Here is a 72089-nt window from a genome sequence, read left to right on the forward strand (position 1 = left end):
GGTCTCTGTGTGTAAACACATAGTTTCCAGTTCTCTGAGGGGAGAGAAGACAAATCATCTGTTTATACAGAGTATGAACAGTGATCTGTCATCTCCCCTACACAGTACCCTCCCCCTTCAGTTAGAACACACACTAGGGAACACAATTAACCCCTTGATTGGCACCCAGTGTTAACCCCTTCCCTGTCAGTGACATTTTTACAGGAATCAATGCCTTTTTATTGCACTGATCTCTGTATAAATGCCAATGGTTCCAAAAATGTGTCAAAATTGTCAGACGTGTCCGCCATATTGTCTCAGTCCTGATAAAAATCGCAGATCTCCGCCATTACTAGTAAAAAAAAATAATAATAAAAATGCCATGAAACTATCCCCTATTTTGTAACAGCTATAACTTTTGCACAAACCAATCAATATACGCTTATTATGATTTTTTTTGTTTACCAAAAATAAGTAGAAGAACACATATTGGCCTAAATTGAGGAAAAAAAATAGTTTTTTTTAATATATTTTGGAGAATATTTATTATAACAAAAATTAAAAAATATTGCGTTTTTTTCTAAGTTTACGCTTTTTTTGTTTATAGCACAAAAAATAAAAAAAGCAGAGGTGATCAAATACCACCAAAAGAAATCTCTATTTGTGGGGAAAAAAAAAGGATGTCAATTGTGTTTGGGTGCAATGTCGCATGACCGTGCAATTGTCAGTTAAAGCGACGCAGTGCCGAATCGCAAAAATTGCTCTGGTCAGGAAGGGGATAAAATCTTCCAGGGCTGAAGTGGTTAAACAATTTTTTAAAAAGCATGTTTTATTTTTGTTGAGAACCTTCTAGTTGGTTTGTTGCTGTTTTTTTCTCAAGATTTTATTTACTTTATTTATTATTTTTTCAATGTGAAGGAAACACTTTTGCAGATGCATTTGAAAGAACTGCCGAGCCATAAAAAAAAAAAAAAAAGCATATAATTTGGTCTAGCCAGGCTATAGACATGGGATATGGGATGGCAGTTGGAAATGTGGGCTTTATCTGATCTTCAAATGACCGTTTTCTAACAAAAAAGTGAATACATGTGCATACTTTGTAACCCAAATATCCTACCTCAGGAATTTCCTAAAGAGAACAGTGCAGACGAACAGCCATCCATTTAGCACCCAAAAAATATTCAGCTCAGACTTTCACAAGATTTCCATTAACCTAACAATTATCAGCGAATCCATCTAAAACCAGACAAGTGATGTCTTATGTCTATGAGAACATCCACTTAAAAGGTTATAGCTATTGTTTACTGATCTTGGACTAAACTGACTTACTGGCGCACCTGGAATTTCTATACCATTTACCGTAGTGGTCATCAAGCCTGTCCTCAGGGCCCACTAACAGGCCAGGTTTTATGTATTACCTTGGGGAGATGCAGACTAGAATACTGCAATCACTGAGCAGCAAATGATATCACATGTGATGTATTTCAGTTATTTTGCAAACCTGGCCTGTTAGTGGGCCCTGAGGACAGGGTTGATGATCACTGATTTACCCTTTTAGATCTTGTTGTGTTCTAGTTCAGTGGTCATCAACCCTGTCCTCAGGGCCCACTAACAGGCCGGGGTTGATATTACCTTGGGGGGATGCAGACTAGAATACTGCAATCACTGATCAGCAAATGATATCACATGTGATGTATTTCAGTTATAGTGCAAACCTGGCCTGTTAGTGGGCCCTGAGGACAGGAGTTAATGACCACTGCCCTTGTTCACTATAAAGAATGATAAAGTAAAAAACACATACATTGGAATACTGTTTGGTATCATTACAATAGGGACATATTTAAAATCATTGCATTTGTTGTGTTCCTGAAATGCTGGTTACACATAAAACTAGGATTTTCATGCCAATAAAAAGAATATGTCATTGGATGCAAAATACCTGCCTTAGGCTGGCCATACATTATACAATTGTCCTCTATAGATTTCCTTTAGATTTACCAAAACCATATAATATGAGGTCAAATCTGAACACTTTCAGTTTGTGTGCAATCAAGCAGGCCCTTGTACTACACAGTTGAAGGTAAATCTAAAGGAAATTGAATAAGAAAATTGTATGGTGTATGGTCAGCTTAAGGAGCCTATGATAAGAACGGATTGAATCTCAGACTACATAATAGCTACAGAGCAGTGAAACTGAAATTCTGTAACTAATGTTACTTTTTTGGAATTCATGTGTAATGTGTGTGAGAGGTTAAGGAATCACTGCTTCTAGCAAAGGTTTCTGATACAGGTGTATTTTTCTTGATAAAGACCACAATTAAAAGGGGATATCCTACATGCATCCAATTCATAAACATAGTTATAGGCTCGGTATTGTTTACATTGCTCAGAGTACTACTGTCTATCTCAGTCAGTTGAAATGCATTTCTTAATGTCATAACCGACACTTAGAATTAAAATTTCTGGTAAAATTTGACAGCTGTGAGAGGCGAAACACATGTATATGCTAATACATGGAGTCATTAACAAATAGGAGATTTCCATTAAAACTGAAAGTTCACTTTAAAATTGAATTTCAGGCAGATATAATAAAAACACGAAAGTATGCATTGATGTGTTAATTAAACAATTGTTAAAGTTGAACTTGGGGAAAAGAAATCCTTTTCATTCTAAGCAAAATAAGCAACTAACTGTTGCAATGGGGGAGGGGAGGTGGAAATCACTGCAATGGTTAACTGCTTGTTTTGCCTAGGAGAATATGAATAAGGTGATATGCTTTCTTGTTCATTGCTCCTGGTTTTCTTCTCTTCTTGTAAATAATCCCCCAAACCCTCTTCTCTTTAATGCCCAACTGGTCATAGATCTCTGACACCATCCCATATAGAGATGGCCTTGCGGTTCACCCCGCGGCGAACTTTGCGCGTTTGTTATTCGCCAAACCGGCGGACATATGGCGCTGTTCGCGGCCGCCATATTCATTTACATTGTGAAGATCTTTGACCCATGACACATCCATCATGTGGTACAGGACAGCCAATTGAGACATTTCAGCACATGGACATACCCCCTACCTTATAAATAGACCTGATCTGGCTGCAATTATACATTCTGTCTTTTGTCAGTGTAGGGAGAGGTTGCTGTGTGGAGCAGGGACAGTCTGTAATCACTAGCTATTAGGTCCACAAAAGTCCTTTGAAGGACTGGTATAGATGTACTATTGTTTGGTGGGCAGTAATACACTTATAATATACTTTCAAATATAGAAAGCATAGTATAGTGCATTTCTACTGTGCAGAACTGTGACTGCTGAGCGGTTCTACAGCTCTTTTGTCAGTGTAGGGAGAGGTTGCTGTGTGTCGCAGGGACAGATTGTAGCTACACAAATCGCTAACTAATATAGGTCCACAAAAGTCCTTTTGTATAGGTGTACTATTTGGTGTTCAGTATATAGGGGTGTAATACACGTATAAAATACTTTCAAATATAGAAAACATAGTGTGACGGATCTCGGATACCACTGCTGGGCATCTCCGCCAGACCTGTGGCTCCTGTCCTCCAAACGCACCCGCAGCCTACAGATTCGCCATAACCAGCCCTTAACCCCTCAATCACAAGACAAGCCACACAGGTGTTGAGGATTAAACATCCAGAGCATAAAACTGTTTATTAAGTGACAATTAACACAGCAACAAGAGGGGGTGGGGGAGAAGGGATGCAGCATTACATTACATTATATCAATATGTCTTTATCAGCTTAAAGTACATTGTTTGTGGAATAAAAGTATATATTTAACCCAGCTGGACCAATAGGTTTAGGTAGCCAGGAACGACTCCACAAGCCCAACCACAGATACCGCATTCACCTGGTTCAGATGAACTGGCGAATCTGGATACAAATGTCTGGAGGTGGCATCTTCTCCAGGTGGTGGGAGATGGCAAATTGCCCTCTAAACCCCAAAGTTCTCTGCTGGGCAATAGTTTGTGGGTAGGAGGCGAGCCCACAGCCCCCTCCAAAACACACAGTGACAGTTGGTTCTGTCACACATAGTATAGTGCATTTCTACTGTGCAGCATTGTGACTGATGAGCGGTTCCTCAGCTCTTTTGTCATTGTAGGGCAGTGTTTCTCAAATCCAGTCCTCAGGCCCCCCCAACAGGTCATGTTTTCAGGATTTCCCTCAGATGAAACGGCTGTGGTAATTGCTAAGGCAGTGAAACTGATCAAATCACCTGTGAAAAATAATGGAAAACCTAAAAACATGACCTGTTGGGGGGGCCTGAGGACTGGATTTGAGAAACACTGGTGTAGGGAGAGGTTGCTGTGTGTCGCAGGGACAGACTGTAGCGACACATCACTAACGAATATAGGTCCACAAAAGTCCTTTTAAGCGGTTCCCGACCAGCGCACGCCGATATATGTCGGCAGAACGGCACGGGCAGGCATATTGGCGTGCAGGTACGTCCAATCTTCAATGCCGCCCCGCCATCGCGAGCACGCCGCTGGCAGCGCGCTCGCGTGCTGGTCGGGACCCCCGTGAGTTTGGTCGCGGGTGCCGTGGAGTCGATCGTCGCGGGCATACCCGCGATCGCCTCACGGGACGGCTGAATGGAGGAAATGTCATGTAAACAGCATTTCCCCATTCTGCCTAGCAACTAGTGACGCTGATCTCTGCTCCATGTGATTGGAGCAGAGATCAGTGTTCACTAAATGAAAGCCTAAGGCCGCATACACACGGGCGGACTGTCTGGCCAACTAAGTCCGTCAGACAATCCGACAGACAGTCCGTCCTACTTTTGAATGAACGGACTTGACCACACACGATGAACAGACAGTCCGCTGAAAGCTTGCGCGATGATGTGTACAGCACGTACGACGGGACTAGAAATACGACGTCCAATACACTGCAATGCAACCTTCGGCCGTGTAAATCCTTTCTGAGCATGCGCCATACTTAGTCCGTCCAACTTGCCTACACACGAGCGGACTGTCCGCTGAAACCAAAGTTGGACGGACAATATTACGGAAATTCCGAAAGGCTTAGTCCGCCAGACTGTCCGCTGAAAAAGTCCGCTGAAGCCCACACACGAGCGGACTGTCCGTCAGACAGTCCGCCCATGTGTACGCGGCCTAACCCCCCACAGTTAGTAACACACCCCTAGGAACACTTAACCCCTTCACTGCCACCCACTGGTTAACCCCTTCACTGCCAGTGTCATTTACACAGGAATCACTGCATTTATATAGCAGTGATTACTGTATAAATGACAATGGTCCTACAACGCTATAACTTTTGCGCAAACCAATCAATAATCCCTTATTGTGGTTTTCTTTTACCAAAAATATGTAGAAGAATACATATCGGCCTAAACTGAGGGAAAAAAATGTTTTTTTATATATTTTTGGGGGATATTTATTATAACAAAAATTAAAAAATAATGCGTTTTTTTCAAAATTGTCGCTCTATTTTTGTTTATAGCGCAAAAAAAAAAAAAACCGCAGGGATGATCAAATACCACCAAAAGAAAGCTCTATTTGTGGGAAAAAAAGGACATCAATTTTGTTTGGGAGCCACGTTGCACGACCGCACAATTGCCAGTTAAAGCGACGCTGCAGTGCAGAATCGCAAAAAGTCGTCTGGTCTTTGACCAGCAAAATGGTCCGGTTTGTAAGTGGTTAAGGACTGGTATAGGTGTACTATTAGGTTTGCATTATATAGGGGTGTAATACACGTATAAAATACTTTCAAATATAGAAAACATAGTATAGTGCATTTCTACTATGCAGCATTGTGACTGCTGAGCGGTTCTTCAGCTCTTTTGTCAATGTAGGGAGAGGTTGCTGTGTGTCGCAGGGACAGACTGTAGCGACACAAATCGCTAATGAATATAGGTCCACAAAAGTCCTTTTAAGGACTGGTATAGGTGTACTATTTGGTGTGAAGTATATAGGGGTGTAATACATGTATAAAATACTTTCAAATATAGAAAGCATCGTATAGTGTATTTCTACTGTGCAGCATTGTGACTGCTGATCGGTTCTGCAGCTCTTTTGTCAGTGTAGGGAAAGGTTGCTGTATGTCGCAGGGACAGACTGTAGCTACACAAATCACAAACAGCAGCACTTCGCAAAGGCAGTCTGCAGATCAAGGAATCCTTCCCTCCGACAGGTCACCAGGCCTCTCCCGAGACAGCAATCTTTATCACTCGCCTTCTGTTATGGGACCGATCCTCCCCTGGTTTCCTTTTAGTCAGAGCGGTCGCCCTCACCTGGGCTCCCTGGGTTTCCTTTCTGGCTTTGTAGACCCAGTTAAAGGTACTGGGCCTACCTGGAACTCCGTAGCCTCGAGCTGAAGGGGCCCAAGACCCGCTTAATTTCGCTTAATACTTCTGGTATGTCAGTGTCTATGTTGTGGGACTATGTTTGCACAGCTAGTAAGTATTTTGTGGCTGCAAATATGACCTGGAGGTTTTTAATGTTCGCCTGCCATTAAAATGAATGGGACCTGCCTCGAACCTGCGGTTCGCGAACATTTGTGTGCGTTCGCACACCGTCCCGTTAGATGTTCATCCATCACTAATCCCATACAATATTGGACCACCAGCCCTGCATTGTATGTAAGAATATCAAGGGCTCTCCCCCAAATCAGTGGCATTGGACAATAAAGGAGAGCTTTGGCTGCCGGTGGAGTCATAAAGTTACCTTGCTCATCATCCCCTGGGCAACACATGCAGTTAACGCATGCAGTGGGGAATGGCTTCATCCACTTTTTTAGAGTTCAGTCTAAAATGTATGTTTAAATACTAGTTGATATTGTGATTAACTTGGTATCAGCCACCTATACAGCTTGGCTCAGACCAAGAGAGTGAGAACCAGCATTGAGAGTAATTATGTTGTCCTGCAACACTTATGTATAAACAAAGAACACGCTGAAAGAAGCAGAGAGAAAAGTGACCAAAGGGTGAACTCTGTGTGCTGCTGCCCTTTTACTGTCCAGTCACAGGCTTAGGACAATGGTGTGACTAAATTATATTGTCTAACCTCAGTAAAGAAAAGACAGGTTATTTACTTGGCTCTGCTCTCTAGCAGGGCAGTCTAATTTTCAGGACTATATTGACAGTTATACAAAAATACTGGCGGGTAAAACAGCTCCCATATATGAATAGCAATGGTTTATGTAACAGCCTGGAATTCAACTTTAACCAGTTCCCAACTGGCGCACGCTGATGTACGTTCTGCCTAGTGAAAGTGTCACTGATCTCTGCTCCCTGTGATTGGGAAGATCAGTGAAGTGTCACACGTAGCCACACCTCCCCACAGTTAGAAACAGGCCCCAGGACACGCTTAACCCTTACCCTGCCCCTTAGTGGTTAACCCCTTCACTGCCAGTGTCATTTACACAGGCGTCAGTGCATTTGTAAAGCACTGATTGCTGCATAAATGACAGTGGTCCCAAAAATGTGTCAAAAATGTCCGATGTGTTTGCCATAATGTCGCAGTCACAATAAAAATCACAGATCACCACCATTACTAGTAAAAAAAAATGCCACAAACTATCCCCTATTTTGTAAATGCTATAACTTTTGCGCAAACCAATCAATAAATGCTTATTATTATTTTTTTTTACCAAAAATATATAGAAGAATACATTTTGGCCTAAACTGAGGAAAAAAATGTTTTTTTTATATATTTTTGATATTTAATATAGCAAAATTTAAAAAAGAATGTGTTTTTTATTTCAAAATCGTCACTCTTTTTTTTGTTTCTAGCACAAGAAATAAAAAATGCAGGGGTGATCCAATACCACTAAAAGAAAGCTCTATTTGTGGGGAAAAAAGGACGTCAATTTTGTTTTGGAGCCACGCACGACCGCTCAATTGTCAGTTAAAGCGACGCAGTGCCAAATCGCAAAAAAAGTGCTCTGGTCAAGAAGGGGGTGAAATCTTCCGGGGCTGAAGCGGTTAAATAATGCAACTCTAAACATTTCCGCAGGGGTCACCATGCACGTTTTCTAAAGTGACTAACGTCTTTAAATTATTTTCTGTTGGACAGGCAACCATTAGAAAGCAGGCTTTAATCCACAAAAAAACAGGGAGTGTGATCTGTGATTATGAATCCAAGTGGAACCAGTATCATGAGAGCATCATGGCAGATTCAGTACAGCACTGATCACCATGAACTATTTATGCAAACTGTAAGGATTCTGAAAGCCTCAATAAAACAGGGCAAATCTAAGCTGAAAATCCCACAGGATACTCACACATGCCCTTAGGACATCATACAGTCTGTAATTGATAATTAATAATATAACTTATGTCATTGAAAAGATGCATAGTTATACACGCTCACATCTTGTGGACATGTAATAAGTCATGAAAGCTGGCACTATATGTGGCAATTACTGTACAATGGATAAGAAAGGGTTGTTGGCAATTTTCATGTTGGGAGAATCAACCTTTTATCCAACTGTATTACTTTCCATTTGCTTTGGTTATTTTACATTATATAGTTGAAATGTTTGAGAATAGGCATTTAAGGCACCTATGGGTATGTCTAGGCCAGCTCAGTAAACGTGCATGTATTGATCCAATCAGATAAGAAGAAAAATAAAAAATAAAAAAAACTGCTCACAGTTATGCAACATTACTTAGATATTTAGATCAGCAATCAAATAAACATTAGTTGTTAGCTGTCAAGAACTAGCAGATAAGTAATTAAAATAAAATTCTTACATTGCAATAAACAATAATCTGATTGCTTTAGCCCTACATCATTTGCATAATTTCATGCCTGAAAATAATAATAGCAATATAAAGAACCCACAGTCATTTCTAATGAAGAGTTTATTACTGGCTGAACAGAAAAGGTCTAAGCATCTCCATGCCTTTCTACTGCTTGGTGATTATTTCCAACCAATTAACTTTATAAACAACACTGTTTGCTAAGAGTCCCTCTCGCACTGCAGAGGTTCAAAAATAAACAGAACGTATGCGTGTGTTTTTTTTTTTGTAACCATACAAAATTCTTAGGGATTCCTGGATTAAATCAACTGAAACTTACTTTACGGAATGACCTACAAAATACTTAAAATCTTTTAGCAGGCTTTTTCTACAATGAGCTCTTTCTAATTGCAAATATTCATTTTCTTTGACTAGATCTAAACAAAATAATTAGGGCAGTAATTTTGTTTTTCTCATTATATGCAAGCCTGACCTTGAAAAAAATGGTTATGTAGAGAACTTCTGTTACATCTGTTGTTATATATATATGTTGTGTCATAAATGTGCGTCATTAGAATAGAAAAACTGCCTGAAACTGTTCCAGGCTGTCAAATGCTAACAGTGACTTTATGCATGCATGAGCTTTAAAGACAATTATTGTACTCATCTGATTCAGTCATTTAAGAATTTGTTTATTATCTTCTGCTGTTTCAGGAAAACACATCAGTTTGCACCAAAGTGTCACTTTTCTCATTTTCTGCAGATCCTGCATTTTATGTAGTGTATGAAATGCCATGACTGGCATATATGTATGTATTTTCAAGACCAGTTAATAACAACTTTTTGCTTACAAATTTGACAAACAAAAAATGTTGGGTACACAATAGTGGATGCAATATTGTAAAATATATGCATACAGTACAGGCATACCCCACTTTTTAAGTACACAATGGGGTTTATTTACTAAAGCTGGAAAGTGAAAAATCAGGCTCACTTCTGCATAGAAATCAATGAGCTTCTAACCCCAGATTGTTCAATTAAGCTTTGGTAATAAAACCTGGAAGCTCATTGGTTTCTATGCAGAAGTGAGCCTGATTTTGCACGTTCCAGCTTTAGTAAATAAACCCCCATTGTGTACTTAAAAGTGAGGTATGCCTACATATAGGTTAAACATTATTCAGGTGGACAAGCTGAAGTCCCCAAAAAAGTACTTGATGCAACACTTTAAAATATATATAACATTAAAATATTCCCAAGCACAGCTGGAGCACCACTGAACATAAAAGCCATTACCCTTAAAGTGTATTAGGAAAAAAAAACTTGTTTGCTTTGAATTGAGTCGTCACTGGGGATATTCTCCCCTCTTTTTTGTTTGGCTCATTTTGCAGACATTGTTTCTTATTTCTTGTTGGAAAGTGAAGGGAAATCTCTCAAGCAAGACACAGGCAGCAACAATATCCTAGCAGGGGTTTAAACCCTGCCGTACTCTGTCTAAACCTAAAAAAAAGATTTGGCTTTACAAACACCTTAAGCACCTGGCATACCAGCAACCGTGCGTGGAATTCAGTCCTGATATGTTTTACCCCCTGTAGAGTACAGTCGATATCTGCCTTATTGCACATATAGCTGCCTACTGGTTTTCTGAAAGGATTTTGCTCTATGATCTTTATGAAAGATCTGTAAAGTTATGTTCCATGAATGTAGTGGGAGATCGTATTTTTGGTTTATAGTGTATGCTGCCTCTGAATAGACATTTGTCTTTGGGGACCTAGAATGACTAAGGTGATCTTTAGCAGAGATGTTTTGCATCTCTACCAGATTCTTTTGCTTGTTTCCAGCATAATCATTACCAATCGTATGTATATGACTTTGATTCCTGAATTATGCATGGTAACCCTGGAATTCATGCCATACCTCTCTAGGACTGGTTAGAATGTATACCAACTTTGCACTGAACAGTTTCACATTTTTACAAAGCTTAGTGAATATTAAAGGGTAAGTTCACCTTTGTACACTTTTTTTTCTTCTAAATTCCAGCTCCCCTATGCACCAATATAGCATTCATGTTATTTTCTGGAAAAAATATCAAAGCTTAATCCATGTTTCCAGACATTTCCATTAGTATTGTCTTCTTCCTGATCAGACTTACTTTAGGTCATGACACAGCTGAGCAGCTGACCAGCTGAAGTTGACCAGCTGACCTCATTAGCACACACCCTGCATCATCTAGTGATCATCCTCATCCCGAAATACACAATCAGATTGCATAGTGTATGGCCATCTTTATACAAGTACATAGGAGGGAGTGGATAGAAACACTCAGCTGTCAAGCAGCATTCACAACTTCTGGGAACTCGCAATCTTGCATGCATTTTTTTTTTGTTAGCGAGAGGGGAGGCGTTTTGGAGCATTTTCACTCATCACACATAGGGCAGCCCATCCACTTGAAGATGCTGCCCTACACACAGAAATCGCCCCAAATAAGCTTCAGAACTATTTGTTAGAGTGGTGCTTGGTGCGTTTTTTACTGCAATTTTTGGTTCTCAGCATTTCTGAAATGCAAGGAAAAGCACTGATGTGAATGGAGCCTCGTTGTTTTTGTGTTATAGCACCAATTTCACTTTCAGGCCCCCTTCACATCGAGCATAGTGAGAGTACACATTTTGTGTCTCATTTTTCCTGTGACACGCATAGTGCAGCCTGTTCATTTTCAATTGGCTGCACTGCTGGTTAATGAGACATTTTGGTGTTTTGTGGGTTTTGTGGGTTGTGTGTTTTTTACTGTGCGTTTGCAGTATTTGCCCATACTTTTTCAGATGGCAAAATGTGTGTTTGCTTCTGTCTTTGTTGTGCCATTAACAATTAACTTGTAGTTTTAGGTGTATAAACATGACCATACACTATGCAATCTGATTGTATATTGTGTATTTAGTGAAAAGGGTGATCACTGATTGATTGCATTTTATTTAAAAAAAAGTGCGTCTGGGAACGGGAGGGTGGATAATGCAGGGTGTTTGCTAATGAGATCAGCTGGTCAACTCCTTCCTGTGTCATGATCTAAAGTCTCATCAGGAAGATAACATTACTAATGGAAACGTCTGGAAATGTGGATTAGGACAAGAAAAGTAAGTGACTGTAGATTTAATGGAAAGCTTTGATATTTTTGCAAAAAAAATAAAAAATACACGAATGCTATATTGGTACATAGGGGACCTTACCCTTTAATTTTTTTAAGCGTACAGTTTGTACACCTTTGGTCAACCCCACAGAGAACAAGCAGTGACATTTTAGCTTTCAGTTTTAGCAGTGAGCCCTCTGTGTTTTAAAATACTATAGTTTGCTTGTTTGAGCCCTAAAATAAAGCTTTCACATGTTCAGAGATTGGATTGTGGGTCCATTATAATAGGTTGATAATTTTGTTGTAAAATTAAATGTATATAATGTAATATATTACTGCTTAAATGTTATGTTACAAAATATATATTTTTTTTAATTTACCTCTATATTGTGATATTTTTGTTCGAATAATCCTAATCCCTTGCCTATAGTTAAAAAATGTCATGATTTGAAGATGGTTTATTGAATTAATTTAATATTCTGAAAATTAAGGACCTACAGAAGAATAGAAAGCATTGTAACTATACAATGACATGTGCATGAATCTCTTATATTAACGCAAAGAGAAACATTTGTGAGTTATATGTTATTCAATATACCTTACTGTTGGCCTTCCAAGTAAATTATTTTTAAACCATTAATTTCAGTTAAACACTATTAGCAACAGCATGTCTATCCCAGCTTAAATACTTTTTTCAATCTTTAACATACGAGGACACCTTATTATTTGACTTCTTGCAAGCAACTGGTATTTATGTAGTATCTAAGTGGGCAGTACTTAACATAATCCCATACTTTTATCTAAAAATTACAATAATAATATTCAATGTGCCACGTTTCTAACAAACAAAATTTGGGATTTTATTCCCTAATAAAGTATCCAATCGGTGATATATATTAACACAATAAACACTAGATAATATCAAAGCATGGTAATGTCAAAATAAATATATTAGTGCTAATACAATAATTCCTTGCTGCTAGTATCAACCCAATCTGTTGAGTCAATTATTTCAAATCTACTAATAAAAATATTAAATACATTCTAAAGTGCCTGTGCAATTTAATTAATATACAATAGTGCAATACAACAAATTAGTCCGTATAGTAAAATCTACAATATGTAAAATGGGCAGTGCAAATAAAGTGCTGTAATCTCAAAAATCCAAAGGTGCCTTCTTATTCCTTCATGCATGTGTTAACACACACACCCTTGTGCTCTCCATTAGGTGTGTGCTCATCTTAGAGTATGTGACCTCACATTTAAGCTCAGTCAAAAACAGCTTTTTAGTCTCCGAGGACTAATATAACAGATATCTGTCCCACCTTACACTGCCATTGTTGTATCTCTTCCATATAGATGGTTGCTGAATCATGTATGTAAAGAAAGGTTAATTGACATGTGCATGAATCTCTTATATTAACTCAAAGAGAAGCATTTGCGAGTTATATGTTATTCAATATACCGTACTGTTGGCCTTCCAAGTACATTTTTTTTAGACCATTAGTTTCAGTTTAACACTATTAGCAACAGCATGTCTATTCCAGCTTAAATCATTTTTTCAATCTTTAACATAGGAGGATACCTAATAGATAGATAGATAGATACTGTAGATATAGGGTTGATTTATTAAAGCAAATAGGATGGTTCGCTTTGCAAGTGGATTTTGTCTTAGTTTAGTGAACGTGATAAACACTTTGCAGAGAAAAGCTATTTAAAAAAAAAAAATGCTTGCACATAATTGGATGATGGAAGTTAGCAGAGCGTCATCTCATTCACTAAGCTAAGGTAAACATTTTCTTGCTTCAAGTGAATAACCTACTCTCCTTTAGTAAATCAACCAGATAGGGTCTATTTAGCTATAGGCATCCAATCAACATTATATTCCTTTCTTCTAAAAATGAAAAGCATCTCTGCATATTTATTGGGATCCACAAATTTTTATGTTTAAGCCAAACCCTTAGTTTTACCATGTTACTACTATTTTATGTCAGGCTACCAAGCTAGATATACCAAGCTATACAACCTCTGTTTCCACTAACACAACTAATTTGTTACAAAATGTATTCATACATTTTCAAAAGTTGTCCACTCGCATGTTCTCCAGATATTTTTTTTATGCCTTATTTTCTCTCACTAGGGGGAGCTGTAGTAATGTGCAAATACTACTAGGATCTACTATTAGTAGTATTTGCAGATTATGTACATTTCTTGAAAATAAATTTAGTGAAGATAATGCTTAGCTAATGCTTAGATATTGAGTCGCTCGCTTTTAGAATACATGATATAATATGTATTTCCCCTCTGGGAGTCAAATTACTTTATGTGTCTTACACCTTAACCTTTTATGCTGTTATTACCTATAGTTTAACTACATCTATATGGCTATAATTATTAAAACATTTTTTTTAAATACTATAGATTGAAATTTGGGTGAACGATTTTACTATAGCTTCTATTTAGTTTATAATTATTATGTTCAAGTATCTTGAACAATCTCATATAATTCAAGTAAAACATTTGAGCTTGTCCAAGTGTACCTTGATTATAACTATACCAACTATGTGTGTTAGTGTCACTTTGTCGATTAAAATTGTTTTGTTTATTTTTTTTTTATTTTTTTTTATTTATATTTGTGTTTATTTTTACTAGGAATCTGCTATGGGCTCTCCAAAGACTTCTATTCACAGGGTTAAGCAAACATGGCATCTTAATATTTTCTAATTAAGCAAGGAAACTGCAAAGTGTGCCCAGTTTCAACATGACATACAATGGCCAAAGTGCTGAGACCTGAATTAAGAATTTTTGGGGACGATAGCACTCTTCACAGAACCTGAAACAGCAGACTTGAAATAACTAGCCTTCACTAATGTAGGACTCCAGTATCAGTGGAGTCATTTGAAGTATTTAAATAAGAGTCCACAGGAAAAACATGCACTGTAAATAAACATATATATATATATATATATATATATATATATATATATATATATATATATATATATATATATATATTATAAAGCAATATATATATTTAAATTGAACACAGTCAGCAAGATCAGAAAAAATATCAGATTCAAACATATATTCTATATTTTGAAATATTAAATACATTTAAAACATTTAAAACAGTGGCACAGTGGTATAGTGGGTAGCACTCTCACTTAGCAGTAAAAAGGGTCGCTGGTTCGTATCAAACCAAGACACTACCTGCCTGGAGTTTGCATGTTCTCCCTGTGCCTACGGGGGTTTCCTCTGGGTACTCTGGTTTCCTCTCACACTCCAAGACATGCTGGTAGGTTAATTGGCTTCTGTCCAAAATTGGCCCTAGTACATGAATGTGAGTTGGGGACCTTGGATTGTGGGCTCTTTGAGGGTAGGGACCAACGTATGTGTGGAGCTATGTTTTATATGGTTACCTTAAATAATAATATAATAGATAAGCATCTCTATGAGACACAATGTACAGGGATAGGGAGAATCGTAGACCCACACTCACTCAGGATGGACTGGTGTCTTTATTCAACCTTACTAACTATGTAACACCTGTCACCAGAGTTGATTGCTGTAGTATCTTGCTCAGCTTTAATCTGTGCATACCAAATGAGTTAATGAACTGATGTCAAGAGAAAAAGGATAGTAATAAGTAAAGCTTTCTAAAAATAAACTATTTGTTAAAGCTATTAAAGACATTGTACATCTAAAATGACAATTGACTTTTTACAGTTTTGATGTTAAAGTCATGAATAAATGGGGATCATTCGTACATTTTAGGATACAAATTTTTGAGTTAATTATCATTTACTGATTATATTACAATTAGTATTCAAATATAATATTTTAAGATCATCCCTGTCTTTCCTTCCTATACCTGGTGTCTGCAAATATTTTGAATGTAGTCCATATTTTTATTGTGTGTATGTATATATATGTGTGTGTGTGTGTGTGTGTGTGTGTGTGTGTGTGTGTGTGTGTGTGTGTGTGTGTGTGTGTGTGTATATATATATATATATATATATATATATATATATATTCAATAGTGTATCCATTGGTTCCATGTTTATAGCTACTGTATTTATTTTTGTATTGACATGTTTGACGACATGCAAGATACTAATACACTACTAATGCATTTTCCCTAATATTGGGAATGTTTGAAGTTTTTTGATTAGAGTGTACCAAGATGTTTTTGTGATGCCAAGGTTTGTTCAGGAGCATATGGGACCATATTAATGTACATGTGCAGATGTATATCCTACTATAAGGCTACCATACACAATCGTTATAGTCTAATAAGAAAAAGCGATTTGCTGTGTCATAAGGTACATAATACTGTAATTATTTAAAAATATATGCATGCACACATTTTCATGTTTCTTGAGTAAGTATTTATTACAAACATTTATACAAACATTTATTATTCCACCTATAATGTATGTGGGATGCTAGCTGCAGGAGGACAACAAAATATGCTATATATTATGGCACTTTACATAGTTGCCAAGTGCTTCTTTTCTTGTGGAAAATTGCTATTTTTTTCTAAAACAACAGATTGCAGTAACACAGCAGCATCAGTAGATGGCATTAAGGCCATTTTAAGTCAAAAGTGTGCTTAGGGTATAGGTCATTCAAGTGGACCTCTGATGCACTTGTTAGTTTTTAGCTGTGACACTTCAAACACATTTTATGTCAAAAGTCATCAAACATTTTTCATTTCTGAGGAAATATCATAACTCTGCTGTCACATTATAGTAAAACATGGGACTGCATGAGAATTATATTTATATATTTTTTAATTTATTCAGCTATATCTATGACCACATAAACTGACACAGTGGTCTATTCTTTATTATACAGGAACTCTTGGATTCCTATGCAATCATGAGATTGCGATAGGAGCCACTTATCCAAGCTATATTACTTGCAGGTTTTACCCTTACTGGCCATATACCTTTTCTCAACATGAAAATAGCCCCGCTTGGACAAATTATTTGATAGAAAATTTGAGTAATGTTGCTCTCTTTTAGATTAATGTAATTTTTGTCTCAAATGATTCTTGTGAACACATTATTGGTTATATATCGAGGAATAATGCAAAACAAAGTTAAAGGAGGTAAAGATCAGTATGCATGAATTTCCACATCAGTTCAGTTTATCAATATGTATCAGTGTCATAGCAAATATGTACTTTTACTGCTCAGAAAACAAAGTGATCTCCTCTCCGCAATAAGTAATATTCTCGCTTCTTCACTAAAAATGTAACAGACTCTATAGTTTTTCCCCTGAAAATGTTGAATATTAACATAAATATAATTTATTTTAGTTTGTGAAATTAAATAAAGACTAACATTACAGCCATTTTATTTTCTATAAAGAGCACTGAGCTACAATAATGTCACATTTGATTTGTAATGTTGCATTCAACAGCTTAATCCTCTTTAGCCAATCTAACTCTTAATATGTTTTGAAACCTCTTTTCACTTTTTACCTTCTTAAGAAAAAAAAAGCCTTTATAAAACATCAAGAAAGATTAAACTATGCCATGGAACACAAATGGCAGTTGGCAATCTGGCTTATCAGTGACTCTTTCACAGTGAATGTTTCTGGAGCTAGACTATAGGAATGCTGTGGGGTTCAAGGGATAATTCTGCCTTTCAACTTCGACAATTTATTTAGTGGCTGAACACTGTCATTATAAGACGACAAGATGAAAAGCATTGTTGTGTAAAGGACATTAAATGAAAACCTACTTGAGCCAGCAGGATAGAGTATTATGTTTGGATCAGTAATGATTCCTAGGATATTTTATAATCCTTGTAGAAAAAAAATGCACAATATGACCACCTAATATAAGTGGCTTTTCCAAGGTTGGAAAATACTATGGGAGGCTGGTGATAACTTATACAAGTGAAGGAGATTGTTAATTGTCAGCTAAATGCAAAGCCTTCACCTAAGCCCTGTTTTATAATAAAAAAAAAAACATAAATGATGGCATAAAAAAACAAGGATATATATATATACAGTATTCTGAATTGTTCTATATTTTTAAATTAAGGAAACACATATAAGGCCTTTTGCTTTTTGTTTTGCCAATTAAATAATGGCATAAACAACTGTTAATGGATCAGTAAATCTAAAATACGAGTTATGTTTGTGTTAATTATATTTGTTCACAAGTTTAAAGAAAAATTGACTCTGTTTAGGTTGAAAGAATTAGCCATTGTACCAACATTCAATATGAAACTAAGGCTGCTAATGACATATCCAGAAAGTGTATGCCAATTTGTGCATAGCTTGCAGCTACTACATAATGCAAGACACTTTTTTGAGTTGAATCAGCTATTCCCAGACTAGAATATAATCAAACATGCTTAAAAAAATCCACTGAAACCCATATTTCCTCTTGCTTTCCCCAACAATCAATCTCTGTGCATGTGACATATGTAGAAGCACATAGTAGGTAGTGTGTCATCGTAGTAGGTAAAATTTGGTAGGTAGCCAAGAGAGTAACCTAATAAAGGAAGCATTCAGTACATATTAGACAGAAGTTTGTAGCTGATAGGTAGCAAAGAAAAATAATTAATTCATTGGAGGTTTTCAGTGATGGATGTATGGAAAGCAATTGGCTATCACACCATCAATACATTCATTTTTTTTTTTTGCTAAATGTGTACAAAATGTGTGTGTTTATATATATATATATATATATATATATATATATATATATATATATATATTTAAGTTTCAAGTCCTGAGTTCCTGAGTTACTAGCCAGGCCTCAAGGGTTACTTGCCACCAGTTGCCCTGCCCAATCCCTACCTTGCCCCACTCCTAATTCTGCCCCTAATCATGCCCTCATAAATTATCTCATGAAATTACACTTAAATGTTTTATGCGGAATTAAGTTACAAAAATAAATATTAACAACAACATTATCAGTTCCCCTCAGCACAGCCTCACCAGTGCCCTTCCTTCTCTGAGCTGGCTGCTTAGCTGTCGGCTAATTGCCAGCTCCCATCTCTCTCCACAGTTACTCAGCTGTTGATGATCCTGCTCGTCAGTCCTGCCTACTTCAGCCGTCCAGTCCAGAGGAGCTCTGCCTTGGTCAACATCACAAGAAACATATCATGCATTCCTGTTTAAAGACTGGCTTTGTTGACATCCCTTCTGGCTCCAGATCCTGCTTGCTTTTCCACTACTTTGATCTCTGACTTCTGGCTTGGCTGACTATCTGTTCCAGTTACTGAACTTTGGCTATGTTTTGACTTTGCTTGTTCATTTTACTTTTATTATTAAAAAAGTGTGATTTAACTGTACTTCTGTCTTGGTCTGATTTCATGGTTTCCGACAGTAGGCGAAGGCCATGAATTCAGAAGACGCAGTCAATTCACTTGTTGATAATATTTTTTCCAGATTGGATGAACTGGATCACTGCATGGATCAGGTCGCCATGGCGTTACAAACGCTCCTAAGTCGCATTGCTCACCCGGAATCTCCCACTGTGGCTGCCCTGGTGTCCTGTGTTGCAGGGCCGACCCTTCTGCTGCTCTAGTCTCTGTGCAGGCAACCACCTCAAGTATTATCTCTATAAATGGTATGCCTGGTTTTGCTCCTCTTTACCAGCGATTTGGGAGCAATCGAGCCCAATGCAGAGGGTTTCTCAACCAGGTTGAGATATACCTTGAGATAGTTCCCCAGGTGTTTCCCACGGACAGAAGTAGGTTTTGTGATATCTTTGCATTCTGAGAGAGCCTTGGCCTGGGCAAACCCTCTATGAGAGATGCAAAAACCTGTTATCTTGAGTTACCCTGAGTTTGTGGCTTAGTTTAAAGGGGTATTTGACATTCCCGCATGCTCTGCTTCTGCTACCAAGTGCCTCATTTCCATCGAACAGAGTATGAGAACTGTTGTCAACTACTCAATTGAATTCCGTACTCTGGCAGCAGAGGTTGCGTGGAACAATGAGGCCATCGTGGCTGCTTTTTCTCATGGTCTCTCAGATACCTTCAAGTATGAGATAGCAGCCCGAGATATACCCACTGAGCCGGAGAAGTTGATCACGTTTGCTATCCTCATTGACTCCAGACTCAGAGAAAGACTCTCTTTTAAGGAGCACTTGCGGAAGCCTCCTGCACGTTTGTCTCCAAGCTTTGCAGTCCCAACCATTTGTCTCCAAGCTTTGCAGTCCCTCTCTCACTTCCCATGCCTCCTGGTACCAAGTCGGGCAGTGAAGGTGAACCCATGCACTTGGGTTTCATGCATCTCTCTGCAGATGAGAGAACCTTTAGAAGGGAGAGATTGTGCCTTTATTGTGGCCAGGCAGGTCACTTTTTGAAGTCCTGCCGTACCTGTCCAGGGAACTCCCAAACCTTGAGGTCCTGTAATGGACACACCTTAGGTGGCATTTTTTCATCCACAGTTATCCAGAAGGATAAGCTTCTGGTTTCGGTCACACCTTCTTGGGCTAGGTTGTCCATCGAGACTCTTGATGGGATACCTCTACATCCTGCTCATGTGACTCATGAGACGGTTCCGTTGTCCATGGCCATAGGGACTCTTCGCCATGAGCTAATCCAACTCCAAGTTATATCATCACCTAAGTTTCTGCTGGTTATTGGTTATCCTTGGTTACAGAGACCCACCCGCTCTTTTGATTGGCTGAGGTTCTCTCCTGGTCACCACAATGCAGATATGACTAAGCACCTGTTTGTGATGTGAAATGTGTTAGCTGTTCTTCCCTGTCTTCTAGGCCTAAGATATGACTGTTTTTGGATTTGAATCTTTCAATAAAGATGCCTTCAGTGGTGTGCAGCCATCCAGGATTTTCCTTTCTTCACAATGCAGTGAGACATGCTTCCAGAAGATAGCCAAGGTCCTGTGCACCTCTTCACTCTCCTCCCTGCCAGAGAAGTACCTCGATTTTAGCAATGTCTTTGACAAAGGTCAAGCCGGTATTTTACCTCCACAATGGCCAAATGATTGCACAATTGACCTTCAACCTGGTGCCATACCCCATCATGGCCGGGTTTACCCTTTGTCGGTCTTGGAGGGTAAGGCCATGTAGGAGTATTTTGCAGGCGCACTTTCTCGAGGTTTCATCTGCAAATCCTCATCTCCTGCTGATGCTGGTTTCTTCTTTGTGAAGAAGAAGAGTGGTGAGCTGAGACCTTTTATTGATTATCTCAATCGTTTCATGATTAAGAATGCCTATCCGATTCCATTGATTACAGAGTTATTTGACTGCCTTAAGGGAGTATCAGTTTTCACGAATCTTGATTTGAAAGGGGCATACAATCTTGGAAGGATTAAGGAGGGAGACTGCGTTTAATACCAGAACAGGCCATTGTGAGTATCTAGTAATGCCTTTTGGCCTTTGTAACGCCCTGGTAGTTTTCCAGGAATTTATTAACGATGTCCTCCAAGGTTTGTTGCAGTTATATTTGGTGGTTTATCTCAATGATATCCTCATATTTTCCAAGTCCCTGGAGAGCCACCACACAGATGTCTGTTGTGTGCTTCAGAAACTAAGAGAGAACAATCTCTACTGTAAACTGGAGAAGTGCGAGTTCCATCGTTAACAGGTTAAATTCCTGGGCTGTCATTTCCACTGCTGGCTTTTCGATGGACCCAGAGAAACTTTCAGCAGTCCAACAGTGGCCCCGACCCATTGGGTTTACGTTCTCTCCAGCATTTCCTGGGCTATTATTGGAAGTTTATTCGTAACTTCTCATCTCTGATCAAGCCCCTGACTGATATGACCAGAAAGGATGGTAACCCACAGAGTTGGTGTCTGGAGTCCATTAAGGCCTTTGAGAGTCTCAAGGCTGCATTTGTTTCTGATCCTACGTTACCCTGTATCCTTGAGGTTGAGGCTTCTGAAACTGGTGTTGGCGCCCTCTTGTCTCAACATCCTACCTCTGGGAGAGCTATTCATCCTTGTGGATACTTTTCCAAGAAATTGTCACCTGCGGATTGCAATTACGAGACTGGTAACAGAGAGCTGTTGGCAATCATTTTAGCCCTGAAATAATGGAGACATCTCCTTAAAGGTACCACTGTGCCGGTTCTCATTCTTACTGACCATAAGAATCTCACATTCTTGTCTGAGGCTAAATGTCTCTCTCCCAGAAGGGTGCGATTGGCTCTTTTCTTGTCAAGTTTCCATTACATTGTCTCATTCTTACCCGGAAGTAAGAATGTAAGGGCCAACGCCTTGTCATGACAATTTTCGTGCACTTCCAATTTGGAGTTGGTTCCGGTTCCTGTGATTCCTCCTGATCCTATTCTGGCTACGGCTCGCACCAGACTCACTTCTCCTTTGGATGACAAAATTCTTGCAGCTCAGGTCTATGCTCCTCCTAAAAAACCTTGTGACTGCTACTTTGTCCCAGAGAGTCTCCATACTGGCGTGCTCCAGATGTACCATTCTCCCAAGGAAGCTGGCCACCCTGGGAAGAATCAACTCATTTGGGCAATTTCCCAACAGTTCTGGTGGCCTAGTCTATGTGCTGATGTAACTGCCTTCGTAGCTGCCTGTTCCATGTGTGCTCAAAGCAAGACCCACAACACCGTCCAGTGGGCCTCCTACAACCCATACCCAATGGAGAGAGGCCATGGACCCACCTGTCTATTGATTTCATTGTGGAGTTACCCAACTCCCAGGGCAACACAGTTATCCTTATGGTCGTTGACCAGTTCTCAAAGATGTGTCATTGTATTCCAGTCAAGAAGTTGCCCACTTCTACTGGCTTACATTTTTGCTAGGGAGATCTTTCACTTACATGGGCTACCCAAGGTGATTGTCTCGAACAGGGGTAGTCAGTTTGTGTCCCAGTTCTAGTGAGCCTTTTGTGCACAGTTAGGAATTCAGCTTGCTTTTTCCTCTGCTTTATCACCCGCAGTCTAATGGGGCCGCAGAACGAGCAAATCAGTCCTTGGAGCAATTCCTATGTTGCTATATTTCTGACCATCATAATAACTGGTCAGACATATTGCCGTGGGCGGAGTTTGCTTATAACAGTGTCCTGAATTCTGTTTCCCGAGTGTCCCTATTTATGGCGAATTATGGTTTCCAACCTTCCATGTTGCCTGACTCATTTGTTCTGCAGAGTATTTCTATGTTAGAGGAGCATCTACATTGTCTTTGTTTCACTTGGGCACAAGTCCAGGAAGCTTTGCGTCATGCTAATGATAGGTACAGACTCCATGCTGACTGCAGATGCCTGCCGGCATCTTCCTACCAGGTTGGGGATAGGGTCTGGCTGTCATCTCACAACCTCCGACTTTGTGTTCCTTCACTGAAGTTTGCACCTCGGTTTATTGGGCCTTTCCATATTCTTTGCAGGATTAATCCAGTGGCTTATGCATTAGACCTTCCTTCAAATATGCATATTTCAAATGTATTTCATGTCTCCTTATTAGAACCTGTGGTCTGCAACCGCTTTACCACGTCCTCAACCTGTACAGGTTGAGAGCCACGAGGAGTATGAAGTACAGTCCATTGTTGACTCCCGTAGGTTCCGTGGATGCATACAGTACCTGGTTCATTGGAAAGGGTACGGTCCAGAGGAACGCTCTTGGATCTCATCCTCGGACATACATGCCCCTGTCCTTCTCCGTGATTTCCATAGATGTTTTCCCCTCAAGCCTGGTGGTCCTCTGTGGGGGAGGAGTCGTTAAGGAGTGGTTACTGTCAGGGCTGGGCTCAGCCCTCCCTTCTCTGAGCTGACCGCTTAGCTGTCAGCTAATTGTCAGCTCCCAGTTCTCTCCACAGTTATTCAGCTGTTGATGATCCTGCTCGTCAGTCCTGCCTACTTAAGCCTTCCAGTCCTGAGGAGCTCTGCCCTCGTCTTGGTCAGCATCACAAGAAACATCTCCTGCGTTCCTGTTTAAAGACTGGCTTTGCTGACATCCTTTCTGGCTCCGGATCCTGCTTGCTGTTTCACAACTTTGATCCCTGAATTCTGGCTTGGCTGACTATCCATTCTGGTCACTCAAATTTGGCTATGTTTTTACTGCGTTTGTTCATTTTACTTTTATTATTAAACAAGCAGGATTTAACTGTACTTTTGTCTCGGTCCGATTTCATGGTTTCTGACATGCCCATCAATGCAGGCTCACCTGTACCCATAATTGCAGCCTCACCGTGCCAAAATTGCCGCCTCAATATGCCCAACATTGCAGCCTCACTGGGCCCCTTGTAGCCTCACTGTGCCAACATTGCAGCCTCACCATGCCCCAATGCAGCCTCACTGTGCCCCTTGCTGCCTCACTGTGCCCCTTGCTGCCTCACTGTGCCCCTTGCTGCCTCACTGTGCCCCTTGCTGCCTTGCTGTGCCAACATTGCAGCCTTGCTGTGCCTTGCTGTGCCAACATTGCAGCCTCGCTGTGCCAACATTGCAGCCTCGCCGTGCCAACATTGCAGCCTCGCCGTGCCAACATTGCAGCCTCACCGTGCTCCCATTGCAGCCTCACCGTGCTCCCATTGCAGCCTCACCGTGCTCCCATTGCAGCCTCACCGTGCTCCCATTGCAGCCTCACCGTGCTCCCATTGCAGCCTCACCGTGCCCCAATTGCAGACTCACTGTGCCCAACATTGCAGACTCACCAGGGTGGAGGAAGAGAGAGGGTGGCTGGATCATGACTGGAGGAAGAGGAGAGCCACGGAATCACACAGCATGAATATATATATCAACTTCTGTAATTTTTTGATTACTGTGTACAAATATTCCACCACTGTGCTTCTACCACACTTCTTAGGTATAATAAGCTGTGTACACCTCCACAAGCTGTCATGCCTACCCACCTCAACAATGAGCCAAATAAGCTCTGCATGAAAGCTCTGTCCTTTCTCTCCACTTCAATATCAATTCTCCTGCTCCAGCCTGTTGTATAAACAACTCACAGACAAGATATTTCCCCTCAGGATATGGTATGTGTTCATGCAAATACAAATGCAAGAAACATAGTGCTCTCCATTTCAATCATTTATTCAAAATCTTCCTTAAAATATTGCACTTACAATAATAAATGAGGTAAAATCAATTATCACAATGTTACAAGACATCCGCTCGCTCACCACTCTGATGGCGTGATGTCACTGGCTCGGCTCCTCCCCTCTATACCCCAGTAGTGCTTTACTCCCTCTTTTGTTGACTATGAGGGCTACACCATTGCTTCTGAGAGATTCTTGTCCACAGTAGTAGATATAGTAGCCATCTGAGTTGAATTTGCCTATTCCAGTCCATTTTAGTTCAGTAAATCCCAACACATCGATCTACAATCTAGCCGCTTCCTGTTTGAACTCATCCAGCTTACCTTGATTAATTTATCTTGCATTCCAGGTTCCTATGCAATATGGCTCTTTACAGCATCAGACTTTCCTTCCACTCCTACCATCCACAGCTGAGAGTCCTTGCTGCTTTGGCCCAGTCATTTCATTAGTTCTGGAGCTACTTGTAATTGCTCTCTGCTCATCCCCAGTAACACATTAGACACCTTCCAGTCTGGGGGACTCATCTTCTGGTGTCATATCTGTTAGCCTTTTGTTTCTGTTCATGAGATTTTCTTGGCAAAAACATTAGAGTGCGTTGCCATTTTCTTCTCAAGTGGTTCACGTTTTGACAGAATTCTCTGCTACACAGCCTAACTTGTAGCTTCGCTGAATTATGCGATCCTTAAAGCGGGAAGTTAGTATACAGCAGCCAAAATGTCCACACATGTGCATTTCCAAATGGACACCGTAACTAATTCTTTGGGAAGACTTCCTAATGTGAACTACTGCATAACATAGACATTGTAGTTGTTGGTTTCTCTAGATTGTTTGATTGTCTTTATTGGAAAGTCCCAGAGAACTTGAGTTAAGAGTGGGTCATGCTGGATGTTCTATTACTGGACTTTTTAACTGTAGTCTATTTTTCTGTATCTTCAATTCTTCAATGCCTTCAACTGGTCATATTTGAGGAGTTTTCTCTATAAAAACAGCCGTAATAATCCGTATAAAAACTGACTGACAAACAAAAGGTAGCATGAATTTGTCCCTTTAAAATAGAAAAGGCAATAAATATAAACAGCCATTTTAAAAATGATGCAGAAATGAAAGGTTTTGTCCCTATGAATGAAAATTAAAGTTTTGTGAACACGATAAAGACCTAGATTATACATTATTCAGTAATAAAAAGATAGTCAACAGTTTGCAGAAAATAGGTATAGTAGAAAAAAATTGGTTGAAATAGGTCTAATGCTGCATACACACGATCGAACTATCTGGTGGACTTAGTCCGGCGGACAAACCGACGGACTGTGTAGCGGAGGTCCGCTGGACTTTCCGAGTGGACTTGCGCACACACGACCACACACGAACGGCCTTTCCGGACTAGGGCCCTCAGAGTCGGAAGAAGACCCCTGGAGCTGCCTAATAAACTACTTTAAAAACCTGTGTAGTGTGTTTTTTTTCTTTATTGAACTTTTTCCCTCAAGTGAATGGATAGGGGCACAATGTACCCCATACTCATTCACATAGGGTGGGGGGGCCAGGATCTGGGGGCCCCCTTATTAAAGGGGACTCCCGGATTCCGATAAGCCCCCCACCCACAGACCCCGACAAACACCACGCTGTTTTTTTCGGTGTAGGGGTTACCCTTAAAACCCATACCAGGCAACGGGGCTCGCAAGGTGTCAATCTCGTCGATGGAAGCGGTGACATTGACTTCCTTCTCTAGTCCTGTCTTACCTGAATTCACGTTCAAAATGAACGGACTTTAGTCGGTGTGTGGGCAAGTCCATTCATTTGGAAAGTCTGGCGGACTAGCACACAGACGTGCGGATTGTCTGCTAGAAAGACTAGACCGGAGGGCAATTTTGAGTCAAGTCTTCTTTCAAAGTCCGCTGGACATTTGGGAAGAAAAATTCTGCTGAAGCCCACACATGGTTGAATTGTCCGGCAGACTCTGGTCCGCCGGATTGTCTGATCATGTGTATGTGGCATTAGAGACACAAAAGACAAGCAGGATAACGTGCTTTCCTGTATGTAACAAGAAGGTTAACGGTTAAGCTAAAAGGCAGCATAATAAGTTCAGGGCACATTTTATGGTGATGATGTGGTGGTAGTGACATGAAAATCAAGACTTTCTAAGTGACAATATGAACAAACTACTGCAGTAAATAGGAAAATCTAGACTGTAAGTGAGTTTAAGAAAGACTACATACATAGGCATGAGCGTATTGAAAAAGGTGAAGGAAATGTCTTGTGATAGAATGGATATAATAGAATTAATCCATTTCTCTACCTGGGTTCCACAATAAAGGAAAAGAACAATGCATCCAGGGGAGATAAAAGTAAGATTAGCTGCTATAGAGAGATATTATTATTCACTAAAGATTTTTATGAGATCAAATACTTTACCACAGAAATAAAAACTTTAACTATTCTCAAACCAATTCTTACATATGCAGTGAAAAAGTACAAAAAACTGAAGAAGTGAGTTACTCAGGATTAAACAAAGGGATTTATTGTGCCATTTTGTGGGGTAGTCGATCAATGGATACTGTAAAGTAAGCACAAATAAATAATTGCAAATCAGGAATGAACTTCTAACCATTGTAAGAAGAAAGTTGAAAGCAATGGATATAGTGCAATTGGCTAAAACATTGTAAAGGAGGTCAGGGTCCTTCAAGGACCACAGTGCAAAAAAAATATAGAGAGTCTGCTAGAAATAAGGGGGGACTGCAGCAGTTACCTTCTGGTTTATCTGATCTTTACAGTGTTGAAATTACAACAGATGGTACTATCAGTTATATGCATACCTCAGGGGAAAATACCAGTGAATACATGAGTTAACTGAAATTCTCACATCACCCCTTGAGGAAGATATGAAATTCCCTTGTATCGACACATGTAGGGGAAGGGGACAGGATGGCACGCTTAGCAGATCAGCTGTTAGGAACGATCAGCGCTACTGGCCAGTTTCAACCATTCGTTTTTTGCTTCATGTAGAACGGCGCACTGAAGCGCCTGCATATTGTGAGTACCCTGTGCGGGACCTGTTTATTTTTGTTTCAATAAATTGCATAAGCATACTACACTATGATATATTTTTTCATTAATTTACTGAGGCACATTGGTGTTTAAGCCAGGATCCCGGATGCATTGTTGAACCCTGTAGTGGTTCTAAATCGTGTATTGACCAAGCCTAACAGCAAGGTCACACACCTTAACCACTTCCCGACCAGCGCACGACGATGTACGTCGACAGAATGGCACGGGCAGGCATATTGGCGTACAGGTACGTCCAATATTCGATGCCGCCCTGCCATCGCATGGTCGGGACCCCCGTGAGTCCGGTCGCGGGACCCGCGGACTCGATCGCCACAGGCATCCCCGCGATCGTCTCACGGAGCGGCTGAATAGAGCAAATGCTGTGTAAACAACATTTGTCTATTCTGCCTAGCAACTAGTGACGCTGATCTCTGCTCCATGTGATTGGAGCAGAGATCAGTGTACACTAAATGAAAGCCCAACCCCCCCACAGTTAGTAACACTCCCCTAGGAACACTTAACCCCTACACTGCCACCCACTGGTTAACCCTTTCACTGCCAGTGTCATTTACACAGGAATCACTGCATTTATATAGCAGTGATTACTGTATAAATGACAATGGTCCCAAAAATGTGTCAAAAATGTCCCCCACAATGTCGCAGTCACAATAAAAATCGCTGATCGCCGCCATTACTAGTAAAAAAAAAAGAATAAAAAATTATTAATAAAAATGCTATAAAACTATCCCTATTTTGTAAACGCTATAACTTTTGCGCAAACCAATCAATAATCGCTTATTGTGATTTTTTTTACCAAAAATATATAGAAGAATACGTATCGGCCTAAACTGAGGGAAAAAAATGTTTTTTTATATATTTTTGGGGGATATTTATTATAACAAAAAGTAAAAAATAATGCGTTTTTTTCAAAATTGTCGCTCTATTTTTGTTTATAACGCAAAAAATAAAAACCGCAGGGGTGATCAAATACCACCAAAAGAAAGCTCTATTTGTGGGAAAAAAAGGACGTCAATTTTGTTTGGGAGCCACGTCGCACGACCGCGCAATTGTCAGTTAAAGCGACGCAGTGCCGAATCGCAAAAAGTGGTCTGGTCTTTGACCAGCAAATTGGTCCGGTCTGAAAGTGGTTAAGGTGAGTCTCAATTACATGAGGGGGGGAGCACCTGAGTGAGAACACAGCATCTGATTATCACATCACTTTCACAGCATACTGAATCGCATGGAGTGTGGAGCACCTGTAAATTGGATCAATTTGAACTTTGCACAGTGCACTTTTTTATAATTCCAGTATTTGTATCTATTTAGATTTCCCCAGACTTATTTGCTTTAATATTTTTCATCACTATATGAATGCATATTGAAACTTCATTATTTGGCTATTAAGCACTTGTTATTTTATATATTTTTCATCATATATTTTATACATTTTTATTACCACAGTGTAGAGGATATATTTTCACCAGTTAAGAGGCCTTATGCTTATACCTTTGATAGCGCATTGTTTTTAATGCGATTGTAGTACTTTTACATGGTTTATGAGACAGTTTACCGCTTGCAGCTGATTCAATGAGGATTTATTGGTTTATTGTTGTTAGTGGAGGCTCACAGGACATTCTATATAATTGAAATTCCCACAGTTGCTAGGAATAATGCCGGTCACAGGTGACAATTCTACAGTAGGGAAAGCTTAAAATACATCTAAAGCTAAAACATTTTTTCACATCGGATAGAGTAGGGAATTATTAAAACCCCTGTTAGATGTTTTTGTCATTTATGTTCCACTAGGAAAATGTCTCTTCACTTATCATCCATTAGACACAACAGGAAGTGGTAAAACATTTTCTAAAGTAAAGTGAATCACTTTTTAGACTGTTGTGACTAGAATATGTGTTGATATATGCTACGGTCGTGGCATTATCTGACTATACCATAACTGGAAACCCTCACAGATGACTCGACCAGTGAGCCAGGACAAGATGGACCACTAGAAGCTCCAGGAGGAAACCATGTCTGCTGTACTGACCAGGGGTTCATGACCACCCCCATCCTATCAGACTGGCATCAGTAGTCAGAACCTTCCAAAAAGCTAGAAGAAATGGCTTGCCCTTTTCCAGATTTTGGGGAACATCCAATTTAACTTCTGTCGCATACTGGGCATACTGGGAGCATACTCCTGTTCCATTCTGATAAGATGTTTCTCTGTAATGGTCTGCAACAGGATTGTGCATATGGCCACCATCTTCCTTAGCAGTCCCATGCAAAGGCAAACAAACAACATTCTGAGACTTGTAATGCCGCGTACACATATCCGGACTTTCCGGCAGACTAGGTCCAAAGGGATTAGTCCGTTGGACAATCCAATTGTGTGTGGGCTAGTCCGATCATTTTTCGAAAAAAAATCCAATGGACCTAGAAATAGTATATATCATCCATTAACCTATTATCCCATATATACCATATTGACAGCGCTAAATATCGGCTTCACTTCCCGATTCCCTTACTGAAGAAGTCGGTGCCTCCACGCGGGAGCCGAGGGACAGATCAGCTTCGGGTGAGGACATTGCGAGCGCCCTGCACAGCACAAAAAAACAAGAAAGTTGTTGCTGTTAGGATATCAAGGAACCTGTGGTATCACTGTTAAGAACCTCTTGATTGTTGGTGTGATAAGAAGATTCTCCATAGAGGAATCAGTGAAATAATTATAATTATTGATGACGATGGGCCTGTTAACCCTCAGTGTTCTGGTGAGTTCATTACCATAAGGGGTGTCACCGGCTGTCAAGTTTCTACGCACTGGTGGTTCTATCTTGGAGATGGACTTTCTTTTCTGTTTTTCCAGCGTGTGAATGTTTTAACTGAAAACTCATTCTCATATGTTTGGGACTTTCATGAACATTTCTGTGGTTTCTGTTTTGATTACGGAACTGTCACCCTCTTGAATATTTTATTTGGTTTTGATATTTAGCGCTGTCAATATGGTATATATGGGATAATAGGTTAATGGATTATATATACTATATAATGTTGTGATTTATTTCTTGTATGATAGCAGCTTGTAATTATTATTATTTTTGACTTACCTTTGTGGGCGCTGGGATCAGTGGGGAATATTCTGAATATTTTATGTTTTGTGTGTTTTCCAGTGATATCAGTACTTGTGACCTAGAAATAGAACATGTTTCAAATCTATCCGACGGACTAATTTCCGATGGACTAAAATTGGGAAACCGTTCGTCTGTGTGCTGGTCCAACGGACCAAATACGACTCAAGGGAAGCTATTGGCTACTGGATATTGAGCTTCCTTGTTTAGTCCCTTTAACGTCATCACATTCAAAACGAATGGACTTTTGTCCATTTGTGTGTGGCTAAGTCCATTCATTAGGAAAATCCATCGGAACTCCGCTGAACGTCCGCCAGGAAGATCTTCGAACCTAGTCTGCCAAAAGGTCTGGTCGTGTGTAAGCGGCATTAGATTTATCACCTTATTAATCAGAGAAGCACTCTTCCCTGAAGCAAAAATATCTTTGCCTAAACCATGTCCAAGATCAGGCCCAGTTACTCCAGGCTTTGCACTGTGTTTAATTCAGATTTTTCCAGAATCCAGCACAGACTCACCAATGTACAGTGTCTTGAAAAAGTATTCATATGTCTTGAAATTTTCCACATTTTGTCATGTTACAACCAAAAACGTAAATATATTTTATTGGCATTTAATGTGATAGACCAACACAAAGTGACACATAATTGTGAAGTGGAATGAAAATGATAAATGGTTTTCAATTTTTTTTACAAAGAAATATTTGAAAAGTGTGGCGTGCATTTATATTCAGCCCCTTTACTCTGATAACCCTAACTAAAATCTAGTGGAACCAATTGTCTTCAGAAGTCACCTAATTAGTATATAGAGTCCACCTGTGTGTAATTTAATCTCAGTATAAACACAGCTGTTCTGTAAAGCCCTTAGAGGTTTGTTAGAGAACCTTAGTGAACAAACAGCATCACAAAGGCCAAGGAACACACCAGACAGACCAGGGATAAAGTTGTGAAGCAGGGTTAAGCCTCTTACACATGGTACAATTGTTGGCCAACCGAGCTTCTGATTTTTGTCAAAACGGCATGTGCCAGGATCTTGTCTTACATACCAACGGTACGTAAATTGCGACAAACACAAATGTAGTGATATACTACGAGACTATAAAGAGGAAGTTCTTTTATCAAGAGCCACCCTTTAGTCTCCTTCTGCTAATTTTGTGTTAGTAGAAGTTTGGTGATGGTTGATTTGCGCCTCTCATTGGAGACCCCCTATATTAAGAAGCAGGACACATTAGTGATGGGGAAAAGTCTACAGGCCTCAAGTTTACTACTGGGGGCTCCCCCAGGCTCTGGGAGTCCTTATTCCAGAGACCTGTTCAGCCATCATTCAAGTCCTGTATTAGGGCATGTTTTTAGCTTTAAGGTCACATTCTATGTATTTATGTTTGCTAATGCATTGTATTACCATCCATTTTGCTACATTAGTTGACCAACCTTGCACTTGGTTTGATGTCAATGTTTGCTACTGACTAGTGGACTCCACCATGCTGCACTCTTGATGCTGCACTCTGGATGTTTTTCTGTGAAAAATGCATAGAAAAGGGAAGGTGATGCCGTTTTTCTTTTCTTCCCTTAAGTTCTGCCTTAAGCCCATGGCTTTTGGCCCACCTAGAAACACCCCTGTCGGTGGGTAAATGAGTGCGTTTAAAATTGGCACTTAAATTTTTTGGTGGAAGATGGCCTTATTGCCTCCTCTGTAGGGGACCGAGGGTAGCCTTCCTTTGTCCCTTGCATTGGCTTTTTTGTGCCTCCCTGTGGAAATAAAAAATAAATAAATACAAAAAAAAGAATGTCCAAAAACATGACCAAATAAAAATGTTCATATATGCTTTATATTTATCTTCATCTTTGGAATCCCAAGTCATACAAAGATTTTATGAAAGCTTATAAAGAATTCTCTAGAGCTACTTGGAGAGAGAACCTATACAGACAGCTAATTTACACATATACATTTGTTTAGATCCAAATATTACTTACCGTATATACTCGAGTATAGGCCGACCCGAATATAAGCCGAGGCCCCCAATTTACCCCCAAAAAAACTGGCAAACTTATTGACTCGTGTATAAGCCGAGGGTAAGACATGCCTGTCCATCCCTGTGTGTGTGTCCGTCCATCCCTGTGTGTCCGTCCATCCCTGTGTGTCCGTCCATCCCTGTGTGTCCGTCCATCCCTGTGTGTGTGTGTCTCCATCCATCCATCCATCCCTGTGTGTGTGTGTGTATCCGTGTGTGTGTGTGTGTGTGTGTGTGTGTGTGTGTGTGTGTGTGTGTGTGTGTGTCCAGCCTACCTGTGTCCTGAGCCTTTGTCCCGAGCCTCCGTCCCGTGCCGAGCCTCCTTGCCTCCGTGCCTCGCCGCCGTGCCTCGCCGCCGTGCCTCGCCGCCGTGCCTTGCCTCCGGTCCCGTCCCGTCCCGTCCCGTGCCGTGCCGTCCTGTGCCTTGCCTCCGTCCCGTGCCCTCTTCGTTCGTCGGCGGCCATTGTAAAATTCAAAAGCTGCGCCGCCGCCTTCGCCTGTGATAGGCGGAACACTGAATTTCCCAGCAGCCTGTGTTCCGCCTATCACAGACGTCGTATCATCCTCGTCCGTAGTACGAGGATGATACGAAGTCCGTGATAGGCGGAACACAGGCTGCTGGGAAATTCAGTGTTCCGCCTATCACAGGCGAAGGGGGAGCCGGAGGCGCGGCTTTTGAATCAGAATGGCCGCTGTCTGTCTGCTCGACACGCTGATCGAGCGGGCAGACAGCGATGACTCGAGTATAAGCCGAGGGGGGCACTTTCAGCCTCAAAAAAGAGGCTGAAAATCTCGGCTTATACTCGAGTATATACGGTACTGTTTTTATGATCTGATGTATGTACTCCATCTGGTGCTTGTTCCCGGTGTTTTGGGTCAGACCATCTTTTTCGGATTTGGTCCTTTGATCGGTCCACTGAAAATTTTCTCTGCAAAACGGTGATGACCTTCTCCAAATTTCTATACTTTCGGCTGTTGGGCCTTTTTGGAATTGCGCAGCTTGCAGTTGTAATCGTGCTTCTCTAGGATGCACACCATCTCCACCATCTAACCCTTGCTCATGGGGGTTACTTTGTGCCATTTTATGAGCTCCACCACTGCGGGGCTGGCTGCAATCAGTCGAATCTGCCATGTTGTCCATCCTGAATGTTTCGCCGTGTGTGTCACATGCAGAAGAGAGTTAGTCACACCCCAGCATAATGACACACTAAGAGCGGAGTTCGACACATGTGCAGTGTGTATAAAGCCAGAACGCATGGTCGATTGAAATGCTGTGGGAACAATCTTGGCGAGGAGGATGAATGATCACCAAACCTGTGTACACCAGGGCAGACATCAACTACGTCAAGCAAAAGATAGCCAACCTTTGGAGTACATTTAAAAGGGGGCTGAACAAGTTCGTGGACTCTGAGAGATCTGGAGTAGCAGCGGGTGACGTATATGCCCCCAGGCTGTGGTATTACATCCTACAGCTCCTCAACAAGGGGATAAGCAACATTTCTGAAAGCATCCATCTCCACCCCTCCACAGCCAACCCACCCACCACAGCAGCATGCCAGTCAGTGTCAATACCAGCCACAACCCCACTGGTCTGGGGATTTCCCCCCCTTTCCCACTTACTAATTTCTATTATTTAGATTTTTGTGGAATAATGTTTTTATTTGTTATATTTTCTACATTTGTGTATGCATGGAATGCACTTTTTTGTTAAGTCCTGTGTATTTGTATGGCAGATAGCATGTCTAATTTAATCTGTGTTATTTTTTTTTCTGCACATTTTTTAAAATGTTTTACTTCAAGTGACAGTTACATTAAAAAAATACAATGTAAAATTAACAAGGGACACCAACATACTTTGATCTTAAAAACTCAGGGATAATGGTGTTGTGGTAACTTGCCCAAAAAAATCAAACAAGCATAATAATATTCTTGATATCACTAGAAAACAAATGTCTTTTAAAACACATTTGGCATAACTCCATCAGTATCACCAGTAAATCAGCTTAATTATTATCCCATTAAAGAAGAAGAGAATGTGCGCTGCATTTTGACATTTCATGAATGTTAATTCTCCATTACGAATGCTAGTTTAAAAGACCGACCACTTCCGGCTTGCTTCTTGGTTCCGATCATACGTGTTTGTGTTTTCCACTTTTGTGTGAAGGATTTGTGTACTGACCATCAGAAAATCAGACGTGGAGCCATTGTTTGTCAAAAGTTTACTAGCATGTCATCCAACATTTGTTGGTCAAAAATTGGAAAACAATTGTTGAAAGGAGCATACTAATTGTAAGAACTTCAAACAACAGTCTGTCAAATGACAATCCTTTTTTTTTTTTATTTCTTTATTTGACATATTACAAGTTATAACAGACCAAGTTACAGTATCGGTATATATTTTACAGTTTTATTTCCTTATACCGCTAGTACGTCCTATTCTCGTTTTACTATTTATTTCAATTGATCCGTGCAAAACAACTTTTTATATTTTTCTCTTATTCTTACTTGCCACTATCATATATACTACCTAACCATCCTTTAGACACAAGTATTTACAAACATACACACAGACATAGACAAAAAAAATGACAATCCTGATTTTCGTATGTGTGTACGAGGCAAAAAACTTACAAGAAAGTACGAGGTCATAGGCATATAATGATTAGTCCTCATGCGGATTGGTGTAATCTTCGTCTGTCTGGGTGAGAGAGAGCGCCGTCCTGCAGCTGTCAGAGTCCCTGGTGATTAGCGATAAGGTGAAGATGCAATGGGTGGCCCGGGTTCTTAAACCAAGCTGGAATGCACAAGGCCGATGTAACATCAGGTAAAGATGGTGGGCTGTAACGCATTTCGGAGCATGGGTGGCTCCTTCATCAGACCTACACCCATGCTTGCCTAGCAAGCTTATGAGAGATGAGGGGGAGGGGGAGGAGAGAGGGGAGAGGTTGGTATCTGCTGATAGGCGGGGGAAAGAGGGGCAGAGTGTAGACCTGTTGATGGATGTTGGTTTCATACATACATATAGGGGGAATAGATTACAACCAAAGTTACTTTGTTGGGTGACAAAGGAAGTCAAGTACATTTGATGTAAAAAATATATTGGGTACATTCGATGTTGAACGTCAAGTACGTTTGATGCTGAATTGAGAGTGAAGTGGTCAAGTACCGTTGTTTAATGGGAAAAGGTTTGGTACATTAGATGTTGAGTGGGATTAAGCAGGTACATATGAATACCTGTCCATACACACACATATATATATATATATATATATATATATATATATATATATATATATATATATATATATATATATATATATATATATATATATGGATATATTATAACCAAAGGTATTTCGTTGAGCCATAAAGTGTATGGGGATAGAGGCAGTCAAGTACATTCGATGTAAAATGTTGAGTATATTTGATGTTGAATGGCCACTGTTAGGTACATTCGGTGTTGAATGGAAACTGTTCAGTACATACGGGTTTGAATGTCAAGTACGTTTGATGCTGAATGGGGAGTGGGATTGTCACATGCATTTGATGTTGAATGGAAAATGTTTGGTACATTCGATGTTGAATGGGAATAGTCGAGTACATACAATGTTGAATGTCAAGTTTGTTTGATACAAGGATTGCAGTGGATGTTAATGATTGTTAATGATGTATGAGGATATTGTATCTCAGTTCTAAAGTATGATGTTTATTTATATTTCCTAGTTTATACCTCCTGGCGAGAGTACGTCCTGGGCATATACTGTATACAGTATGTTTCCCTTTGACAGAGATGTTGAATAGGGGTGGGCTTTATGTTTGAGTTGAACATGAGTTCAACTCGAACATTGGCTGTTCGCCAGTTTGCTGAACAGCGAACAATTTTGGGTGTTCACAGCAAATTCCAAAGCCACAGAACACCCTTTAAAAGTCTATGGGAGAAATCAAAAGTGCTAATTTTAAAGGCTTATATGCATGGCATTGTCATAAAAAGTGTTTGGGGTCCTGGGTCCAGCCCCAGGGGATATGTATCAATGCAAAAAAAAGTTTTAAAAATGTCAGTTTTTCCGGCGGCAGTGATTTTAATAATGCTTAACCACTTCAGCCCTGGACCAATTGTCAGCCTAAGGACCAGAGGTCTTTTTACAATTTCGCACTGCACTGCTTTAACTGGTAATTGCGTGGTCATGCAATGTTGTACCCAAACGAAATTTGCGTCCTTTTCTTCCCATAAATAGAGCTTTCTTTTGAGGGTATTTGATTGCCTCTGCGATATTTCTTTTTTACGATATAAAAGGAAAAAGACTGAAAATTTAAAAAAAAAGATATTTTCTACTTTTTGTTATAAGAAAAATCGAATGAACTAAATTTTAGTCATACATTTAGGCCAAAATGTATTCAGCCACATGTCTTTAGTAAAAAAAATGTCAATAAGTGTATATTTATTGGTTTGCGCAAAAGTTATAGCGTCTACAAACTAGAGTACATTTTCTGGAATTTACACAGCTTTTAATTTATGACCGCTTCTCTCATTTCTTGAGGTGCTAAAATGGCAGGGCAGTACAAACCCCCCAAATGACCCCATTTTGGAAAGTAGACACCCCAAGGAAATTGCTGAGGGACATGTTGAGCCCATTGAATATTTTTTTTGTCCCAAATGATTGAATAATGACACAAACATTTTTTTTTACAAAAAGTTGTCACTAAATGATATATTGCTCACACATGCCATAGTTATATGTGGAATTGCACCCCAAAATATATTCTGCTTCTTCTCCGGAGTATGGGAATACCACATATGTGGGACTTTTTGGGAGTCTAGCCGCGTACAGGACCCCGAAATCCAATCACTACCTTCAGGATTTCTAAGGGTGCACATTTCTGATTTCACTCCTCACTACCTGTCACAGTTTCGAAGGCCGTAAAATGCCAAAATTGCACAAAACCCCCCCAAGCAAATGACCCCATTTTGGAAAGTAGACACCCCAAGCTATTTACTGAGACACGTCGAGTCCATGAAATATTTTATATTTTGCCACAAGTTGCAGGAATATTAAATTTATTTTTTTTACACAAAGTTGTCACTAAATGATATATGTGCTCACACATGCTATGGGCATAAGTGAAATTACACCCTAAAATAAATTCTGCTGCTTCTCCCGAGTACAGGGATACCACATGTGGGGGACTTTTTGGGAGCCTAGCCGCGTATGGGACCCCGAAAACCAAGCACTGCCTTCAGGATTTAAATATAAAATGCTACAAAAAAAACTGTTAGCGATCGCAGGGATCAGGCCTGACTCCGCGAACACTGCAGTTATGTGTTTAGTGTTTTGTAAGTGACAGTGATCGATCGATACTGCACTTGGGTGGGCTGGGCAGAGGGGCAAAACGCAGGTGCTAGCAGGTATCTGGGCTGATCCCGCTAACAATGCATTTTTTTTGGAACCCTAAACTGCTGGGGACGCTAGTATAGATCAGATCAGATATTGATCTGTTCAGATACTATACCACTACTGGAGGTGTATGCTTTGTGCGTGGGTGTTAGCGGTACTGGCACTAACCTAGCGCTGCCTGGGGCGACGCAGACCCTGACCCTAAAACCTAATTGATATCACCCGCCGGGTGATCAGGGGGTTAAACCTTTATTGGGTAATAAATGGTGGGTGCCCTGATGCTATAAAAAGCAAACTAACTAACCAGAGTCACCCGTAACACTTATACGGTGATCACTGGTGAACGGGTTAACTAGGGGTAATCAGGGGGTTAAAATCTTTATTAGGTAGTATATGGGGGTAGCTGACGCTATATAAAAACCTGACGGGGAACCTAAATAACTAACTGGCTAACCAGCGTCACCAGTGGCACTTATACGGTGATCGCTGGTGAAAGGGTTAACTCTAGGGCAATCAGGGGGTTAAAATCTTTATTAGGTAGTATATGGGGGTACCTAACGCTATAAAAACCTGGCGGTGAACCTAAAAAAATAACTAGCTACCTAGCGGCACCAGTGACACTAATGCAGCGATCAGAAAAACGATCGCTTAGTGACACTGGCAAAAGGGGGTGAAAGGGTTAACTCTAGGGGCAATCAGGGGGTTAAATCTTTATTGGGGGTAGGGGGCTACCCTAGACCTAACACTAACTGCCCTGATAGTTTTTACTGTCACAACTAACACTAAATGCAGTGATCAGTAAATAAATGATCACTGCAATCAGTGACACTGTGACTGGGAGGGGGGGGGATTTGTGTGCCTATGTGTACCTACATGTCAGTGTAGTGTTGGTGCACTTACTATTGTGTTCTCCTCGCAGTCCGGTCAAAAAGACCGCCCCGAGAATGACATCACTTCCTCCCTGCCTGTGTTTACACTACACAGGCAGGGGAAGCTTCTCATTCGCCAGGAGCAATCGAGAAGGGATGTCCAGAAACCAAAGGCCATCCCCTCATCCCGGATCGCTCCTGAAGTGAAACGGACCACCGCAGCCAGCGGGAGGGGGTCCGATCGGACCACCCACCGGCTGGAAGGCAAGCACGTACATGTACGTGCTTGTGCCTGTCGGTGCCATTCTGCCGACCTACATTGCCATGCGGCGGTCCTTAAGTGGTTAAAGTGAAACAATAAAAGTGTAATATTCCTTTAAATTTCGTACCTAGGATCTGTAGTATGCCTGTAAAGGGATGCATGTTTCCCGTGTTTAGAACAGTCTGACAGCAAAATTACATTTCTTAAGGAAAAAAAGTGATTTAAAACTAGGGTGACCCAGGGGGCGAGGTCATCCGTTTACGTAAATGGGGTGACCCTGCCCCCTCTAACATCACAGGAAAAGCCATAATGAAGTCCTCGTGCGGCAGAGGGGGTGGGGTCACTGGGTGGCCCTGCCCTCTGTTATATAAGAAGTGTCAGAAGAACAGAAGCGTCACGCGGCGGAAGACTCCCACTGAGGCGGATCATGTGGACGGAACGGAGAATAAGCCGGAGGAAGAAGAAGACGAAGAAGAAGATGGAGGAAGAAGAAGAACACAGAAGGAAGACTAGAAGAAAGAAGATGGAAGAAGAAGCGGAAAGAAGAAGAAATTAATAACGGACTTCTCAAACACCGTCTCTTGTGTTTTTTTAACCCTTTTGACTCTTTTTTTGTGAATGTGAACCGAACAAAGGGGTGTTCGGCTCATCCCTAATGTTGAAATCTCTCTGCCTCGGGGAAACTGGCAGGGATGGATTCAATGACCCATACTTTGAGGCCCACGGTGGATTTTTGATGGTATTCTGCAGAGTGTCGGGGAATGCTATGCTCATGTTTGCCAGCTTCAATGAACCTGAGGTGTTCCCCAAAGCATTTGCATTAGAGACGTATCATTCAGCCTACGTAATGCAGGTCACAGGAACAAGCAGTAGACTACATATTCGGTAGAGCATGTGTTGAACTATTTTATTTTGTATACTTTCCCTTTTACTATGAATTATTTTTGTCCATGGTGAACAAAACTGCATATGAGGCATAGAGATTTTTGGCACTGGTACATCCCGATGATGGAAAATTATTTGTGCGATGGGGATATATGTTTAGTGGTTTTGAGTTTACAATGTGCTATTTTACTTTTTATGTTGGGGGCTTTTCTGTAGGAGAATTTTGATTTTGTTGGCATCCTATCTTCCAAGTGAGGATCTTGCAGTAGTGTAGGGCAGTGCTTGCTTACTATGTGTTCCATGTTTCTACATTTGAAGAAACTGGGCGTTTGAAACAGATTACTTTTGATGCATTTTCATTTCTGTCAGCTGGAGTGTCTGGGTTTATATATGTGGTATATGCTTTTTGGATGAGTGGGGTGGGTACCCTTTTTCGAGTTATTTTTCTTTGAGAGTTTTGCTCTAAATCTGGTAGTCGGATTGTTTTGTGCAGTTGTGTCATGGGGAAATGGTCTCGGTTCTGGTCTAGGTTTGCTTATGAGGGAGCAAACTTTGTTCCCATGGCTGTGCCATGGGTTTGGAAATATTAGTGGTCTTTGAACTGGAGGTAGTTTAGGATGACGCACAACAGAACAGTGTTGCATCCAGGATGAACTGTGTTTGGTTTGGGTGAATGCATGTATCTTCTATCAGAAAATTTTGTATAGCCGGTAAACCAATGTCATTGGGTATAGAGGTATACACTGATTGGACATCTAGCACAAGCCAGGAGTAAGTAGGTTCCCATTGATATGGGCCTAGTAACTCCAGCAGGTGTATTCCGTCTTTGATGTAGGATTGTAAGTTAGATACAAGTGGTTGCAGGAAGTAGCCACGTATTGAAAGAACTCCCTTGTGATACTGTTCATGGAGGCTACTATTGGTCTACCTGGGGGGGGGGGGGGGGGGGCTGGGGGGTTGGTAGTATGTATATGGACTTTGGGTAGATGATAAAAATAAGGTGTTTGGTGGTATATTTTGACCAGGAACGATGCTTCACTTTTGATGGTAATGTGCTTGGTTCACTAGGACTGTGGCCTCCATAATGAAATTGGGTAATTGGTTGGTTGTTTGTTTCATATATGTGTGTGAGTCTCTCTGCAGTCTCATGGCCTCCTGGATGTATTCGCTTTTGTCTTGGAGCGCAATGTTACCACCTTTATCAGCTGGTTTGATGATTATGTCTTCATGTGTTTGGAGAGAGTATAGAGCTAGTCTTTCGGGGTGTGTGAGGTTGTGTCTGGGGGGGGGGGGCCTGTGGTGTATGGGAGTTGGAGCAGTGGGTGGTTGATAGTGCTGTGGCTAGGTGGGGGTTGTATATGCAGCAGTTGTTTAATGAGGTGATAAGTCTCATTAAATCATTGTATACAGTCAAGAATGCAATAGGAAGTTCTTTATGCAGGCATGGTTAATACCATAGATCCATGGGGATGAGGTCCCAGTGCTGTGTTGACCGGAGTACTTCCACATGGAGAAGCACCCTGGATGCTTCAATGGTGATGCAGAAAAGAGGGAGAGATGAGGGCGCTCTGGTGAAGCTGGGTATTCAGTCCTTTGTAGCAGCCCCTCCTCTACAAACAATCATTGACAAAAAGATCAACCTGGAAATGTTCAGGAAAGAAGGAGACCCAGAGATGACCCAGAACTAGATGCCCTCCTGTTCACCCAACATCTCATCAACTCCCCCCCCCCCCCCCCCCAAGTACATCACACTACCTTTCCAGCCCTTGTCTAGCTTCTATCCTACAGTACACAATCCAAAGGCCCATGCCTAGAAACTTTATATCGCATGGTCTACTTAGAATTACTATGGATGTGCCAAAAAGATCCACATCACCATGTCAGACACAACCTCTCACATCCCAAAAGACTAGCTCAAAACTCTCTTCAAACACATGAAAACATCATCATCAAACCAGCTGATAAAGGTGGTAGCATTGTGCTCCAAAACAAAAGCGAGTACATTCAGAAGGCCATGAGACTGCTGGGAGACTGACACACATATATGAAAGAGACAAACGATCCAATACCTTCACTATGGAAGCCACAGTCCTAGTGAACCAAGCACTCACAGACCATATTATTACCAAAAGTGAAGCATCATTCCAAGTCAAAAAAATACTACCACATACCTTATTTTTATCATCTACCCAAAGTCCATAAACGTACTACCAACCCCCAGGTAGACCAGTAGTAGCCTCTATGAACAGGATCTCAAGTGGATTCTCCCAATACGTGGACTACTTCCTGAAACTACTCGTATCTAACTTACAATACTACATCAAAGACGGAATACACCTGCTCGAGTTACTAGGCCCATATCCATGGTAACCTACTTCTGGCTCTCACTAGACATCCAATCATTGTATACCTCCTCTATCCCCCATGATGTCGGTATTCAGACTGTACAACATTTTCTGATAGAAGACACATTCATTCACCCAAAGCAAACAAAGTTCATCCTGGATGCCACGCTGTTCTGTCTAACGTGCAACCACTTCCAGTTCAAAGACCACTACTATCTCCAAACCCATGGCACAGCCATGGGAACAAACATTGCTCCCTCCTAAGCAAACCTAACCATGGGTCATTGGGAGTCACAATACATACGGGCCAATAATCCCTTCATGTCCAATATCATCTTTTACGGTCGTTATATTGACTACATGATCATTATCTGGGATGGGGACACCAATGACATAGAGAAGTTTGTCTCTCACTGCAATAACAACAATATGAGCTTAGCCTTCACTTCAGTACAAGACAACACACACCTAGCATTCCTGGACCTAGACCTATACCATGAAAATGACCACATCTATGCCAAGGATTACAGCATTTCAACTGCAGGAAATTCCTTCTCACATTACAACAGCTGCCACCACCCTCGCTGGCTCAATAATATTCCTAAGAGACCATTTTGCCATCCTAGACACAACTGCACAAAACAATCCAACTACCAGATTCAGAGCAAAACCCTCAAAGAAAAATTCCTAAAAAAAAAGAGTACCCACCCCCACTCATCCAAAAAGCATATACCACGTATATAATCCCAGACACTCCAGCTGACAGAGATGAAAATGCATCAGAAGCAATCCGCTTCACCACCCAGTTCCACAACAAACATGGAATGCATAGTAAGCAGGCACTGGCCTATACTATACCTGAAAGATAGAATGCCAAAAAAACAAAATTCTCCTACAGAAAAGCCCCCAACATAAAAGGGAAAATAACACAGAGTAGACTTAAAACCACTAAACATATATCCCCATCGCTCAAATTATTCCACCATGGACAAAAATAATTCATAGTAAAAGGGAAAGTATGCAAAATAAAATAATTGTACATATGATCCACTGAATATGTAGTCTACTGCTTGTCCCTGTGACCTGCATTACGAAGGCCGAATGATACGCCCCTAATGCAAAAGTTTTGGGGAACACTGCAGGTTCATTGAAGCCAGCAAAGATGAGCATAGCGTTCCATGACACTTCGCAGAATACTTTGCAGAATACCGTGGGCCTCAAAGTATGGGTCATTGAATCCATCCCTGACAGTTTTCCCGAGGTGTAGAGATTTCAACATCTCTGCTGAAGGGAAACATACTGGACATATGCCCTGGATGTGCTCTTGCCAGAAGGTATAAAGGAGTAAATAGAAATAAACACCATACTCTATAATTGAGATACAATATCCTCATATGTCATTAATAATCATTAATATTCACTGCAATCCTTGCAGTTGCCACATATACCTGGACAGATAAGGTACAATCCACAATACTGTGAACAATTACATTTTTTACTCAGCATCAAATTAACTTGACATTAAACGTTGAATGTACTTAACATCTTTCATCCAGCATCGAATGTACTCAACCTTTTCCATTTAACATTGATTGTACCAAACATTTTCCATTCAACATTGACAATCTCGCTCTCCATTCAGCATTGAATGTACTGAGCATTTTCCATTCAACACCAAATGTACCTAACATTTCAACATTGAATGTACTTGACATTCAACATCGAATGTACTTGACTGCCTCTATCATCATACACATTATTGCCCAACAAAGTACCTTTAGTTATAATCCATAGTCCCTTGGACACAGCCATTTAGCACTTGATCAGAGTGTCCAATGAGATCATCTCTCATTGCCGACTCACACAGAGACCACGTGTGAGGAGGGAGAGCTTCCTGCTGCAGCATGAGTGTACACAAAAAAATAGAAAATACAGTGGCCACAGTACCTGTCAGTGCCATCTGTCCCCAGTGCTACCTATCAGTGCCAACTCTCCCCAGTGCCACCTATCAGTTCCATCTGTCCCCAGTCCCACCTGTCCCCAGTGTCACCTATCAGTGCCATCTGTCCCCAGTGCCACCTGCCCCCAGTGCCACCTATCCCCAGTGCCACCTGTCAGTGTCATGTGCCATCAGTGCTATGTATCAAGGCATCTGTCATCAATGCTACCTGTCAGTGTCACGTGCCATCTGTTATCAGTGCCACATATCAGTGCCACGTGTCATCAGTGCCATCTGTCATCAGTGCCACATATTAGTGCCATCTGTTATCAGTGCCACATCAGTGTCATCAGTGCTACATATTAGTGCCATCTGTCATCAGTGTCACGTGACATCAGTGCCACATATTAGTGACATCTGTCAACAGTGCCACATCAGTGTCAAATGCCATCATTGCCACGTATCAGAGCCATCTATCATCAGTGCCACATCAGTGTCACGTGTCATTGTCCTGGTGCTCCAGGGACTTCAAAAGTGTAATAGGTAGTCAACAAGTTAGATGTGTATTTTATGCTCCTAGAACATGTGATGTGCTCCCTGCATGTTGGGCCTCTCTAAGTGGCTAGGCTGTGAAAAAGTCCCACACATATGGCATCATAATACTCAGGAGGAGTAGCAGAATGCATGTTGGGGTGTCATTTGTGGTATACACATGCCACGTGAGACAAATAACCTATTACAATGATAATTTTGTGCAAAAAAAAAAAAATCTTAATTTTGCAAAGAATTGTAGGAAAAAAATGACAACATCAAAAACCTCACCATGCAGCTTACTAAATATCCCTGGAATGTCTACTTTAAAAAAAGGGGTAATTTGGGGGGGTATTTGTACTTTCCTGGCTTGTTAGGGTCGCAAGAAATGAAATAGATCAAAACAAAGATACGCAAGCGCAAATGTGGATAATAAGTGAAATGCGCCTAATTAAAAACAGTTGCGAACACTCCAGTCATCCAAATAATTAGATATCAAAATAAATAGTGTTGCACTACCATCAATATTCCACCTATAAAACTGAAAGTGCTAAATGCAAGATGTCGCAAAAATAACTGATAGCAATCAAAATTCTATTATAAGAATTAAAAATGTGGGGAGGGGGAAAGCAACAAAAAGGACCTCCCAATTACTATCCTACTCCTTCAAAATATATTTGTAATATGTGTAATTCCAAACATATGTATAAATATCACTAATTACCATGTGAATAATAAAGTGCAATGTGCAAAATTCTTTTATATATTATGTGAAATAATTATTAATTATCAACACCCTAAAATAATATTATAAATTCATATAAGTTAAGGATGGATATCCAAAAACCAGTGTAACAATTCTTAAATGAATAAAAAATATATATAAGTATATATGTGTACAAAGGTAAATATATCTAAATCCCGGTATGCAATAGGTATGCAATAAATTACATTTGATTAATAGGGATGAGCTTCGTGTTCGAGTCGAACGTACGTTCGACTCGAACATTGGCTGTTCGGCCGTTCGGCGAATTCCGAACGTTTGGGCCGTTCGCGTCAAAATTCGAGTGACGCGCGCGCGGACCACAATGCACTGCGGTGGCGCAGTGCATTGCTGCCCCATGATTGGCCAAGCATGCACTGTGACCCCGCATGCTTGGCCAATCGCAGCGCCGGCAGCGAGGAGAGCCATGATTGGCCACAGGCATCCTGCCTGTGGCCAATCATAGCTCAGGCTATGTAGTGCACGCCCCACACTATATAAGGCCGCCTTTGAGGCGGCCTCGTGTAGTGTGTTACTTAGCATCTGAAGCAGTGGGTGTTCTGTGTACCTTCAACACAGTACACACCAATCGTTTTTGGCTGATTTCCTATCTTGCTGCTGTGTAGTGGTTGTTGTCTGTGCCCTGACTGCAGTATACACCACTATATTCACCTCACCTATATAGCTAGTGATCTAGCTTTAACCACTTAACAACTGCCCATTGCCGATTAACGGCTTCAGGGGGGTTGTTTAACTCTGAGAGGCCGTTAATTAACGGCCTCCCAGAATTCTGCTCTCGCATGCCCCGAGGTGTGCGCACTCGAGAGCATTCGTGACCGCCGGGTCGCATCACGGATCACGGTAAACGGCCGCTCATAGCGGCCGTTTACCACGTGATTGTTCCGTCAAATGACGGAGTGATCACTTGGAAACAAACCGGCGTCATGTTATGACGCCTGTTCCTCCCTCCCCTCTCTGTACCGATCGGTACAGCGGAGGGGAAAGAGATCGGTGTCAGCAGCGATGTGGGCTGCATCTGCAGTGCCCACATCGCTGCTCACCGAATTTAACCCCTCAATTCCCTGCCAATACTCTGCAATACCAGTGCATACTCTGCAGTACCCTGCCATTACTCTGCAGTACCCCGCCATTACTCTGCAGTGCAGTGCCCTGCCATTACTCTGCAGTACCCCCCATTACTCTGCAGTAACCCCCATTACTCTGCAGTACCCCCCAATACTCTGCAGTACCCGCCATTACTCTGCAGTACCCGCCATTACTCTGCAGTACCCCCAATACTCTGCAGTACCCTGCCATTACTCTGTAGTACCCCCCAATACTCTGCAGTACCCTGCTATTACTCTGTAGTACCCCGCCAATACCCCGCCAATACTCTGTAATACCCTGCCATAAATTGCCATACCCAGCCATACTCAGAGATACCCAGCCATACTCGGTGATACCCTGAAATACCCAGCCATAGACGCCCCCCACCCCTCACCGCCCTCCGGTGCTTCTACCAACTCGCCAGTACGATCAAAGCCAGAATCTTTTTTTTATTTTTTATTTCAGGCTTCCCAGCCTAGAGGTGAGATGTGGGGTCATATTGACCCCCCAGATCTCACTGTAAAGAGGACCTGTCACCCCATATTCCTATTACAAGGGATGTTTACATTTATTGTAATAGGAATAAAAGTGATCAAAAATATATTTTTGGGGAAAAAAATGTCAAACTAAAATAAATAAAGTAAAATGAACAATAAAAAAATAAAATAAAAATTAAAGCGCCCATGTCCCCATGTGCTCGCATGTGCCACACATGTGAGGTATCGCCGAGAATGTTAGAGCGAGAGCAATAATTCTAGTCCTAGACCTCCTCTGCAACTCAAAACATGTAACCAGTAAAAAAAAAATTAAAGCGTCGCCTATGGGGATTTTTTAAGTAGCGACGTTTGGCGCCATTCCACGGGCATGTGCAATTTTGAAGAGTGACATGTTTGATATCTATTTACTCAGCATAACTTCATCTTTCACTTTATGCAAACATTGGGCTAACAAGTGGTTAATAATAGAGCTTGCAGTCAGTAGTGTGCGTGCTCTGTACCCAGTACATACCGCTATAATATAGGGCAGGCCCCTACTTTCAAACATCCAACTTACAAACATCTCCTACTTGCAAACGCAAGGAGACAGCAGCAAGTGAGATGAAAAAAGATGGACGACAAAACAAATTATACAGGGGTGATAACCCTTCCCTATGTTTTCCAAAAAGCTTAAAGATAGTTTTTTTGACTGGAGCTACACTTTAAAAATGTACCGGTTGAAAATGACAAACAGATTCAACTTAACACAACAAACCTACACAGTCCCTGTCTTGTTTGCACCGCCTGTATACTGCTGTTCTGAGTATATAGGGCCTGGGGGCCACACGCATTTCCTTTTTTTAATATGGGTACGGGGTTCCCCTTAATATGCGTACAAGACCCAAATAGGCTGGTAATGGGCAGGGAGGGCTACCCATGCCATGTTTCTCAATGATTTTCAACCATATTGCAGGACCCAGATATAACATTAAAACCGCAAGCAGTTTTAAATGGTGTTATTTCCGTTTAATGTCATTTTGTGCAGGGACTGTTCTAAACACGAGAAACACGTGGCACTTCACAGGCATACTACAGACACCCCCCAGGCACCATATTTAAAGGAATATTTCACTTTTTTTTTTCACTTTAATCGTCATTAAAATCAGTGCTCCCGCCAAAACGGCCGTTTTTAAAACTTTTTTTTGCAGTGACCCATGTCCCCTGAGGCAGGAGGCAGACCCCTAAGCCCTTTTTAGGACACTATCTTGCATATTAGCCGTTAAAATTAGCACTTTCCAATTCGAACGTTCGAGTCCCATAGACTTCAATTGGGTTCTAACGTTCGTACCGAACGCGGGGGTCGTTCGCAAGTTCTGGTGCGAACCGAACCGGGGGGTGTTCGGCTCATCCCTATTGATTAATAAAGGTGAAGAAAAACAGCCACTGGGCTATAGTAAATAATACATCCAGGTGGATCTCAAATAAGAGTACTTATCTGGGAAAGTCAGGACTATAACAAGTAACCACTCCTGAGCGTGTTAAATGTTTCATATGCGTTGAAATACATTATATACAATGTATGCATGTGAGTGTTTTTAAGGCTGATCCTTTTCTCTATCATTGGAAACATTGCGCAATGATATTTTTTCCTTTGGTTTTCATGAATCAATAACCTTCCTTGAGCGGAGCAAAATGGTCTCTAAGGCCGCGTACACACGCGGGGACTGTTCGCTCAACTTTGTCCGTCAAACAGTTTCAGCGAACAGTCCGCTCAAAATTAGCATGGACGGACTTGCCCACACACGACGAACGAACAGTTTGCTGAAACCGTGCGCGATGACGTGAACGGCACGTACGACGGGACGGAAAATACGACGTCCTATACACTGCATTACAACTTTCGGCGTGTAAATCCTTTCTGAGCATGCGCGGAACTTAGTTTGACGAACAAGCCTACACACGAGGGGACTGTTCGCTGAAACCAAGTTTCAGCGGACAGTTTTTCGGAATTTCCGAAAAACTTTGTTCAGCAGACTGTTCGCTGAAACTGTCCGCTGAAAGCCCACACACGGGCGGACTGTCCGCCGAAACACTGTTCAGCGGACAAAGTTGGGCGAACAGTCCCCGCGTGTGTACGCGGCCTTAGGAATATTGCATCAAACAGTTTGCATGCATCACCAATAAGGGCTTCATAACAAACAATACCCTCATATACTTAACCAGGTGGAATAATTTATAATATATAGTATTAGGACCAAAGGAAAACTGTACATAGTTAGCCAGTATAGACTCCCAGGGGGAAGTGATCATCCACATCTTACCTGCCACCCCCACACTTGTCCCATGCTGTAAGGGGTATGAGGGGATTAGGGTAAAACATGTTTGGCACAATGGAGCCTTCAGTCGATGCCTCCAGTGGGTGGAACGCACACCGCTTGAATAACCAGGAAGTGTGGGTGTACCTGCGTTCCACCCGTGACATCCGGCCAACCTTGGCGTCACTTCCGTTTCCATGAATGCAAGTGACTGGGCCATGTGCTTGGAAGACGCGGACCGGGAGTGCGGGTGTGTTTGTGCTCCACCTGCTACTTCTGGCCGCTAATGGGCTGAGATCCACCCAAACAGTACAGTGACATTATATACATAATGACAAATGCGACAAATGTCCTTGTACACATCCATTCAGCACTAATTTGGTCTCAGATCTATTGAATGCTATTTGGCAGAGGCACACCTGTTTAATCTTCTGCAAGCCCAATTTATACATGAGTGTATTGAGTTTACCTTGACCCATAATTACTTTACATTTATGGATAGTGTTTATAGACAGGTAAAGGGCAAAGCCATGGGTGCTAGGTTCGCTCCCAGCTATGCAAATTTATTTATGAGATACTGGGAGCTCAATTATATTTGGGCCAACAACCCATTTGGGAGGAACCTAGTACTGTATTCATGGTATATTGATGATGTCCTTATTATCTGGAGCAGCACCGATGAAGAGCTAGAAGGATTTCTAGCACATCGTGCAGGTAATCCATTTGGAATTATGTTTATGCATATAGTGGACGAAAAGTCATTGGTCTTTCTAGATCTGGAGTTGTGGGTTGAAGATGCTGGAGTAATTTATTCAAAAACTCACTTTAAGCGCTGTAAACTCCTACCTCCATGCCCGTAGCCACCGCCATCCTAGATGGATTAAAAATGTCCCCTTCGGCCAGTTCTGTAGACTTAGGCAGACTTATACCCTAAAACATGATTATGAGGAACAAAGTCTAAGGTATAAGGAGGAACATAAGAAGCTTTTCAGAAATACCTATTGTTGTACGACAATGCTGGTGTCAAGGGAGAGAGAATGACAGAACTCCATAGAGATGAACAACCACAAGTACGGTTCTATACCAGGTTCAACAAAAAGGCCTCTATAATACAAAAGATTTTCAAAAAGAATTGGAGGATTCTTGAATCAGACCCAATCCTGAAGACCAGCCTCTCTTCGCATCTTAATTTGGTCTTCAGGAGACCTAAGGACCTCAAGAGCATTATTGCTCTGAGTAGAGTAAAGAAGGTAAGGAATATAGGGCTCAATAACCCCTGGACAATGATATTTGACCAAAAAGGTAGTTACAGATGTGGGAGCAATAACTGTGGGAACTGTGTACATATGTGCCATAGAAAAAAAGATGTAGTGGGAGCTGATGGCAAGATCTATAAGATAAAGCAATTTATGAACTGCAGCACCCCATACATTATATATGGCCTCATGTGCCCCTGTGGCCTCCCATATATTGGCTGGACCTCAAGGCCAATGAGAACCAGGATGAATGAGCACAGAAGCAGCATCTTGACAGAGAAAGATCAGTACTCAGTACCGAGATACTTTAAGAAAGTCCATGGCAGCAGTACAGACAGCCTTCGGGTGTTTGGCATAGAGGCCATGTTAAATGATCTGGATAGTGATAAAAAGCACCAGGTTATGTGTACAAAAGAGGCATATTGGATCTTTACTTTAGGGAATTTGGCTCCGAAGAGCTTGAATGAGGAAATTGAACTGCATAATGTTGTATGACATTTGCAGTCCTTGTAGAGCCTTTCAATTTTTTTGCGGTTTAGCCAGGATGACCTTGTCTACCCTGTTCATTGTCCTTTAATTATTAAAGATCCTCTTGTGGTATGATTACTATTTATGGAGACCTGGCCCTAGTATCTAGTAGGATTTTGCTTATGACATCCACTTTGTAGCCATGGGATTTGAAGGGTGTACTGGTATCTAGAGTGAGATGGGCCCTTCTGTTGATATTTGGTCATTTATGTGTTGAGATCTTGATTAAGGCACTCAGATAGTAGTGTCTAGAACAGATAGATATGACGTGTAGTTTTTAGTCCTAGATAGGTTAGTTTGGTAGAAATTTAGATTATGGTATTTTTGTCACAGTATGTATATAATATAATTTTAGATAAATGAGGTATAACTAGGGCCTATGGGTCACCCACTCAGCGCCACCTCAATCCTACAGTGCCAGCAGTAGGTAGATGTGTTGAACTATTTGATATCATATGTCGATGTCTCAGACATTAAAATGAAAAAAAAATATATATATATATAGATATAGATATATAGATATATATAAAATTAATAATATAAAATAGAGATGAAATCAAAACATAAAATAAGACTAAGCAGCTGTTTATATAAATATAAATATAGTATTACAGTAGTATCACCAGAGCTAAAGTCCTCCTTGCTTCAGATAAATACTAAAACAGCACTAAAAATAAAATAAAAATAGAAATAAAGAATTGATGGTAATGAAACCATATGGCAATGGCAAACACCACGGCCAACAGTCTTGATGTAGCAGATGGATATATGGACAGTTCAGATCATTCAGTCACTTTTCTCTTACATTTATAATGCAATCAACGAGCATAAATAAATAAAATAGAGGGTGCTATCACCATCTCCAGCCATCCGCTGGAAGTGTGTTGTTCCTTGAAGACACTGTAAAATTGGGGTATTTACCTTTCTTCTTTATTAGTTAAAAGTCCTCCTAACATGTGCCTCTACATGCATATGGTTTTACATATATAAGGATATGTTTAATATGTGCGGGGTGATATATGCCTGCCACCTGGGTCTCGCTATATATATTTTAAACTATGCCTGTGAGAATAAATAATATTATTGACATTTCTATGTATATTTGATTCAAATCTGTGATGTAGCAGATCCATGATAAATAATATATAACTTTTTACCAGTAACAATGTGTATACTTATTGATTACCCATCTGTCTCTCATATATGGTCCCATAAGTGCTGTCTTCACCTTAATGATGCATTTTTATAAGTGGTTGTACCTGACAGTGTTCTGTCAATTTTAAGTTGTATCCATTGTGCCTTAATTATTTCCCCCCATGGATTCCTACATGCTGATGATGTCCAATTGCTGATGAGGCTAGATATATGTCACCTGTTACTGGGCAATTTTCATAGGCTAAAAAGGAGTGGATGTATATATATCAGCTATCACGCCGTGCTGTCATGCCCTCTGTTGAAGTCGAATGACGAAACCGGTCAGGGCCTGACCAGCCCCGCAAACTGGAAGTGACGTTGTGCACTCTACAGTGTCGGCAAGGAACAACGCACTTCCAGTGGGCAGCTGGAGATGGTGATAGCGCCCTCTATTTTATTTATTTATGCTCGTTGATTGCATTATAAATGTAAGCAGCTAGGATTAGGGAGGGTATCTGCTGTATGGGTATTTTGCATTATAATAAACAGGATTACGCTATGTACATCTATCCTTTTGCTTTATGATACAATCGGAGTGTCAGCACAGAGCAGTGTTTGTATACTAGACATGTGCAGAGTAAAATATTTCGTTTCGGAATTTTGTGTTTGTCAGAAAAATTTACTCCCAAAATTCGTTTTTATTTATTTCATTTTTCATTCAAAAATTGCATTCGCCTGAAAATCCACATGAATTACGGTCAAATCTGTCTTTGAAGGCTTATGGTGTCTGTCGAATGTATAAAGAAGATTCGACGGAGCTAGTATATAGCATACTTCGTGTGAAATTTAGAACCCTATTAAAGTCTATGGGACTCCAACGTTCAAAATCTAGAGTGCTAATTTTAAAGGCTAATATGCAAGTTACTGTCCTAAAAAGTGTTTGGGGACCTGGGTCCTGCCCCAGGGGACATGTATCAATGCAAAAAAAAGTTTTAAAAACGGCCGTTTTTTCGGGAGCAGGGATTTTAATAATGATTAAAGTGAAACAATAAAAGTGTAATATTCCTTTAAATTTCGTAGCTGGGGGGTGTGTATAGTATGCCTGTGAAGGGGCGCATGTTTCTGGTGCTTAGAACTGTCCCTGCACAAAGTGTCATTTATGCAGGAAAAAAAGTCCTTTAAAATCACTCGCAGCTATTATGAATTGTCGGCTCCGTAATACAGAGAACACTCATTGAAAGTCATTGATAAAATAAATAAATAAATAAAAAAGCGTGGGGGTCCCCCAAATTCTATTACCAGGCCCTTCAGGTCTGGTATGGATATTAAGGGGAACCCCGCGTCAAATAAAAAAAAAATTGACGTGGGGTTCCCCCTAAAAATCCATACCAGACCCTTTATACGAGCATGCAACCTGGCAGGCCGCAGGAAAAGGGGGGGACGAGACCCCTCAAAGCACCTTGTCCCCATGTTGATGTGGAGAAGGGCCTCATCCCCACAACCCTGGCCCGTTGGTGGTGGGGGTCTATGGGCGGGGGGCTTATCAGAATCTGGAAGCCCCCTTTAACAAGGGGACCCCCAGATCCCGCCCCCTCTGTTTGAAATGGTAAGGGGGTACTACCCCTACCATTTCACAAAGAAAGTGTAAAAAAATTGTTAAATAAGACAAACAGACTTTTGAAAAATTCCTTTATTAAAAATAAAAAAAAGATTCCAGCGGTGGTAATCCATTCTTGCTATCCAGCGACAGATGATATCTCTCCAGCGATGGTTGATCTGATCCAGCGCAGCGAATCTATCCATCTTCTGTCTCCATGGAGGAGACACTGCGGGGATCCCGGCGGCCTGACTTTTGTTATATGGGGAGGGCGGGGCCACCCGTCACCAGACCCCGCCCCCCTCTGACGCAAGGGGAAATGCGGGCTTCCCCGTGACGTATGGGTGACCCCGCTCCCCTCTGATGTAACACAGGCAAGTTTCCGTTACATCGGGGGGGGTGGGGTCACCCATATGTCACGGGGAAGCCCGGGTTTCCCCTTGCGTCAGAGGGGGGCGGGGTCAGGTGATGGGTGGCCCCGCCCTCCGCATATAACAAACGTCAGGCCACCAGGATCCCCGCAGTGTCTCCTCCGTGGAGACAGATGATGGATGGATTCACTGCGCTGGATCAGATCAACCATCGCTGGAGAGACATCATCCGTCACTGGATAGCAAGAGTGGATTACCATCGCTGGAATCTTTTTGTTATTTTTTTTAATTTTTAATAAAGGAATTTTTCAAAAGTGTGTTTGTCTTATTTAACTATTTTTTACACTTGTGAAATGGTAGGGGTACTTTTGTACCCCCTTACCATTTCAAACGGGGAGGCTGGGATCTGGGGGTCCCCTTGTTAAAGGGGGCTTCCAGATTCTGATAAGCCCCCCATCCGCAGACCCTCACAACCACCGGCCAGGGTTGTGAGGATGAGGCCCTTGTCCTCATCAACATGGGGACAAGGTGCTTTGAGGGGTCACAGACCCCCAAAGCATCCTCCCAATGTTGAGGGCATGGGGCCTGGTACGGTTCCGGAGGGAGGGGGGCCGCTCTCTCATTCCCCCTCTTTTCCTGTGGCCTGCCAGGTTGCGTGCTCGGATAAAGGGTCTGGTATGGATTTTTAGGGGGACCCCCACGTCAATTTTTTTTTACATTTGACGCAGGGTTCCCCTTAATATCCATACCAGACCTGAAGGACCTGGTAATTGAATTTGGGGGACCCCCAAACTTTATTTATTTATTTATTTTATCAATGACTTTCAATGAGTGTTCTCTCTGTTTTACGGAGCCGACAATTCATAATAGCTGCGAGTGATTTTAAAGGACTTTTTTTCCTGCATAAATGACACTTTGTGCAGGGACAGTTCTAAGCACCAGAAACATGCGCTCCTTCACAGGCATACTATAGACACCCCCCAGCTACGAAATTTAAAGGTCCCCAAACACTTTTTAGAACAGTAACTTGCAGAATCTTTTCTCTCTGTTAAATTTTTTTTCTCTGTCGAATATTTTCACTATATAATCTTGAACTAATAGAGGTAAGGTTAGACACATTCGACCACAGGTTCTATAGACACAGATTGTTATTGTCAGAGTCACGTCGAATCTCCTATTCTATATCGAACTGTTGTAACAAGGAAAACGAAAATAAAGCATTTATTTAAGTCGGATCTTTCGTTTTTCAGATTCTGTGCTTGTCAAAACGAAAACGAAAATACCTGAAATTCGGACGAAAATGCATTCGGACGAAAAGGAATGTACATGTCTATTGTATACTGATACAAGGCTCTCTTTCTAGCGGCGTCTGGTGAGTTTGTACCTCAGAGGGGTGTGTGCTTCACAAGGTGGATAATTGCATTCTTACTCTGGTGGAAGGTGCACGCTAAGAGAAAAGTGACTGTGAATTATCTGTACTGTCCACATATCCATCTGCTACATAAAGACTGTTGACTGTGGTGTTTGCCATTGCCCTATGGTTTCATTAGCATCCATTTTTTATTTCTATTTTTATTTTATTTTTAGTGCTGTTTTAGTATTTATCTGATGCAAGGAGGACTTTAGCTCTGGTGATACTACTGTAATAATATATTATCAGATATAAGCGGGCTAATGGCCTTTCCATAGCATGAAAGTCTATAGAAGCCTCTTGCAGTGTACACAAGTATACTATAGACCAGGGATATGCAATTAGCGGACCTCCAGCTGTTGCAGAACTGCAAGTCCCATGAGACATAGCAAGACTCTGACAGCCACAAGCATGAGAGGCAGAGGCATGATGGGACTTGTAGTTTTGCAACAGCTGTGGGTCCGCTAATTGCAGATCCCTGCTATAGACTGTTACCAAATAGGGTGCTCCATTTGAAATATTGCCAGAATATATGAGCCCAGAACAATTATGCTTGGCATGAGCAGTTGAACTGTGCTTTTTATATAACATTTTTAATAGTTTATAAAAAAACATGTTTTTTCTACTAATTTATGGATGGTCACTTCTGTGGACCATATCGATTGCCATTAGGTCTCTTCCTATACTCTTTGTATGTGTCTGCGCACCTCAACTGCTTTGGAGTAATTAACCCCTTCCTTGTGAGTCGAGTGCATGATGCAGTTCAGCATTGGGCCAGTGGAGGGGGTAATCTGGAGCAGGCAGTGAGTGTGGGCATGCGCATTTGTCATTATGTATATAACGTCATTGTACTCTTTGGGCAGATGTCAGGCCATTAGCGGCCGGAAGTAGCTGGTGGCACTCCCGGGCAACGTTTTCCACACACACGGCCTAGTCACTTGCGTGCATGGAAGTGACGCCGAGGTTGGCCGGAAGTTGTGGGGGGAAAGCAGGTACACCCGCACTTCCTAGTTATCCAAGCAACGAGTGTTCCACCCACTGGAGGCAGTGGCTGAAGGCTCCATTGTGCCAAATATGTTTTAACCTAATCCCCTCATACCCCCTTACAGCATGGGACAAGTGCGGGGATGGCACAGGTAAGATGTGCCTGATCACTTCCCCCTGGGAGTCTATACTGTCTAACTATGTACAGTTTTCCTTTGGTCATAATACTATATATTATATATTATAAATTATTGAACCTGGTTAAGTGTATGGGGGCATTGTTTGGTATGAAGCCCTTATTGGGGATGCATGTGATTGATCGTGTGGAGCCAGGGAGGGCCAGTCCATGTGGGTGGGCGTGACATATGTGGATAGGCGTCATCAGTGATTGGGGTGCGCAGACACATATAGAGGTGACTGCGAGAGAGTAGCACTTGCCTGCTTAGGCTCTGAAGAAACTAGTACTCCCCTGAAATCCGTCAGCCATCTTGAGGTATCATTTAATCCACTCGACATCAGGTCCTGGCTTGTCGGTGTTCAGAACAGCGAACCTAATCAATGGTCAATGTCTTTTACTAATGCTCGTTTGTGAGTATACATTTTGCTGTTTTTATGCTTTAATAAAGCTTTACCAGTGGTAATGCATTAGATTGGTGCACCCTCCTTTTTTTTCTTTTTTTTCTTTTTTCTTTAGTTCATGAATACCCATTATTCTGAGGAGGGCTGCAAAACGGCAGGCATTATTGTATAAAGTTGGTCACACCACGCATTGAAGAACTAGACACACGAGCACAGGAGAGATTTCTACTGTTTTTCAATAATACACAACCTAGACAATCAATATGGGCAGATGATAATGATAAACTACCCTACATACAGCATATGATAATGTCAATACATCAACTATAAAATATAATCTTACAATTTTGAAAGAAAAGATAATACATATTTATATGGTCTGTATCTTACCAACAGTTTAAAAGGGGAAGATGCCTGCCAATATCTAAGTACATTAAGTGGTTCCAGTCACAAGGTCAAGCCAGATAGGGAGTGGTCAAATATCAGCAGACTTCTTGATCGTCTAGGGGGTGTATCCGGCATGTGGGTCTGTGATCCTCTCTAAGGCCCTCACATCCTTTATACTGTCTGGGACAATAAACTCATAAAATTATCAAGCTTAGCCCAGGAAGAATGATTTACCTGGTTAAATTCCGATAATATCATCTTTAGCAACTAGGTGTGTCTGAGTACAGAAAATGTGTTCTAATCTATTTGTTAAAAGAAAAATATGTTTTCTTTTATAATAGGTATTTATCTATATATTGGGGCTTAGGAATATATGTCTATATTGTTCAGGGACCCTGGCAACTGGTTCAAATTATGATACATTTAGTATAAATTTGATTAATTAATATCACACACTATGGATGTTTACAGTATATTGATAATTGCATGACTCCTGCATATCCTATGAAAACCTATTTGTCTTGGGACAACACATGTTATATGGGTATTTTCATGTAGATGCGGTCATGGTTTCTATGTCTTTACAACAATGATGGTATCTAAACACAGTTCTTCATTTGTTCTATATCAAAATGCATATTTCTATCTTATGGCAGATTACTCATGGGGTCAGTGGATATTAAAAATATGGTTGTATCTGTGACCTAGAATCCAATATAGCAGTGGTTCTTAACTCCTGTTCTCAGGACCCACTAACAGGCCAGATTTTAACTATTACCTTGGGGAGATGCAGACTAGAATACTGCAATCACAGAGTAAAAAATGATATCACCTGTGATGTATTTCAATTATCTTGCAAACCTGGCCTTTTAGTGGGTCCTGGGGACAGGAGTTGAGAACCACTGCAATATAGCATTTGAGTTACTTATGATCACATATATTTATCATATCATATGTATACAGGTTTTAAATGTCCAAACCATTTCTCCTGTCAGACAATTTAGGCACATATTGATTATTGACTGTTCAGAAATTTGTGCCTGTGTGTGTCATTTGGTGTAACATTAACTTTGCATCTCATTCATTGTCTGAGGGGAAGCTGAGTCAATATGGGGCTTTCACTATGGAGGCCATCTCATCCTTTTTTTTCCAAAGCTTTTCCTTTGATTAAAGGTTTTGTAACTTGGGCCTAAACACACAAATTTGACTGTTGTCAGCTGGTTTCATGTCAGACAGCACTATTGTTCATGTTTATTCGGTTTCAACATGAGTTCTGTTTCTTGACTTTAGCCCTCCCATGGATCGTATAACTTAATCAGTCCTTTCTGTTGGGAGAGGGAGTGCTTTCCTGGAGTGACGACTCTGCTGAAGTCTAAATGAAAAAATATAATATTTTGATGTGTCTCCACCATGCCAGTAAGTATAATTTATGTATTTTTACAGTGTGTATTTTATATGTTTATGTATATATTTATTTTTTAGTGACAGTGACACTTTTTTAATTTAACTTGCTTTTTTTTCAAAATATTACAATAAAGTCTTACATTTCTTACCAGTTACATATTCTCCATTTTTAAACAAGAACATCAAAACTGTGTAGAAGAAAAGAAAAATTATATTTAAGATGCAGCTATACCATAATTTGGAACACTGGGGATTTGTCTTTATATTTAGTCCATGGTTTACAAAATTTTTCTTTCCAATTAAAATAGTTACTTTCTAAAAGATGGTAGTATTTAATAATAAAAACGACTTGAAATCTGTTGTATATTAATAACTTGCAATGTGTTCTAAGACAACCAACTTTTAAGCTGTTCCTTAAAACCACTTCCGGACCGCCCAGCGTCGTTATATGTGGGTACATTGAAGAGGAATATCGTTATGACAGCAGCTAGCTGCCATAACCCCAGTATCCTCTTCTTCGCATCAAAATAAAAGTGGTCTCGCTGCGATATCAGTTTTTTCGTTTTTTCAACGGCATAGGGCTTCTCTCCCGCCATGCTCTGGAGCCCTCTGCCACTTACCGGAGCCGTCAGCATCTGTGGAGGCAATTCAGTCTGTTCCCTAGCCTGACATGGAGATAAGTGAGTGGAACATGGCTCCCATCTGTCTCCATATCATTGCAGGGCAGAAGCGATGTCAAAACATCACTTCTGCCCATAGCTCTTAGAAGGCCATTTTTTAAAATTTTTTTAAATGACAATTTTTTTTCAATTGCATCTTAGTGTAAATATGACATCTGAGGTCTTTTTGACCCCAGATCTCATATCTAAGAGGTCCTGTCATGCTTTTTTTCTATTACCAATTTTCTAAAGGTCTGGATTATTTCCTAAGTGTACATAATATAACTGGGTACTAACATTTATAGGTAAAGTTGATCCGGGGAAAATCTGATTGACTCTCGGAGGATCAGGAAGGAATTTTTTCCCCTGCTTTAGAAAATTGGATCATGCTCTGCTGGGGTTTTTTACCTTCCTCTGGATCAACTGTGGGTATAGAATTGGGTATATGGGATTGTTTGATATTATTATTTATTTATTAAAAAAAAAATTGTGGTTGAACTAGATGGACTTTTTTCAACCTGACTAACTATGTAACGTGCTGTATTGGGCAGTGCAAACAGTGTAATGTGATGTGCCCACCATGTAATATGCTGTGCCATGCTCACCATTGAATGTGCTGTGCAGTGCCCACTGTCTTGTGTTGTGCCCACCATGTAATGTGCTGTGCTTTGCCCACCATTATATGTGCTGTATCCGTGTATCCACCATGTAATGTGTTATACCAACCTTGTAATGTACTCAATGTGAATATGGACAGGGCTATTGACAATTGTATCCAATATTTATCCAATAATGCACATATAAGTAGTTTAATTAATAGGCGGGCACAGACAATACAATTTTTATAACATTTTCTAAATTGTTTCTAACATATAATTTACCATTAGTCTGGAATTCCACTGTAATTCCCCTGCAGAAGGAGTAGGCATCAAAGTATGCAAAAAGCTACACCACTATGGCCCAAGAAAAAATATTTAAAAAAATAATAAATAAATAAAAATTGTCAATTTGAATGATTGTTATTGCGGGAGAGCTATTAAGTTACCCTTTTAAAATAGTTGCAGCCAGACACTCTTAAGATGGTGGAGTATCTCAGAGGATCTCTTTCTAATGTTCAGAGGATGTTAGATGATGTGTCTGTTCTTTCATCTCGGTCTACCTGACTTGTCATATATTCAGTTGCGGCCAATATATATATATATATATATATATATATATATATATATATATATATATATATATATATATATATATGTACACACGTGCAATATTTCTAATGATGATAAAAATCAAGCACACTAAGTATGTAATGGAATTGACAATAAACAAGCATACGATAATATTCTGACTGAACCCATTTTAGATAACATGATATTTCGGGTCATAATCATGTCTTTTCTGAAATATTTCAAAAGTATCAAGTTTTAATTTTTATTAAGTTCTGAAAAAAGTAATTTCCCTTTTTTTATTTGGTTTCAAGTTGGTTTTAAGATAGTTGCTTGATTGTTTACTTCTTGTTAACTATACAATGTTGTTCAATTTTTGGAACCATAGATACTGAGATGTACAACGATGTACTTAGTACCGAGGATAATTTACTCACCAACTTGCTTATGTTTCCACATTGCTGAAAAAATGAAATCTCAGCTATATAGGGATTTGTGTACCTATTTTCTTTGTTCTATCCACATTTTATTTGCAAGGACAAACTATCTCAGGTGGGAAAGAGGTTGTCTCTTACGTGAACTGAGACCTAAAAGTAACCCTTTAATGTTTCTGCCTATCCACAAATTATACCCGTCAGAATTAAATTCAGAAATCCCTTGCCATATTTTTAATTTACAGATGTACTTTTCACTATTTGTTCATTTATTTCTGTTCTGTTTCCAATAACACACTTAGCCATAAACAAAATTTCAGTACTATAGATATGAAAATGCTTAATGGCTGTGTGTTGAGTTATTTTGAGGGGACAGCAAATGTACACTGTTATACAAGCTGTATACTCAATACTTTACATTGTAGCAAAGTGTAATTTCTGTGTGCCTCGTGACCTGCTACCCTGTTCCTGATCTTGATCCTTTGCCAGCCAGCTTATTCCTGCTCTCATGTACCCTTTCCCCGTCCTGGCTTGTTCTCTGCTCCTTCAGCCTGATTTTCCATGTATGTGTGACGGACTGGGGTTTATATGGTCACAAAACAGACACCCCAAAGCAAAGTACATATTCATTTTTTTTTTATATTTCTAAACATATCCCTTCTATTCTATTAATAACCAGTAGATGGCAGAGAAGGTACACAAACAGAGTCTATATAAGGCCACACACCATGTGACTGGAAATTAAACTACTTCCAGCCATAAAGTCAGTGGTCATATCTCATGCTGTTTGTGTGATTCTTTGCAGGTATGTACTCTAAATCGTTCCTAATCTGTATTAACCTGTGATAGAAAGATTCCTAAACATCTTGAGCAGATGCAGAAAAAGTCTCAGCAGATTTTATGCTAGAGTTTTGCTGTAATTAGAAGTTTAGAACAGCATGTGTCAGAAACAAGTGAAAAGTGCATAAGAACATGAAAATACTGCATTAGTCAGAACAAATGTCTATGATAAACACTAAACCTTTCTAAATAGGTATATTTAAACCTGATTTATTGAAAATGGCATAGATTTATAGAAGCACATGTTTTCTGTTATTTAATATAGAAAAAAACCTATTGTATGTAAAGCTTATGTATTGCATCATACAGACATGCAATGTGCACCATCTAGTGGTTAAAAAAGAGTACTACCATGAAAATATTTGTATTAAAGCAATGCATTGCTAGTATGATTATTGCACACTTAAAGTGTACCAGAGAGATAAAGATAATTATCTATAACACTGAATAACAGGGATATATATGTTATTAAATTTAGTAATGTTCATTGTTGTAACTACGTTTTAAAATACTTTAGTTAAAATCGGTATTATATATATTGTTAATGTTTATAAACATGTGACTATAAAAATGTAAAAGATGTATTGTTATGTAAAAATTAAACTACTTCCAGCCATAAAGTCAGTGGTCATATCTCATGCTGTTTGTGTGATTCTTTGCAGTCCACGCCAAGCTGATCACCTTATCTCATCGCGTCTACAATCATCAGCTCTCTTAATTCACATTTTGAGGACGGTAACATTTTGGGGGCTCGTCCGGGATTCGTTGTGTTACCAGTGAGAGGGAAGTGCGAGACAAGCGTGAGCCTGCTACAGAGCTACAAGGAGAGTCGTGAGTGTCGTCTGCCTTGTGAGTGCAAGTCTTCAGATTGCAACAGAGATGGCGTCTCCTCATCGTGCGCTGATGTGGGATATCCGGAAACAAATTCATCTGCTTAATGAAGAACAGCTGCATAGCCTCGCTATTACGCTGGAAGATGAAAGAGACGTGGACGTTCCATCAGTGACTGGTACCAACGAAATGGAACTTGTTGAATTTATTAAAGACTACTTGAGAAGTGATCAGCTGGAAAAGTTGGAAGATCAAGGTATGTCTTACCTACTCATCATCCAAGACAAGATCAATGAACTAAAACTTAACAAGGAAAGTACACCAACTATGGACATTGCAACCGCTGCAAAAAAATAAGTAGTGGAACTGCAAGGACTGAACAGGTATCGGAGGTGGTGAGATTAACTGATGTTGTTGCTTTATTGCCACGTAGAGAATTTAAAATGCATGGTGGTGTAATTTCAGATCATGGTTCGGACATGAGTTACAGTAGCGTGTGCAGACAAATTGACGAGGGTCTAACAGAAAAATTCCCTGAATCTGAAATTATACGCAAAGTGTTGAGAATAATCAAACCTGGTAATTTTAAAGATATGTTGACTGACAAAGATGATCTTACTGTTGCTGAATTGAAAAGGTTTTTGAAGTCACACATGAGAGAACGAAGTGGTAATAAGTTATTTCAGGACCTTAGCAATGCTGCCCAGCAAGAAAGAGAAACAGCACAACAATTTGTTTATAGGCTAGTGGGGTTAAAACAAAAAGTTCTGTCTACATCACAACATGATAGGTGAGAGCTTAGCTATGACAAAAAACTGGTGCAAGGCATATTTCTTCATACACTGTATCAGGGACTAAATGAGAAAAATTCTAATGTTAGATGAGATATCAAGCCTTACGTGTCTGATTTGACAGTAACGGATGACTTTATCATAGAGCAGGTCACCAGATCAGTTGATGAGGAAACAGAAAGGCAGAGACGCTTAAACAGTGCACCCAAACATAAACCTCTTACTGTTCATTCATCACAGACACCAGGTAATAGTGAAAAAGACACCTTGCAAAAGAGAGTTGAGGGAGATGTTAAAGCAAATCACACTGCATTAATGGAACTAACAACACAGGTCTCTGCTCTCACAAAGAACCTGGAAAAGATGATGAAACTAACTCCTCTTGTTGGAAACCAAATGACTAAGCCACTAACCAATGTTCAAGTTCCAGATACAACTCACTGCAAGCCCAGGTGTGATGATTGCATTAAACGAGAGAGTCAGAACTGCTACCATTGTTTCTACTGTGGTTGGACAGGACACAGAGCGGTTGATTGCTTGAAGAAAAGAAGGCAGTCGGGAAACGACAGACGGTCACTGGGAAAGGGACAACCAGTGACCACCTCAAATGATCTGTCCCATGCTAAGGTAAACAGGGTATTCACCCACCGGTCAACTAGAACACTCCCAAAAGAGAATGGATTCTCCAAACAACACGTAGCACAATTAATTGAAGGAAAATGCCTACTGTCATGTCGGATGAATGGTGTACCGGTTGACATGTTGATGGATACAGGAGCTCAGGTCAGCATTGTCGGGAAGGCATGGTTAGAAAAGTTTCTACCCAGCGTCTCCATTAGGCACATACAAGATTTACTTTGTGATGACAACTTATCCATTACAGCTGCAAATGGTTCTATAATTCCATTCATCGGGTGGATTGAAGTCTGCCTGGAATTCGAAAGTAGTGGACAAGGAAACTCAGCCATTTATGTGCCAATGCTGGTGAGTGACTGCTGTAATGACAATCCAATTCTTGGGTTTAATGTTATCGAAGAATTGATCAGAGAAAACCGTGACCGACCAAACAGCACCCAAAACCTGACTATCTTGCTGAGTGAAGCTATGAAAGTCAGACAGAGTGTAGCGAATAACATTGTCAATGCTGTCAGTCAAGCAACTGACCCAGGAGAAATATTCGATAGTCGTATGGTCAAAGTGGGGAAGAAGGGACTCCAGATTAAAGGAGGCGAGCTCTGTGAAGTCAAATGCAGAATTAGAGCGTGGCCGAAAGAAGGAATCATGCCATTTGAACCACTTCACGAATATCCAGTCGAGGAAGAACTTGAACTATTTCCTTCAGTGGTAGATGTGCCAAATAGGTTCTCTAAACTGGTGAAGATACCTATACTGAACCGTGCTCAACATGACATCTACCTTCCACCCAGAACAGTATTGGGTACCATTTCTCCACCAGCTGAGATTCTACCATTGTCTCCAAACAAAGACGATGGAAAGGGAATTGACCAGAAGAAAAGGGTGTTTCATGTAAACCAGTTGAATCAAGTGGACACTGGAAATCAGCTACCCACTAACAAATCTGTTAAGTGGCACCCACCTGTCAATTTGGAAGATCTCTCAGAAGAAGAACAGGAGATAGCGAGACAAATGTTATATGATGAATCAGATGTCTTTGCTCGAGATGAGGGAGACATAGGATGCATCCCTAACCTGAAACTGAGGATAAATCTGAAAGATGAAACTCCTGTCCAGAAACGCTACAATTCGATACCGAAACCCCTATACAAAGAAGTGAAAGAATATATCCAAAACCTTCTTGACCGAGGTTGGGTAACAAAATCTTCTTCTGCATACTCATCACCAGTTGTTTGTGTTCGAAAGAAGGACAGTAGCCTACGACTATGTGTTGACTTTAGGGAGTAAAAACCGAAATACTATCCCAGATCATCCACTACCCAGCATACAAGATCTGCTGGATAGCTTAGGAGGATTTACGTGGTTCTCAATCCTGGACCAGGGTAGTGCCTATCATCAAGGCTTTGTGCATGAAGACTCCAGACATCTGACGGCTTTCAGCACCCCCTGGGGACTCCTGGAGTGGAACCGTATTCCATTTGGATTAACGAATGCCCCAGCAGCTTTTCAGAGATGCATGGAGAATGTATTAGAGGGCATCAGAGACAAATGTTGTTCTCCATACTTGGATGACGTACTTTGCTACTCCAAAACTTTTCAGGAGCATGTCAATGATATTAGGCAAGTGCTTAGTCGAATGCGTGAGCATGGTATCAAACTTAGACCGAAGAAGTGTGAACTCTTTAAACGACAGATTCGATACCTTGGACGAATGGTGTCAGAAGAAGGCATAAAAATTGACCCAAAAGATCTTGAAGCGGTATTACATTTGAAAAGGAAAGAACCAAAAACAGTGGGAGGGGTCAGATCTTTGTTAGGATTCCTGAGCTACTACAGGTCCTTCATTCAAGATTTCTCTTGACTGGCTAAACCACTGTATGAACTTTTGCAGAACACTGAGAAAGAATCTGCTACATCCATTCCCTAAAACAATCGGAGGGAATCTACAAAGAAAAACGGGAACAAAGCACAAGTGCCATCTAAAACACTGATTCAATGGACACCCAAACATCAAGCTGTAGTATCCAGACTGGTGGACATGCTAACCAATCCACCAATTCTAGCATACCCTGATTTTGACTTACCCTTCGTCTTACACACTGATGCTTCCAATGAAGGCCTAGGTGCTGTACTATACCAACGACAAGGAGAAAAACTTTGTGTTATTGGGTTTGGCTCCAGAACATTGACTCCAGCAGAGCGCAATTACCATCTTCACTCTGGTAAACTTGAGTTTTTAGCTCTCAAGTGGGCAGTCTGTGACAAATTCAGAGATTACTTGTACTACGCTCCAACATTCACCGTTTACACAGACAACAACCCATTGACATATGTATTGAGTACTGCCAGACTGAATGCTGTGGGTCATCGCTGGGTTGGCGAGTTGGCTGATTTCCACTTCGATATCAAGTACAGGCCAGGTAAACAGAATGCAGACGCAGATACACTGTCACGATTTCCGGTGGAACTCACGAAGAATCTGAGTGAGTACACAGAGCTTGTACCATCTGAGGTTGTGTCAGCTATGTGGCAAGGGAGCAAAGCTGTTGACGAAGAAGAGGCATTATGGGTGGCTTCATTGACTCTTCACTCAGAAAGTGATGTGGCCGAAGAATTGCTGAAAGGACAGACAATCTGCCCAATGACTCAGGAGAATATCAGAGCATTACAACAAGACGATACCAACATTAGAGAAGTGGTCTGGCTTAAGGAGAACGACTGGATTCCAAACCACAAAGAAAAGGAGAGTATGACCAGCAAAACAAGACGTTTGATACATGAATGGAATAAACTCAGAGTCGATGAAGGAATCCTCTACCGACACTCTGGAACCCGAAAACAGCTAGTTCTACCAGAAAAGTTAAAACCATTGGTCTTAAGAAATCTTCATGATGACATGGGTCACATTGGTACTGACAAGGTAACCCACCTAGCACGTGAACGATTTTACTGGCCATTTATGCAAAGAGACATTGATGAATATGTGCTGAAGAAGTGCAGCTGCATCAAACGAAAGCGTCCAAATATCACCGAAAGAGCACCTATGGGTTCGATTACTACCAGTTCACCTTTGGAGTTAGTATCCATTGATTATCTTCACTTGGAGAAAAGCAAAGGAGGATATGAGTATATACTTGTAATAGTTGACCATTTCACACGCTTTGCACAAGCGTATCCAACTAAGAACAAATCTGGAAAAACGGCGGCAGAAAAGATCTTTCAAGATTTCATACCACGTTTTGGCTATCCAGAGAAACTCCACCATGACCAAGGAAGAGAATTTGAAAACAACTTATTTCAGACATTGCAACGATTGGCAGGGATTTCTCATTCAAGAACTACTCCATACCATCCACAGGGTAACCCAGTGGAGAGACTGAACCGTACTTTGTTACAGATGCTTCGCACCTTAGAGGAAGAGAAAAAGTCAGATTGGAAAGAACATCTTCCACATATGGTTCATGCATACAATTGCACCAGGCATGAAGCCACAGGATACTCGCCATTCTTTCTATTGTATGGAAGATCTCCTCGTTTGCCAATTGACCTAATGCTCAACCTAAATTTGGAAAAGGAATCAGAAAGTCAACCAACATTTACTCAGAAATGGGCATCTAGAATGCAAGAAGCTTACAAAATCGCATCCGAGAATAGCAAAAAATCATCTGCTAAAGGGAAGAAGTACTATGACAAAAAGATAAAAGGAGCACCTCTTCAACCGGGTGATCGGGTCTTAGTACGAAATCTCTCTGAAAGAGGAGGACCTGGTAAACTTCGTTCATACTGGGAAGAATCAGTACACAAAGTGGTAGAAAGAATCAAAGATGGGCCTGTGTACAAAATTCAGCCTGAAAGTGGTAAAAAGACTATTCGAGTACTGCACAGAAATCTTTTACTACCAGTAAATGACCTACCAATTGAAGGACACATTCCAAGAGTACCGATGAAACAAAGACAATCAAGTAACAGAAAGGATACCAGAATGGATGTGGACCAGGAGGAGGAATGTTCAGATGAAGAAAGATGGTATTATCCTTATATACCAGAGACTACAGAAAGTCATGATTGTGTTGTGTCTCAACCAAACTCTCAAAACGTACAGAAAATCCCATTAAGAGTTTCTGCTGAAGAGTTCTATCCTACAACTACCACACCCAATGTTGAACAAGAACAAAATGATGGAACAGTAGTTGGCGACCAAATCTGGGCTACAGACATGGTGGGACTAGACACCGCAGAATTACCCTCATTAAGTCAAGACTTACCTGTGAACCAAGATATGCAAATGGAGAATAAAGTTGATAGAGAAGACTCAACTCCTGTCAGAAGATCTACCAGACAAGTTAAGCCTAAAGAGATCTTTACATATGACACACTAGGTCAGCCAAGATACAGACCAAGTCAGATTCACACCATACAAACTCCTACAATGCTAGCTACTCCCAGGACATGCCAGGTAGTTAACGTAGCTCCTTGGTGGCAACAAGTACCTACAGTGGTGTGAAAAAGTGTTTGCCCCCTTCCTCATTTCCTGTTCCTTTGCATGTTTGTCACACTTAAGTGTTTCGGAACATCAAACCAATTTAAACAATAGTCAAGGACAACACAAGTAAACACAAAATGCAATTTGTAAATGAAGGTGTTTATTATTAAAGGTGAAAAAAATCCAAACCATCATGGCCCTGTGTGAAAAAGTGATTGCCCCCTAAACCTTATAACTGGTTGGGCCACCCTTAGCAGCAACAACTGCAACCAAGCGTTTGCGATAACGTGCAATGAGGCTTTTACAGCGTCCTGGAGGAATTTTGGCCTACTCATCTTTGCAGAATTGTCCTAATTCAGTTACATTAGAGGGTTTTCGAGCATGAACGGCCTTTTTAAGGTCATACCACAACATCTCAATAGGATTCAGGTCAGGACTTTGGCTAGACCACTCCAAAGTCTTCATTTTGTTTTTCTTCAGCCATTCGGTGGTGGACTTGCTGGTGTGTTTAGGATCATTGTCCTGCTGCAGAACCCAAGTTCGTTTCAGCTTGAGTACACGAACAGATGGTCGGACATTCTCCTTCAGGATCTCTTGGTAGACAGCAGAATTCATAGTTCCTTTTATCACGGCAAGTCTTCCAGGTCCTGAAGCAGCAAAACAGCCCCAGACCATCACACTACCACCACCATATTTTACTGTTGGTATAATGTTCTTTTTATGAAATGCAGTGTTCCTTCTACGCCAGATATACTTGGACACACACCTTCCAAAGAGTTCCACTTTTGTCTCATCGGTCCACAGAATGTTGTCCCAAAAGTCTTGGGGATCATCAAGATGTGTTGTGGAGAAATTGAGACGAGCTTTAATGTTCTTTTTGCTCAGCAGTGGTTTTCTCCTTGGAACTCTGCCATGCAGGCCATTTTTGCCCAGTCTTTTCCTGATGGTGGAGGCATGAACGCTGACCTTAACTGAGGCAAGTGAGGCCTGCAGTTCCTTGGACGTTGTTGTGGGGTCTTTTGTGACCTCTTGGATGAGTCGTCGCTGCGCTCTTGGGGTAATTTTGGGCGGCCGGCCACTCCTGGGAAGGTTCACCACTGTTCCATGTCTTCGCCATTTGTGGATAATGGCTCTCACTGTGGTTCGCTGGATTCCCAAAGCTTTGGAAATGGCTTTATAACCCTTTCCAGACTGATAGATCTCAATTACTTTCTTTCTCAATTGTTCCTGAATTTCTTTGGGTCTCGGCATGATGTGTAGCTTTTAAGGATCTTCTGGTGGACCTTACTGTGTCAAGCAGCTCCTATTTAAGTGATGCCTTGATTGTGAACAGGTGTGGCAATAATCAGGCCTGGGTGTGGCTAGAGAAATTGAACTCAGGTGTGGACAACCACAGTTATAGTATGTTTTAACAAGGGGGGCAAACACTTTTTCACACAGGGCCATGATGGTTTGGATTTTTTTTCACCTTTAATAATAAACACCTTCATTTACAAATTGCATTTTGTGTTTACTTGTGTTGTCCTTGACTATTGTTTAAATTGGTTTGATGTTCCGAAACACTTAAGTGTGACAAACATGCAAAGCAACAGGAAATGAGGAAGGGGCAAACACTTTTTCACACCACTGTATTTGGGTTACTTAAATCACTAAATAGTGTTCAGATACCAATTGAGTTTAATGTCGGGAGCCATTAACTGAAGGAGGGGAGAGTGTGACGGACTGGGGTTTATATGGTCACAAAACAGACACCCCAAAGCAAAGTACATATTCATTTTTTTTTTATATTTCTAAACATATCCCTTCTATTCTATTAATAACCAGTAGATGGCAGAGAAGGTACACAAACAGAGTCTATATAAGGCCACGCACCATGTGACTGGAAATTAAACTACTTCCAGCCATAAAGTCAGTGGTCATATCTCATGCTGTTTGTGTGATTCTTTGCAGGTATGTACTCTAAATCGTTCCTAATCTGTATTAACCTGTGATAGAAAGATTCCTAAACATCTTGAGCAGATGCAGAAAAAGTCTCAGCAGATTTTATGCTAGAGTTTTGCTGTAATTAGAAGTTTAGAACAGCATGTGTCAGAAACAAGTGAAAAGTGCATAAGAACATGAAAATACTGCATTAGTCAGAACAAATGTCTATGATAAACACTAAACCTTTCTAAATAGGTATATTTAAACCTGATTTATTGAAAATGGCATAGATTTATAGAAGCACATGTTTTCTGTTATTTAATATAGAAAAAAACCTATTGTATGTAAAGCTTATGTATTGCATCATACAGACATGCAATGTGCACCATCTAGTGGTTAAAAAAGAGTACTACCATGAAAATATTTGTATTAAAGCAATGCATTGCTAGTATGATTATTGCACACTTAAAGTGTACCAGAGAGATAAAGATAATTATCTATAACACTGAATAACAGGGATATATATGTTATTAAATTTAGTAATGTTCATTGTTGTAACTACGTTTTAAAATACTTTAGTTAAAATCGGTATTATATATATTGTTAATGTTTATAAACATGTGACTATAAAAATGTAAAAGATGTATTGTTATGTAAAAATTAAACTACTTCCAGCCATAAAGTCAGTGGTCATATCTCATGCTGTTTGTGTGATTCTTTGCAGTCCACGCCAAGCTGATCACCTTATCTCATCGCGTCTACAATCATCGGCTCTCTTAATTCACATTTTGAGGCCGGTAACATATGACT

Source organism: Lithobates pipiens, unplaced genomic scaffold (assembly GCF_037356315.1).
Source record: "Lithobates pipiens isolate NorthernLeopardFrog02 unplaced genomic scaffold, aLitPip1_a1.2 Scaffold_18, whole genome shotgun sequence".
Lineage (NCBI taxonomy): Eukaryota > Metazoa > Chordata > Amphibia > Anura > Ranidae > Lithobates > Lithobates pipiens.